The sequence below is a fragment of the Drosophila nasuta genome, chromosome 2R, assembly GCF_023558535.2.
Source record: "Drosophila nasuta strain 15112-1781.00 chromosome 2R, ASM2355853v1, whole genome shotgun sequence".
NCBI lineage: Eukaryota > Metazoa > Arthropoda > Insecta > Diptera > Drosophilidae > Drosophila > Drosophila nasuta.
The window spans coordinates 29,779,822-29,851,378 of NC_083456.1; the positions used below are offsets into that span (position 1 = coordinate 29,779,822).

At 36.1% G+C, this 71,557-nt stretch overlaps 6 protein-coding genes across 9 annotated transcripts; all 6 read right to left on the bottom strand.

Annotated features, from left to right (window-relative positions):
* Positions 1–23,733: 23,733 nt before the first annotated feature.
* On the bottom strand, positions 23,734–27,794 carry LOC132785732 (insulin-like peptide receptor). Of its 2 annotated transcripts, XM_060791960.1 has the most exons (8): positions 27,067–27,794; positions 25,951–26,488; positions 25,750–25,897; positions 25,295–25,693; positions 25,017–25,233; positions 24,695–24,957; positions 24,131–24,635; positions 23,735–23,965 (listed from the first exon to the last, which is right to left on the bottom strand). In XM_060791960.1, exons 1-8 carry the CDS (start codon positions 27,553–27,555, stop codon positions 23,945–23,947), a joined length of 2,580 nt encoding a protein of 859 aa, XP_060647943.1. In that variant the 5' UTR covers positions 27,556–27,794; the 3' UTR covers positions 23,735–23,944. The 2 variants fall into 2 exon arrangements, with proteins under 2 accessions (XP_060647942.1, XP_060647943.1); XM_060791959.1 differs by having other exon boundaries at positions 23,734–24,635.
* An 11,401-nt stretch (positions 27,795–39,195) lies between these two features.
* On the bottom strand, positions 39,196–40,729 carry LOC132787179 (lysosomal proton-coupled steroid conjugate and bile acid symporter SLC46A3-like). 2 transcript variants are annotated; one of them, XM_060794096.1, is made up of 6 exons: positions 40,648–40,729; positions 40,343–40,591; positions 39,724–40,283; positions 39,559–39,670; positions 39,342–39,498; positions 39,196–39,277 (listed from the first exon to the last, which is right to left on the bottom strand). In XM_060794096.1, the coding sequence occupies exons 1-6, from the start codon at positions 40,685–40,687 to the stop codon at positions 39,214–39,216; spliced, it is 1,182 nt and encodes a 393-aa protein (XP_060650079.1). In that variant the 5' UTR covers positions 40,688–40,729; the 3' UTR covers positions 39,196–39,213. The 2 variants fall into 2 exon arrangements, with proteins under 2 accessions (XP_060650079.1, XP_060650080.1); XM_060794097.1 differs by having other exon boundaries at positions 40,652–40,711.
* A 4,980-nt stretch (positions 40,730–45,709) lies between these two features.
* Positions 45,710–46,937, bottom strand: LOC132786861 (lysosomal proton-coupled steroid conjugate and bile acid symporter SLC46A3-like). Its single transcript, XM_060793572.1, has 5 exons — positions 46,492–46,937; positions 46,327–46,438; positions 46,110–46,266; positions 45,881–46,045; positions 45,710–45,824 (listed from the first exon to the last, which is right to left on the bottom strand). The coding sequence occupies exons 1-4, from the start codon at positions 46,927–46,929 to the stop codon at positions 45,982–45,984; spliced, it is 771 nt and encodes a 256-aa protein (XP_060649555.1). The 5' UTR covers positions 46,930–46,937; the 3' UTR covers positions 45,710–45,824; positions 45,881–45,981.
* Positions 46,938–62,327: 15,390 nt separating this feature from the next.
* LOC132785196 (uncharacterized) lies at positions 62,328–64,122 on the bottom strand. The gene is made up of 6 exons (XM_060791188.1): positions 64,050–64,122; positions 63,749–63,988; positions 63,185–63,684; positions 63,001–63,121; positions 62,785–62,941; positions 62,328–62,720 (listed from the first exon to the last, which is right to left on the bottom strand). The coding sequence occupies exons 1-6, from the start codon at positions 64,087–64,089 to the stop codon at positions 62,651–62,653; spliced, it is 1,128 nt and encodes a 375-aa protein (XP_060647171.1). The 5' UTR covers positions 64,090–64,122; the 3' UTR covers positions 62,328–62,650.
* Positions 64,123–64,913: 791 nt separating this feature from the next.
* LOC132785835 (uncharacterized) lies at positions 64,914–67,766 on the bottom strand. 2 transcript variants are annotated; one of them, XM_060792127.1, is made up of 5 exons: positions 66,630–67,766; positions 66,449–66,562; positions 66,152–66,391; positions 65,508–66,094; positions 64,914–65,443 (listed from the first exon to the last, which is right to left on the bottom strand). In XM_060792127.1, exons 1-5 carry the CDS (start codon positions 67,036–67,038, stop codon positions 65,399–65,401), a joined length of 1,395 nt encoding a protein of 464 aa, XP_060648110.1. In that variant the 5' UTR covers positions 67,039–67,766; the 3' UTR covers positions 64,914–65,398. The 2 variants fall into 2 exon arrangements, with proteins under 2 accessions (XP_060648110.1, XP_060648111.1); XM_060792128.1 differs by lacking the exons at positions 66,152–66,391; positions 66,449–66,562 and having other exon boundaries at positions 66,630–67,174.
* Positions 67,767–67,838: 72 nt separating this feature from the next.
* Positions 67,839–69,952, bottom strand: LOC132786510 (uncharacterized). The gene is made up of 7 exons (XM_060793052.1): positions 69,509–69,952; positions 69,328–69,441; positions 69,035–69,274; positions 68,430–68,977; positions 68,259–68,370; positions 68,043–68,199; positions 67,839–67,978 (listed from the first exon to the last, which is right to left on the bottom strand). Exons 1-7 carry the CDS (start codon positions 69,915–69,917, stop codon positions 67,909–67,911), a joined length of 1,650 nt encoding a protein of 549 aa, XP_060649035.1. The 5' UTR covers positions 69,918–69,952; the 3' UTR covers positions 67,839–67,908.
* Positions 69,953–71,557: the final 1,605 nt, after the last annotated feature.

Here is a 71,557-nt window from a genome sequence, read left to right on the forward strand (position 1 = left end):
ACATTCAAATGTGCTTAGATTTGCAGAAAGAGACAACAACGCCACATTTAAAGGTAACAATTTCTTTTATTACTTGTGCCAAATACTTGTCATTAAAGCGAAAGTTTTTGGCAACAGTTTAGTCGCTGATTGCTTCACAGTTTATCGAGCAATTTACCGAACAACACGAAGCATGCTCATTAGTTCAGCCAACAAGCTGTCAAATATGCTTTGCCCGGTGTGTCGCTCTCTCACTTCCAAATAACTATGCCACATTTAGAGGCAAGAAGCAGCAGCAGCAGCAGCAGCAGCGAGCCAGCGACAACTTAAAGCCTAAGCCGCCCACAAATGACTTCAAATGACAGCAATTGCAGGAGAAACACGCGCGTTTTAAAATCATCAACATTATCATCAGCATTATGGCAGTTATGCGGCGACTGTTGGATGCTCCATGTTTCCAGCTCCCTTCTCCTTGTCGTCCTGCTTCTGCTCTACTCTTGGCCTGACGCCGTCGGCTGTTGCTGTCATTCATTAGGCGACGCACAATGTGCCAGAAATGTGCCAAGAGAGCGAGCAGGAATAGACCAAAAAAAAAAAAAGAAATGAGGAAAAATAATAACGCCATAGAACATGAAATCAAATTACACGGCGAACGTTGGCGTTGGCGACAACGACGATGATGGCAACACGGCTACACGGCAACTGCGTGCCACAAACCTTTCTCGCTACACAAAAAGTTTTTGCATGTTGCTCTTCGGCTCTTTGGCGACACAGCGACTGACTGCCAGACTCAATGACTATCCATCTATCTGTCTCTTTGTCTGTCTGCCTTACTTTCTATCTGTCTGTCCATCTGTGTCTGTGTCTGCTGCGGAATTTCAACATGTAGCTGCAGCTGCTTCATTTATTTAATTATTTCCGAGCAGGCAACTGTCTCTTCACTCTCGCCTTCTCTCTTCAGCTCTTCAGCTCTTTTACTGCCTGCTGCGCGTGCTACTTTTTCCCTCTGCAGTAATTTAGTTTATTGTTATTTTTGCTTACACACTCGGCAAATTGCATTGTTTACAGGAAATTGCAGAAATTAGTTTTCGACGACTAACGGCGCATAATTGTATGAAATCTCAGAGTGTGTCTCTCTTCTCAGCACTGATTAAAGTGCCACGCCTCTTCCACACTTGTCTCAAGGCACATTTCTATGTACTTCATTTGCCAACTGTAAACAGCCATCAAGACTCACATGCGCAGCCATTGAAAAGGCATAAAAAACGAGTAAACTGTACATTTCTACAGTCGAGTGTGCTCGACTGTGAGATACCAGTTACATTTTTTTAATATAAATATACCGAATTAATGTACCGCAAAAACACTAAAAATGTACTACAGGTTATATTTGCTATATTGCTAAAGTATTACAATGGAAAATATACCATATTATTTTAAAATATACGAAAATAGTATACCGAAAAAATACCAGCAATACGCCAAAGGAAATATATGATATATTGATAGAGTACTACATTAAAAATAGTTCATATAAAGAAAACAGAGCGGTATTCATTTTAAAATATAACGAATTAATGTACCGCAAAAATACTAAAAATATACTAAAGGTTATATTTGGTATATTGCTAAAGTATTGCAATAAAAAATATACCATATTATTTTAAAATATACGAAAATAAAAAAAGTAAATATTTGATATATTGATAGAGTACTTACTACATTGAAAATATTTCATAGAGGGTAAAATATACCAGATTATCAACTTTTCCATACAATTCCTAGAGGCAAGAAGTTATAATACCCTTCTACTCTATAGGTAGCGAATATAAAAAGAGAAAACAGAAAATACGCAACTCAAACAATTTCCTTGTAGAGCCGTTTGTTGCTCCTTTTCTTTCATTTTTATGACGCATTGATTTTATGATTTTTAGCACCCAACGGTGTAAAAGTTGACATCCGTGTCCTATGAGAGCACCGTCGGCACTTAAAAGATGCCTCCAACCAATGTTCACTACAGTTCAGCCTCAGAGCTTGTGAGGCAACCTTAAAAAAAGATCTGCAGCTGTCTGCTGAGCTGATAAGCGCTGAAAGCGACATCAATTTTAATGCTGATCTCTTTGAATCTATTTGCACGGAATATAAATTGAAAAAGTTGCCAATAAATATTGACTTTTGGCAAATATTGAGGATTAAATTTCACAGCAATGTTTGTATTAATTTAATACATTTTCCTCTGTACAATCTTAGTTTACTTTTGCTTCACTTGTCAACTAATTATTTAGCTCTTCAGGCCATAAACAATCTATCCATCTTTTTTTACTATCCTGTATGTTTGATCAACAACTTTCATTTATGTTACTTTCTGCATCTGTAGCTTAGTTCCAGCTCATTTAACCACGCGTCTGAGTCTCTAATCTCAGCGCATCCAGGCAGTCAGCTCAGCTCAACACAACTCAAACTCGTCTGAACTCTACTCAACTCATCTGCCGCCAAACGTCACTCATCCAGAATTCTGGGCATTCACACACACTGCCATCTAACATTTACCCAAGCCCAGACCCAAGCCCAATGGTGTAAATCTCAAAACACATGCTCCCAAGTTGCGCAACATCATCCATCAAAATCATTTTATATGGAAACGAGATGGGCAACAATTTTATGGGCGCACTTAAATTATTTTTTTTTCTCCCCTGTTGTTGTCGCATGCTGGCTTAACCCTTTGGCAAGCTATTGGAGCAAATAGAACCAATACTCGTATCCTTTCTGGTTTTTAATGCCTCAACTTTAACACGAAAATGGTTTGGCCTCAAACTCCAGAACAGAGAAAAACAATTTTTTATACCGAAGAGAGCGAGCAAGTTTATTTTATGCTTTGTTTTGTTAGTTGTTCCGACTATTTTGTCAATGTTCTCCCAGTTGTCCAGCATTTTTTACGACCAGTTTCCAATTCGCCCGAGGTGGTTATACCTGTCACAAAACGAAATCGGCATAAAAACTTTGCCATAAACTTTGCTGAATTCGAAAAAAACAATCAGTCAATTAGATTATGCAATTTGCCACTTTATTATCTGTATATGGTTTTTATAGTGTTTCAATTTAATTTATTTAATATTTCAATTGCTTTAAATTAAATTTATAGAGTATTGCAGCTGCGGTGCATTAATGGAGTACACTTTTTGCTTTATTTTTACGCCATTGAAGCGTGTTATTGGGATGAAGTAGTTGGAGGGCCGCAGACATAAAAATAGGAACATGCCTCATTCCATTCACATGTGAGCACGACATACGCACGAAATACTTTTAAATTGCCACGAAAAACATTGCCACAGCAATGGCTGCGACTGCGACACGGCGATCCATCATGGCGGCAGCTTCCGGTTTGCCAATTGCGCAGCGCAAATATTTTCATAATTCGACTAACAAAGTCAAAAGCCGCAAAACTGCATGGCATACCCGAAAATCAATAAGTTTGGCGTACGTGTTATGCTCAATGACTCCACAGGAGCTGCCCAGATCTATCCCTCAATATATATCCAGATACGAGTGCGATACCCACTATGAATGAGTACCCGAAATGCTAGAGTGTGAGTGCTCGCTCGTTCATTTCTGCCTAGGGCCTCTTTTTTTTATACCGAATGCTCATAGAGTAGAAGGGTATTATAAATTTGTGCCTGCATGAAATCTATTAAACAGGCAGAAGGCTTTGTGAATTATATACATATATTCTTGATCAGCGTCAACAGCTGAGACGATATAGTCATATCCGTCTGTCCATCTGTCTGTCTATTTATGATTCCTGAGAATTTGATTGCAATCGAGTAAAAATTTTGAAAGTTATTTATGAAATATTTCTTCACAAATTATGCCTACTGCAATCGGTTCTTAGCTGCTTTGGCTGATAATCTGGTATATTTTGACCTCTATGGTATATTTCGAATCATCTTTATCGATATACCAAATATGATCTTTGGTATATTATGGCACTTTTGCGATATTTTATTTAATATATTTCCAAAGGAGTATTTAATCGATATACCAAATATGACTTTCGGTATATTTTTAGTATTTTATAGTATTTTTTGTATATTTTAAAATGAATACCGCACTGTTTTTGCTTTTATTCGAAATGGGTAGCGGGTATCTCAAAGTCGAGCACACTTAACTGTAGCTTTCTTGTTTTTTTTTTGGTGGCTCGTGATTTTTGCCAAAAGTTTTGCTGAAGTGGATTTGAGCTAACGCTGTCGATAACTTCATCAACCTGAAGGATTTTTGTACTTTTTTTTTGTACCCTTACCTAGAAGGTAACATAATTTAGTTTGTGTAGTCAATAGAGCGTATGCCACAATTTATTTTTAGCAAACAGAAACATCAATTTGATTTACACAAATTGGATTTGGTCACTGAAAATGAAACAAAGTTTTAAATTTATTTTGTATTTAAATGAAATGTTGCCTGTTCAATAAAATCATGAGTAAATGCAAAAAGAAAATACTTTAGTAATTAAAAACTTATTTTGGTTTCCTTACGTATAGAATATATAGAAATATACTCACATCAACGTTGAGGGTATCGAATAGTTGTTGATTTCCAAAAATTCTCTGCCCCTTCTATAACTTTTTTTTTAGGTATTTGCAGTGGCAAAACTTTTTGGCAAGGGTCGCGTGGTGGCACGTGTTGGTCGTTGTAGCGCACGCTGGAGAGTTATTACAACAACCTCATGCTCATGCTCAACCTCAATCACAACAACAAGAACAACAATGGCAACTATATCAATAGCAAAGAAAACAAGAACAACAAGTGTACTGGCAACATGCATACTTATATTTATTAATGGCCACTTCGATAAATCTCAAAACGAGAGACGCCTCTGCGACCATCGTCATCTTCATCTTCATCATCATCATCAGCATCACGAGTAGCATCCTCAGCTTCATCATCGTCGTCGTCATAACAAAAGCTTAGCGAAGTTGCCGCAATTTTTCCAATAATAAGCTCAAATGAATATGAGTGCCGAGAGGCGACAGCGTCACCCAACAAAAGATATTGCCAACTTTTTCGTTTCGTTTCGTTTTTTTTTTCTTCATTTTTTTTTTGACATGTGGCTCAGATAATTTTTGTGTGGTGGCAATTTGATTAAAGGCCCAATCATTCGATTGGCACAAGCAGCGCCCTAGGCTCAAGGCAATTATGTACCAACAAGGATTTAGTTCAACAAAAAATGACAAGCACAATCCATAATAATCTGCAAATATATATTATGCAAAATCAGACAAAGTACGTGCGCACACCAACTGAAAAATATAAAATACAAAATACAAAGTTCAACGTAAAGTCCAAAGTATGCGGGATTTATTTCATTTTTAACAATTTCAAAAGTGTCGCAATTTTCAGAGCATGATAATCTGCAGATTGGTTGACTGATTGCAGCATGAAGTATGCGGCGGATTAATTATAATAATTAAATACGTTAATGTTGCATATAAAATTTTTATAATGTAAAACATTTTAGTTAAAAAGCAAAAGCTAACTGAAAATAAAGTTTCTTAAGAGACATGCAAATATTTATTGTTTAATTTAGGCATATATTATTAAAAAACAAGTTTTAAGTTTGACTTCCATTCAATTTTTGTTGTAGCATTAGACTTAATTATTAATTAAATTAAATCAAACTAAGCAATACATTAACACATTGTATTCTATATTTTCTACTTAAATATTCATTAATTTGATTAAAATAAAATTTAATAAGCTTACTGATTAACTTCAGGAATAAATATATATTTTATATTTTCGACTTGTTCATTAATTTAAATTAAATTTAAATTCAATCAACCCACTGAACAACTCCACAACTGCATCAAGAATATATTCCATTTTCCATTTTGTTCATTGAAATTTAGTGAGGCTAGTCATCAAATTCCCGACTATTTCTATAGTAGAATACTTCATGACACAATACATATTTTGCCACTACACATTTAAGCACTCTAATTTAAACTAAACATTTGAAGTGAACAACTTGTAACTAGCTTTCTACACCGCCATTTGCATAACAATCTCAAATTACACACAGATTGCGATTTCTTGGGTGCAGCCGAGGTATCTTTTATTTTTTTGGGGACTCAAGTGTTGACAGCGCGTGGCTCAACTTGCTTCGTGGCCCAAAAGTTGTTTGCTGCCAACGCCGTTAACAAGCCAAGTCAATAGCAGAGACAAGAGCCGGGTTAACCGTTAGCCCAGCAGTCTCATTAGGTGCCGTGCGTCCTGTATATACATCCGACTGTTCTCCTGTTGTCCTGTTGTCCACACAAAACGCTAAGCCCAAAACGGTTTGGAGTTGCTGCCCCTGCCCCACATCTGCATTTAGGCATTGTCAACATTTCGTGTAACAGTCAAAATCGTCTGGCAGGAAATGAGTTTACTTTGCAGGCCACCCACGAGACACCGAGCGACTCAGTGAGCAGTCAAAGCAGACAGTGGCAAAGAAACAGAGAGTCAAAGTCAGAGTTGGGGGGAAAGGGAGTGTGGAGTGTGGAGTGTGGAGTGTGCTGTCCAGGAACAGGAAGTTCGCTGTCATAGTTGCTGCCATAATTATCTTGTTTACAAGGTGAAGGTAGCCAGCACACAGGCCCAGGCTCAGGCCCAAACTCAGGCCAGGCAACAAACCCACAACACAACAGCTACTGTGCCTGACTTGAAAATTTATGACTGTACAACACATTGGGTATATTAATTTGAATATGATTGCCCTTGGGTGCCCGGTTTGCCAGTTCATAATATCAAGTCAAAACACACACACACATACTGACAACGATTTAGTATGCTCATGAAATATTTGTGTTGCAGATTAGTAAAATGGACAATTTTGTTGCTTTTGCCCCTGCCATTAATTACAGTTTTCACTCTCGCTTACAGATTTACACCCACACACACACACACATACACACACAGACATTTGCTGTACAATATTTTGTGACAATTATTAATCGTGTCGCCTGTCGTCAGAGCCATAGCACAGCTTGGCTTTCCCTTTGCATATCAAAAATTTCTCAACTCTCAACTTGTGCCAAATTTGCTGTTCATTAGCATTTTGGAAAAGGCGATTGCATGCAATGTCCCTAATTGAGTTGAGTTCACTGGCATTTTGGGGTCAGACCAGTCACATAGAAGCCACTAGTCCAAGGATAACGTTAAGTCCTCGCTCTTTCTCTCTTTCTCTCTCTGGGAAACGTTGCAAATAAGTCTCAAGATATAGCTACATATAATTAATGGCTTACCTTGATTACACACTAATGCTGGACTATTAGTAGCAATCATAAATTCAACATTCTATATCTCAGCATATCTCTGTCTAGACTAGAGATTTAATATACCGAAAGTTCTCCAATTGCTTTGATCAATAATCTGGCAAGATTACAAGTTCTGTGGAGCAAACTAATGATAGAAAAGATAAATAAGCAGGCAAGAAATGATAGACAACATTATCATAGAGAAAGTGAGAACACTAATGATGCTAAATGAAATAAATGTCGCAACTTTAATATCGACTTCTAAACACACAAAAATTTAAGACAAATTTGTTGCCTAATTGATGGCGCATTCACCCTGTAAGCACTTGATGTGAACTACTATGTAAACTCGAGCTAGCAAATTAATTTATCATTACCTCTCAAAGCAATCTGAAAAGCGCTACTCAAAAACTAAGCCAGCCGAATTTACAAACGTCTGGCACAAGTCAAGTAACCATAGACGAACAACAAGAAGCACCAGAAAGAAAAACAACACGATGATGATGATGATGACGATGAAGGAGATGATGAGTAAACCCTTCAGTAAGTTCATTAGCCCACAAATGGGTTGAAATAATGCGGCAGTTTTTGCTTGCTAGCTAAAAGCAAAATCAACAAGACCAAAGCGACTGCAAAGAAAATACAAATTAATGGCAAATTAATGAAATCTATGGCGGCAGGCGGCGCAAAACTGAAATAGAAATGAAAATGTTGCCGGAGTTGGAGTTTGAGTTGGAGCCGGGAGCTGGGAGCTGGAGAAATTGCAAAGTGAAAGAGAAAAGCGGACAGTGGGGCACAATTCGAAGCGACTTGAAAGGCAAAGTGGAACACACAGAGAAAGCAATAAAGAGAGGGAGAAAGAATCAACGAACCCGAAAATGCCGCCAAAAGCAACACAACTGGAAATGTGTCAAACCGCCAGCCATGCCACTGCATCCTCCGTACTCCTCCTCATCTCGTTCCCTTCCGTGATGGAAACCCACAGCAAAGCGTGCAAAAGCGCCGAGTGAAGGAATTTGCAGTAATTAAACAATTTTGCACTGACGCAACCCTCCGGGGTCCGGATGCTGGCAACTCGCGTTCATTACGGCAATTTTTCAGCTCAAGTGTTGCATTTTGTTTGCGCTAATATCCGGGACTCAGAACAAACCCAACCCCTCCTCCTCCCACGCCCCCCTCTAAGTCCTTTTTCGTATCCCACCTCAGCGTTGCAACAACTGGAAATTTTTATGAGTGGCTGCAAATTAGCTCAAATTAGAGGCGAGGGCCCAGAAAAACGACAAAGCAGCGCAGCTAACTAGCAGCAGCTAATTATTAAAGCGACTGCAATTTGCACTTAAAGTTCACCTTAAAGTTATCCACAAATCAGTTACAAGTGCTCACCTTGAGGCGCCTCAAACGAATGTGTGTGTGATGGGCAGAGGCTCAAAGCGAAACAAATTGTTCGACTGACTTTTGTTGACAGATATCCGACAAAACTAATTTCTCTTCTCTGCCCCGCAAAATGTGCGCTTGCCAAATACTCGTATATAGGCCAAGACAACGACACGACGATGATAACGGCAAGAGACAAAGACAATTGAATTAGAAAAGCGGAGCGTAGACAGCAGATGACAAAACAAAGAGACATCCCATATACTCGTCGGCATGTAGTTGACCATGTGGACATCTTATTTCAAGGATAATAGATATCAAACAAGCAAACAAAATGGGGATATAGTCAACACACTCACACACGCGCTTGTCTTGAGAGGGGTCAACAGAAGACGAAATTGATGACAACGAGTAGTTGACCTCGCTCGAACACATTTCGTGATGTTCTCCACTTTTGACTAAAGGTCACATTAGCTGCAAATAATTTAGCGGATAAATTAACGAAAGTGCACGTATTAAAGTGCAAAATAATATTATATATAATAATATGGCATTTTATATAAAACACAACCATAAAAACAATTAAGAATTTGGCAGAGTAATTCAGATTAAAACAAAAAGAGTGTTCTCGACTATGAAATATCCGATACTCATTTTAAATTATTCTTGAAAATATACCAAACAATATACTGCAAAATACTAAAATATACCGAATACCACATTTGGTACATCGATGAAACACTACATCAGAAATATACAAAAAATATAACGCAAAGATATCGAAATATACCAAAGCCCATGTTTGGTATTACATGAGCTATATATTATACCATAGAAGCCAAAACATACCAGATTTCCAGCCAAAGCTGATAAAACCCCGTTTTCGGTAAGCATTATATGCCATATAGAAGTATTTCTTAAATTACTTTTACAAATTACTTTTACAATCCGATCGTAAATACCCACATATAATTATTTGAGTGGTGTCAACAGAGAACGAAATTTATGACAACAAGTAATTGTCCCCTCGCAAATTTGATACAGATAATATAGTCCAAAAATTAACTAAAGCGCAAATATTAAAGTGCAAAATAATATTATTGAATTTAGAAGAAAACATAGCTATCAAAACAATTAAAAATTTGTCACAAAAACAATCAAAGCAAAGCAAATTTTAGTAATTTCGGTCTTAAATAGTCTGACTCATTTTTTAGCCATTATTTTTATGATCCGCCATTTGCTAGAGTGTGTCGAGTAATAAAAACAATTGCAAATATACAAAATTGAATTGCATTTAATTGAATAAAAATAAAAATAATTAACTTTTCACACATGACTTCGGTATTAAATGCCTAAATTTATTGACACAATTGTAATTAATTTGGTGTGCACAAATTGGCAACATTTTGACCAAAATTGCATTTAATTAAATTGCAATTTAAAATAAAATTTAAAAAACTAAAACCCATTAAAGCTTGTCAAAACAGAGAACTTGAAAATCGCAAAGCATAAAATATGAATATATAATAGAGTCGAGTGTGTATGTGTGTGTGGAAACTCAGTTGAGCATAAGTTAAACTTCTGAAGCAAAATAAATAAATAAACTTAAAGCAAGCAAAAGAACTCGAGCTGCTTAGTTATTCACTCACCCATTCACTTTGAGTCGGTCGTGAAACTCATACGGATCGACAACAATACAATTACATAAATGTGGTTTAGGCCGTGGGGCATAATAAGGCAAACTGTAAACCAGCGTCAATGAAGCGTTATACATAAGAATGTATTAGTCTTCTGCGCAAAAAAAAAACCAAACGAAACGAAAGCATAAAGAAAAGCAAACAAAAGAAGCATATAAATGTGCTGGCCATCAATCAAAAGAGCATTCGAATGCCAACAAACGACAGCGACAAACAGCAAATGGCCGTGAGAGAAAGCGGAAGTATAACGAGCAGCTTCCATACTTCGCACCGGAAGCACAGCCGGCAAAGGTAGCTGCCATTCCCCAAAAACGGAAATGCCAACTCTAAGAGTAACTAAATGCCTTGGAAAAACGCAACTGCTTGAAGGTAAGAGCTAAGAGGTAAGAGGCAAAGTCCAAGTCGCAGTCGCAATCGTGTGACAATAAAAACAAAACACAAAACTGGTGAGCTGGCGAGCAAACGACAAACAAATAGACGGCCTACAACTTTGTTTAGACAAACACAAACACACTCACACACATACACATACGCAGCCATAGCTATAGCCACATTGCGTATACGCCACCAGCGCCGCAAAAGCAAGCAAATGCGCCCTTTGACACACTCGTGCACACATTGTGGTGTAGCCTGAGGTAGCCACAGCTAAGCATAGCCACAGCCACACACACACACACATACACATACACTCTGACACACCAGCCAAAACAGACGCAGCACTCATTCTCACTCTCGTTTTTGTTGCTGCTGTTGCTGTTGTTGTTGCTTAAGTATTTACGGCCTCGGTGGCGAAATGAAACAAGCGCGAACAAAGTGTATGCCAGCTATATAGGTGTGAGGCGACAAGAGACAGCGGAGAGCGGAGTGAGGGGCAGAGTGTAGTGGCTGTGCCACAGACAGCGGCACAAATAAGCAAACAAACAGCTCAACATCCTTGCACAGTGGCTGGCACATATGACGCCTGTTAATACCGCGAGAGTTGCCACCAAAAAAGTGACAGTAAAAAAATTAAAGAGTCACTTTAAGAGACTATGCACTAAAGTGAAATATTCTAAAAGTACAAAAATGTTAAAGCCTTGTTAATATTGGCACATAATAATAAATAAATAAACATTAAATATGTCAAATAAAATAAGAATATTAATCTGATAACTTAACATTTTCTGCTCATTGAAATATAATAATAAATATATTAAGATCAATAAAAATTGAAACATTCTAATACTAATTTGGAAATTAATCATTTATTTATTGAAAGTGGCGAAAATTTTAATATAAATTTGAAAATTTCATATTTCCACTTTAGTTTAATTGTACATTAACTTGAGAATATTAGTAATATTTTGATAATAATCTAGGAATAAAATACTTTACTTTTCTCTGTATAAGAATGTTACATAATAAACTTCATGTTATATATATTCTCAAATAAAGAAACTGAGAAAAGTCTTCTCAATAATACTAACACTATCTAATATATCATTACTGTTGCTATCTCACTTTGTAACCTCTGTAAAATCAAAACATATTTTAATAAAGATCAGTCCATGTTCTCGCTTTCTCGCTTGAACATAACACATTACATACACAAAACAAAATATAAATACAAACTATTCCTACAATTTTATATAAACATTTTCTACTTAATTTAAATTTCGAAATAAGTTTAACAAACATTCTACTTTAATAATTTTACATACGCATAACAAAACATAAATAGCAAATGTTGCTAACATTTAGAACTCTAAAAAGAAATGACTATCTACTTAATCTAAAGGCAATTACGTTTCATAAACTCAGCTAAACTACTCGCTGGACATTTTATGAACTACTGCAGACATTTTACGACATAAAAGCAGTTAAATTTGTGAAGCTGCCCTCGCGTATGTAAATTGTGGAATAATCAGACGACCACAGATATCACGGACAATTGCTGGCAGGACACACAGGACACACACGTAGTTCCCTGTGCCGCACGTATGTGTTGCGAGTGGCAAACTCAGCTCAAAAGAATTTATAATATGAAGTTAATTTATCATTCCGTTTGGCAATGCGAAGTGGAGACTACATCTAAATATCCTTGGCAATTCAGTGCAAAGAAAAAAAAAACAGAGGAAATAACAAGAAAGTTGAACTGTAAACTGAAATAGAGACTGTGATTCTCAGGAATGAGAGAGAATCCGTATAACTGCGACAGTAAAGTGCTCATAATTTGTGGTAAGGATAGACAATTTGAGTGCTCTAGATGTAGCTCTTCTCTTCTCATTGTTTTTGGTCAGCTGAAAGTTGATCTATGCTGAAGGTCATACATTCATTCATTTCATTTCATTTCGTTTTCTTTTGTTTGTGTGTGTGTGTCTTACGTATTTTGTTTTGTGGCTTTTTTATGGCTCGCCAGTTGCAAACTATAATTTTCTACGTTTATTGCTAACTGGCTTTCAAGCATAAAAGAAACAAAACTAACATAAGAAGTTTATGTTAGTCTTGGAAAAAGTTTTGCCGCTCAAAATACAGCTAAAAACTCATTAAAATTTAATAGCAAAAATATAAGAAGAAAATCCTTCTGTTTTTATTTTAATGCAAGTGCAAGTGCGACTGCGACTGCGAGTATTTTCTCAAATGAAAGAAAAATGCAATCACATGTCTCATAAGGCAGCTTATGCTTTTTATTCATAACAAAGCTTGCCCCATCAACAGAGAGAACGAGAGAGAAAGAGAGTGAAAGAGATAGCGGAGGGAAAGCTACAAAAATGCAACATACCGCAAAATACAATAACTCATTCAAAACCCAATTTGTTTCCGGCCTGTTTCCCCAACGAATTAATTATGATATCAGCATAACAATTTGCATAACCTCAAAATGAAAGCCAGACATGCATATATACTTTGCCATTCACACACACAGATAGAGGAGAGAGGGGAGAAAGGAGAGAAAGGGGAGAGAGAGAGCTGACAGCATATCAGCCATGGTACAAATGAAATAAAGCTCGTTTTCCCCAAATGCCATATCAGCTCAGCAGATGTATAGCCAAAGATACAATATAGCAGCCGAACATCCAAACATCCAGTCGCTCTCTCCCTTCCCCTCTCCTCTCCTCCGCCATCACTTTCATGCCCTTAACTACAACAGCATCAATATTACAATATAAAAACTCATACGAGGCCACAAACGTGTTATTCATACTCTGTTGCCACAAGTTCTCTTACAATCTGATTAAACATAACAAGCTAGGAATGTATAAACAACAAATAATAAAAATATGTAGTTGCTAAACTTTATTTTTCAAAGTAATAACACTTTTTTTATCTTAAGAATTTCTTAAAAATAGTTATAGTAATTAAAATTCCAAAAAAAGGAAGACATCATTTTTATATCACTTCCAAATATGCATTTTATATATTGTACTATTCTAATTAAAATTGATTGAACACAAAATGCACAAATGCAAACGATATATAATATTGAAACGTGAATTTGAGAAACTAAATTTTGAAAAATAAATAGTATTTATCTTACAATACATCCCCGAAAATGCAGTATTAATAATGCAGCATATAATGTATTAAATGTCTGCATCAAAAAAGGCGATGTTTCGTATCTTAGAAATATAGATATTGTGAATAATTGAAAAGTCTTCTAGAACACACTAAATTATTTAATATTCTTTGCACCTCAAAAAAACATTTAATATATTTTTTTATTCAAAAAGTAAATGTAAATGAATGCTAAATATGAAAAATAATTTGAAAAGATTATAATGCTCCGCATAATGCCATCCAAAAATATGATTACTAAAAACCAAGTTTTTGTTCAACTCCTTTTCATACTTACTTCTTTTCCCCAATTTGGTCCGCATTTTGTATTATTCTTGTTGAATGAAATTAAAAGACATGAAAGCGAGTGCATTGTGTATTCGACTTGAATTGTCAGTTCTGTAGCCGCTTTTTTAGCCATATCTCGATGTGGCAGTGTGTCTTTTGGTCTGATGAAATTGCATAATCGCTTCCAGTTGTTGCACAATTATTGAAATGTGTCTGTGTTGACCGCCCACATCAGGCTGCGAGGGGCTGGCTTGAGTTTGGAGGCCTGAGTAGAAAGAAGGCACAGCCACAAGCAGTATGAGTAGGAGGAGGCGAAGGAGCAGGAGTGAGGGGGAACAGGAAGCAACCGCAGTGCCACGCCAAGCAACGAGCCGTAAAATTCACTCGGAGCTGGCGCTGGAAGCGCGTGCTGCAAAAACGCAAACGCAAAACGCAAATGAAATGCCATTTTTCAGTACAATGCCAACAACAAAGGCAATCAAAAATTTATAGGCGACGACAGGCAGACACATTGGGAGCACCGACATTCATTCTGTGGATGCATCGATGTGTATACGAATGCGAATGTGAATGTGGATGTGAATGTGAATGTGGATGTGAACGCGGACATGTTTCGTGGATTGTGGCTGGAAATGTGAATGTGCGGTTGTTGTCTCTTAAACATGAAACATTTAATTGCCAAGTTGCTGCAAATTGCTAGCAACATTATTTGACCAGCAAAATGGACAATTGTCGGACTCGCAGCTGACAACTGCCAACTGGACAACTGGCCAACTGGCAGAGGACAATTGGCAGCTTGTGGCCTACGTCTTGGCCACAAGCTAATTTACGAAATGCATTGCAGGCAATCAACGACAATTAGATGGCCAGCACTTGTGTCGTATGCGTAATATGCTAGTGGGGAGAAATATGGAAAAAACTATGCGAGCTTGTCATACAATGGTATATCTCACATCGATAGCATTGACAGTCGGAACTACTGCAGGCTGTGGCTGGAATCTTGGCACAACAAGGCAAAGGCTGTCAATTTCAGTTAACTGCTTCGTATGAAAGCAAAACCCAAGCCAAGTCAAGTCAAGCCAAAGTCAGTGGCACAGGAAAATTGAAGCGAACTCAACAATGCAACCACACAGAGGAGGCGACACTGACACTGACAACGACAACGACGACGACGACGACGACAACAACAGAGCGGACATTTTCACATGCAACTTCCGTTTCCGATTCGCTTTTGTCTGCCTTCAATTCTATTCCTTTTTTTCTCTCAATTTTTTCTCTTATCCATTCAACGTTTAGCCTTTGGGCCTGAAACAAAAACAACAACAACAACAGCAGCAGCAGCAGCAGGGGAGTAACAACAATTGGCCTGCCAGTGACATGGCTGTAGATTGCTACCAATAGGGACACCCTTTGCCAGCTGGAGCCCAACGCGATTGCCCCTTTGCTTGTTGAGGTGTGTTTGAGCTGCTGTAGAACATGTGTTTCGACATTCTGCAGCAGCTGGTGCCTTTGCGTTCTCTTGATTGAATTTGCCAACAGCCAACTGCGAACTGGCTGTTAACTAACATTCGACTGTTAGCACCAAATTCGTAGCGAGCTGATTGAAATTTTCAACTGCAGTCGATGATTCAGCACATTTTTAATGACTTTCATTACTCATACGCCGTGTAAGCATTTCAGACCAATCAACATTTCCTTTGTTTTGTCTATTCTATTGCTTATGATAGCCATCTTCAGTCCACAAGCCATTTCAACCCCCTTTTGATTATTATCAACTTTTCGCATAGCCAAACACATTTCACGTCTATAATACCAATTAGAGAGCTGCGCTCACAAAACAACCCCAACGACAGCCACAGCCAAAGCGACCCCCAAAACAATTCAATTATCTCAACACAACGCGCGTCCAGTGAAATGTCTGAGCTGCAACAGTTCTCGGTGTCGCATCAAATGAAAGTCACTTGCACTTTCAAACAAATTACTTTTCGCCACAACATCGCTAAGTCGCCAGACCAAAGCCAGAGCGCGCTCGCTGAAAAACTTAATAAATCCCAACTTGGCTCGCTGGCTGATTATAAAACTAGACTGCAGGACAGCACAAGGCATAATAAAACAAAGGCCAGTCTAACGTTTGATTATGTCGACTTTTTGATGCTCTTCTTAAAGAAAATCTAATTGAAGTGCAGCTCAAAAGAGTTACAAATCAAGAATGTAAAATCATTAAAGAGTTTTTATGAAATTATATAAAAAATCATAGAAGTAAGCATGAGTATATATTACAAAGAAAAAGTATTGAGAAATTAGAAGTTAGAATCTAAAATCATTAAAGATTTTGTATGAAATTAAATAAAAAATCACAGAAGTAATCATGAGTATATATTAGAAAGAAAAAGTATTGAGAAATTCGATATTTTGTACTTAATATATTAAATATATTTAATGAAGTACATTCCATTAATGAAAGAAAAACAAAATTTTTAACAATGTATCTAAATATATCAAAATGCATATAAAACCAAATATTAAAAAAAAAAAATTGATACCAAAGAAAGGTATAAGCCTCTCGCAATATTGAAATAAAAAGCAAAATAATTTACAAAAAACTTACGTAAAATTATATAAAAAAAACTATATAATAGAAAATAATAGAACTTACCTGTAAAGTTTCAACTATGAAAATATAATTAAAACCCAGTCTCAAAAAAAGGAAAAATGTACACCAAATAAAAGAATCTAACTTCGAAGTAACTCATGTGAATATTTTGCAAAAATTATTCACATAATAAACTAAACTTAAATGCAAAACTCTCTCAACAACTTTAATAAAAACTTTCGACTGTTAACCAAGTGAACCGAGCGAGGCGAAAGAAAGAGTATTTGGATTTACAAATGTAATCGAGAGAGTGGCAGCGACAGATAATAATCAGCACTGTTTGCCTCTTATAAAGAGGGGGCGACACGAAAAGGGAGCGGATAGCATATAACAGTTACATATAAATGTGTATATACGTATACGTAATTTTTTCCAGTTATTTGCAGTTTTTATAGCAGTTTCCCTTGACGCAAGTTCCTGTTCGTGCTGTGTTTTGTCTCTGGCACGAAGTGAGGAGCTTCATTATGCTCAAATGTCGCATAATAAAAATGTCAAACGGCGACAAATATGACAGGATATACGATACTAATGAACTGTCAGTCCAGGGTCCAGGATGTGGACGCCGTGTGGCCGCCAGAAGGGAAAAGCAAAAGCGAAAAAAAATAACACAGGAAAAAAAAAAGTTATCGCGAATTGGCAATTCGATTGTTGCGGATTGAGTGGAACGGACTCCGCTCCCCTCTTCAACGATCTCCTTGCTGACTATGCGAAAGCCAGACACAGACACAGTTACTTAACAAGCGGTGAGCGTACAATGGCCAAATGGAAATTGGATTTCTTGTGCGAAGTTTGGACAATAGATGGCGCCACGGGCAGCACAGCATCCTTGATTGCTCCAACAGCGCGATTGCAGAAGCTGTACTACTTTACTTTATTCTTCGTTCGCTTCTCCGATGAGTGCATGCAAAAAAATTTTTTTAATTAAAATTATGGCAAGCCAAATGACTAGCAAAGTGAGTATGGCGATCAGCGGGAGTGGTTTTTTCTGTATACTACACATAGATATAGGTTAAACCATTTGCTTGGGCAAGTTACTCGAAGAGATTCTTGGACACAAAGTTCCTGACGAGTTGGCACAAGTCGCACAGTCGGCATTTGGGAAGCGGAATGCAAAAACTTTTTTCGGGTTACAGATGAAGTAGAAGTTGAAGCTGTAGCTGTAGCTGTAACTGCAGCTGAAGTTGTAGTTGCAGTTGCAAAAAGGCCACAGAGCGCACACAGGATGTCGACGGGAGATTGCCACACAAATGAGCAGCGGCAATCGGCAGCGGCAACGGCAACGGCAACGGCAACGGAAAATGCACAAAACTTAACCTAATGAACATTAAGATAATGCAACAACAAGAGAGAAGAAGAGGAGGCAACCCTGGCGGACTGCTTTGGCTGTCCCATGGCTACATAATTCTGCATTCGACCTCAGAGCACAGCCACAAAAGTTTTGCTTACTACAACAGAACCCTCGCACCGTCAGTGGCAACCCCTCCTCCCTCTCTCCTCTCACTCCGTTGCCTTGATGTCCGTCTCCAAATGCAGTCGGAAACTTGCGTTTGCCATTTGCCAGTTGCCAGTTTGCATTCTGGAAGCAACATAAAGTTTTTAGCTTATGTTGTGATTTTTATGGCTAAGGAGAATGCGACAGACAAACAGAGAAAGAGAGAGGGAGTGAGAGTGAGAGAGAGAGAGAATGAGCTCAGACTCTGACTGGCACACCAAAATGAAGATAAGTTTTATGTGGCGCGGAAATTAAGAAGTTTGTTTATAGTACTACATTACAGTAGCACATAGCTTAAGCAATGCATGTCCCTTGTCCTTTTTTTAGTGTCACACTGATGGCACATGCATATCTTCCTCCTCTTCAATGTTAACGACACTGTCATTAGCTGGTCGTATTTCGAAAATGTGCAAAATGTTATTAAATGTATTAAGAATTCATTAGTTGTCCTTATGGCCAACTTCAAGTCAAAGCAAAGCTCTGGGCCATCATTAAATATGCATTTATTTTATTATCAAAACTTCAATTGTATTCGGACTCAATAAGCTCACCTGCGAAGCCCCATTAATGCGCTGTCAATGCTTTTGTTTCAACTTTGTTTAGCATAATAAAAGCCAGCGACCGAGCGACAGCTGAGCAAAAGTATGAGTCTTATTAAATAATAAATCTAATTAGAAAATTGTTAAATCTCTACGATAAAGACACACAACCCAAAATGACATTTTAATTAAAATAATTGCATAGATATCTAAATTATTGATACGAATCATGCAACATGATGATATTGATGGTTTAATTATTATTATTAAACATTGATTTGAAATGTGAATAAAACTTTCAACTCAATTCAAGAGAGTAAGCATATTTAAACATAATGAACAAACTGTTTAAATGGAAAAGCGAAAGCAGGTGCTCAAGCATGTTGTGGCAAGTCAGCATGCAACGTGTGGCAAATGTCGCCAAGTAAAAATCCAAACACGTGCCGTACCAACTTCAATTTCAACTCCAACTCCAACAAGTCGCCCTCTTTGCTGACTATCTCCTAATTAACTTGCTTGCAACGTGGGGCAAACAAAAAAATATATATACGACGCAAATAATCATGGCTAGTTGAAGTAACGAGTACTCGTTCTTGTTCTCATTCTTATTCTCATTGCCATTCTATTTCTCATGGTCGGAGTTTGGCAAACCTCAGCTAAAGCCATAAAACGTCGTGAGACAACTTTCAGCAATTAATTATCCGCAAAGTTTTCAATTACAAGCCAATTACGCCCGAGCATCAACCCATTGCCGCACATGAGTCTGAGTCTGAGTCTGAGCAAGAGTGTGTGGCATATCACGTACCTGTAGCTGAGGCAAATAAAATTTTATTGAGCACCAAGCAGCAAGCAGCAGCAACATCATCATCGTCAACTGTCGATATTCATGTTCCCCTCTTGCATTGGCTGTCGGAGTCGCTGACACGTTTTGCCAACACATCATACAACGTTGATGATGGCCAAATGAATGCGTCCTGCTGCCATAACGGAAATGCACTGAAGCGTCGGCGTGCAAGCGAGATAGCATGCACTTTTGCAAATGGCTGACAAATATGGCGACGCAACACAATGGCCGACTTCAGTTGATGCCGCTGTCGTTGTACTGTGTTTTTGTGTGCGCAAATTTACACGGAATTGCAATCGAATCGTGTCGGGAATATAGGCAACAACAATAACAACAACAACCGTAGTGCAGACAAATTGCAGAAATTCGCATTTGCCAGAGTCATTGTGGCCGGAGTAATGCAAGTTGGTGCCAGAGGATATTGGTTTTTCGGCAGCATTCTGTTGACGTTTCAAATGCGCACTTAATTAAGCTATAATTTTCAATATTGTGCGAGTTGGTCGCTAAGCAAAGTTGCCTCAGTTGGCCCCAGCTATTGACATGTTATACAAATTGTTTAGTAAAGATACACAAGGGGCAAGATGTGATGTTGAAGAACAATGCAATGGACATGAAGCAAAAATAAGGCGCTAAATGCAATTAATTATAATCAAATGAAGTGCAATTTAGTCATTTGAATTACTCAACAAACGATAACACAAATCGATATCAAGCTCATTAAAAAGAGGTCACTATGGAACGTTTGCCAGCTTATTATACAACATTTATTATTTATCTATCACAGTCACTTAACAGTCGTTCTCGTTCTCATTTTTTTTGTGGGTAAACAATTGACCTTAACTATGACCCGTAAACGACCTCTTATAAGCAGTTAATCGTTCGATATTACTAACTATAGTACAAATTGCCACCCACATGTAATGTGGTCTAACTGCACCCGCAATGAGTGATTGACAATAATGTCAATATATCAACTGGCATGTTTGTCCAAAAACGAAATAGCCTACAACGAGAGAGTATGAGCTTGTGAGAGTGTAAAGCCCAAACAAATTGAATTTAATTACACTACGCCTGGGTATAAAATCGTATATGGGGAGTCTCATTCAATCAATTCTTGCTAAATTATTCAAATGTCAAGATTTGAAAGACAAACATGAAAAGTGTTTTGCCGCAGCTCGGCATCTATTTCCAGTACTATTAATACGACAAAAAAAAGGTAGAAAAATACACATGCAATAATAGTAAAAATAGGAAAAAATAAACGGATATCTACCATCTAAATTGTCATGTTTAACTTAAAGTGGAACTTTGGAGCTGCTACTATTGGACAATTGCCAACACACTTGAATTATTTATGAAAGTGGTAGCAACAAGAGCACATGCCGTGTCAACATCAAAGCCAACGTCACCTGCAGAGAGAGAAAGAGAGAGAGAGAAAGCTCATTGCGAGCACTCGTACTCGTAAAATGCGCAAAAGTTCTCTGGCTAAGGACGAAGAGAAAAAGAGAAAATGTGCACTTGGTTGCGAGTCTCTTGGTTATTGCACGTGAATACTTGAATGGTTACTTCGTCTGCTCGTATCAGCACAATTTGATTTAACTCAAATTAAAATCAGCTGAGCGAGTCCGAGTACCGAGTACTTACTAACTGACCCTCTTTATACACATTATCCGGATACATTTATCTAAACATTGCCAATTGGATTCGTAATGTGAATGTCGGCCAGACAAAACGACTGGATAACAGAGTAATGAGTTAGCCACTCGAATGGCAAATTCCAACGCTTACCTGCATATGTGCTTCGCATACAAGAAAGTGTGCGAAAAAGTGAGGTTATGGCGAAAAAGTGAGGTTAGAGCTGACTGCAAGCAAATTGCATTTGCACAAAAAATACCAAACTAAAACACGTCTTGGATTTTATTGAGAAAGTTTGCATTAGTGCAAATAAAAACTATAGATGTTAGTCTTTCAAATTTAAGTTTGCTAGAAAATGAATTGTTATATTTTTTGTAAACATCATAAAAAACTTTGGAAATAACTTAAAAATTGCACACTGAAACACATTTTTAATAAAGGTCGCAATGCAAAATTAAATTATAATCAAATAATACTTGATTTTGAATTTTGTTTAATCCATTTTGAGAAATTATACTGTTAAATATGTATGTTAGGTTAGGTTAACATAACTTAAAAATATTTAATTTAAGGTAAATATTGGTTATGGTGAAATAAAATTACTTTATCAGTAACTTTATGTCAAAGATACATTTTCGTCTGAACTTGTATCTTTAACTTTAGCTATAAATTTAAATTTAACCTTCACTGCAATTCTAAGCTGTACCTAAACTTGACTGCGGCAGTTGAGTGTTACTTTCGCTGTAAACTGAAATGCAGACTGATTGCATAAATTACTCGACAGATCATTACCGCCAGGGTTATCTCACGTTTCACAAAGAATGTCTGCGAGCGAGTGAGCGAGAGAGGGAGAGAGAGGCAGATAGATAGTGTGTCCATATATCAATAGCCATATGCCAACTACAAGTAGAACTGCCATTAGGAGCAGGACAGCCCAAAGGGCGCTGCTTTACCTGGCAGTTAAAAACGAAATCCGGTGCGAGTCCATGACTAAAGGTAAACTGAAAGGCGTCGATGTCGATGCTGCCTCGTGAGCGTGTGTGTGTGTGTGTGTTTGAGAGTATGCGTGTTGCAAGGACAATAGAAGTGAGCACAGTACATAGCACAGCGAACTCACGGCGAACTGCATTGGGAAGCACTCAGTTAAATTGTTCAAACTGTCTGACGAGTGAGTCCTTACAGCCTTGCAAACAGCACACAGGAGCAGCAAGAAGAAGGGGAGAGAGAAAAGCGGTGTATGTGGAGCAAAGTGCTTGCCATATAGCAGTGCATAGATAACAAACGAGTGCAAGGATAACGAGGGTCTCTGGGTCTCTAACCGCGCCGGAAGTGTGCGAAAAATGGCGCAACAGTAAAAGTGCCGAAGACATTGAAATATTGAAATACAATTGGTTTAGGATTTTGTCAGATACCCGAGACCGAGACCGGGACCGAGACCAAGTCAAAGGCAGTTTTTGGCGGATGGCACTTTAAAAACCGCATCAGGACGCCAGCTTAGCCTGAGTGCTGTTGCGCAAACTGTCGAACTGTGAACTGCGAGCTGGAAACTGGAAACTGAGCACCCCAAAAGACATTGTGGTCTCGCTGTCAGCGACAGGCAACTACACACACACACACACACACACACATACAGAGAAAGTGCAAATCCTTTTTCGTACAAACAACGTTGTCCTTGCCGCGCCGTGTCGCTGAGTTGAGTTGCGTTGCGGCTCCTTCGTCAATCAACAGCGGCTTCGCCATTGAGTGGGACACGTTTCGGCAAAAGTTTCCTGCTGAGCCAAAGTTCACCACAAACAAGGCGACACATGACACGTACTCAACTCGACTTCGCTTCCATCTACCCATCTACCCATCTCCTCATCTCATCATCGTCATATTCTACTAGGTTCGTCTTCGTCTTCGTCTCTGTCTTGGGCTTGGGATTATTTTTAGTTTGCTTCGACAATTCTTCTTCAGCGTTCTCTCGCTCTCTCTGCATTTCGGCACTGTTTTAAAGTTTAAAGCTCTTTTGTGGCATATTTGCATATTAAGTGGCATGCGTTGAACGTTTGCAACAGCCAACACAGCGCTCAAGTATGCTGTGTAGTGTAGTGTTTTAGGTGCTCTACACTCTCTTTAGCTTTTTGTGTTAAAGTCCCAAAGTCCCACCCCGTCCCAGGTGTTGCTGTTGTTAGTTTACGTAGGCTTATTGTTGAGCCCGAAACCGTTGTGCCAACTTGCAAAATGTCAAAAATCAGTGCCTGCCACATTCACTGGCTCCGGATTAAAGCTCTGTCTTCTGCAGCCGTGTGTGTGTAATAGTGTGTTAGAGATTTTGCGGGTACGCCCACGTCTAAATGTCTGGTTAAGACTTTAAAAGCCTCACTGTAATGCCAACAAGCTAAAAACTCAAATTACCATAGATAAAAGGATTTTCAAATTTCATTTATACTCTTTCTCTCTCTCTCTTCGAATAAAACTTTCGCAAAATACATTTTACACATTATAATACTCAGTTAACATACATTTACATACACGTAACACATATATCACTTTATAAAATCCACATTTTTTTTGCAATAGTTTTCATTTCGTCTCTCTCTCTCTCTCTCTTTAAATCACTAAGACCCTGAGTATTTCAATAGATCTCTCTAAAAGTCTATAGAAAAAATTAAAAACAATAAAAGGAAAACGATTAATTTGAGTAACAATATGGTTAATGGAAAGATAATTTAAATAGTATCCCTTTCCCTTTGAGGATAGTTCGTCAGAATAATTTGTTCATTTGTTGGAGACGTTTTCTTTCTGCCAGTATTGGTTCTACCTCAGCGCTGATGGTCCTAACCGTCAATATCGCCGGATTCGAGCAACCGTTGACAACGCCTTCAACACAGGCTCGCACATAGATGCGATAGTATTGATTTTGCAGCAAGTTCGTCATATTGTAATATTGCTGATTGCCCGGCACTACAAATCCCTTAATTTCCTCCTCCACAACGCACTTCTGTTCGAGTTGATTGGCCACCGAAACATCGGAGCTGTGGCACTTGGGCGGATCGTGCAATATGCGAAACTTCTCTTGATCCACATCCTGAATATTGCGTGTCCTCTCCTCCACTTGTAAACGGAATATTTCATACAGTTCCGCAGTTATTTCCTTTGGTTTGGTCACATTTGCAGATGATGGGGCTTCGGTTGTAGTAGTAGTTGTTGTTGTTGTTGTCGTTGTTGGATTCTCAACAACTTGACTCATGGGACGACCTGATATTAGATCCGTATAATCCACAACCTTTTCAAACTTGTCTTGCTTGACTGGCGGTCGACGACGTCTAGAAACAAAATTCATTATAGGAACTAATCTAAAATCTAGTTATTTTGCTTTGCTTACGACACATAGATGAGATTGGGCAGCGCTTCTTCGTAGGTTGTCTGCGTCTTATTGAAATACTTCTCCACCTCCGGCTGTGGACCCGAATAATATGGCTCCGGATCATTGCACTCACAATTGGGGGGATCGTTGATAAAGAGAGGCTTCTCCATGCCATAACTTTTGGTCTTGTTCTCCTCGCTTGTTAGATTATGCAGCTCATAATCAATAATGTATTTGGTGATGTTGCCATTGGGACGTTGCGGCGGCCACCAATGCACCATCTAAAAGAAAGAGGGCTCTTAGTATTACTTTATTTTAAATCATTTGCTTTTATACACACGATTTGTGTGTGGATTTCCGAGATGCCATAGAGGCGTCGCGGAGGACTCGGTTTGCTTGGCAGAGTGCGGAAATATTGTATCTTCGAATAAGCTTCCATTTGCCGGTGGTAATCCCAAGGTGACATGGACTTTACAAAGTATGCATACTGTGTGTAGGGCTTCAGATTGCTGATCATATGCCGACGATTCTTGCCGATTGACACATCCATTAGCCAACTACAAAAAAGTTAATTTAATGTCATTCAATTGAAATTTATTTTTTTCATACTCAACTTACTTGTCATGCCCACAACCATGGCGACCATCGTACATGGTTATATTGCGCTTGGGTGCTTCCATGAAATGATACGTATATCCAATTAGATTACTAACATATTCATACTTCATAAAATCGAGCACAATGCTGACAGCCGTCGCGTTAATATCCTGAATTTGTGGATCCAATGTGGACACATCTTCGCCACAAATCATGCGCTCGCCATTCGAATTCGGCGACACATCGGCTACGGATATTTCGGACTTTAGGTTTTTCAGCGCGGGCTGCAGATTCAAGATTTTCTCATAGCACAAGCGAGGATTCAAATGGAAGAAAATTGAGCCATGCTGTATGGCCACCTGGCGATTTGTGGGCCAAATGTGCTCCAAGTGATAATTATTGACCACATACAAAGCGTATCTAAAGAGACAATCTTACAATAAACCATTTTATGTGTATTGGGAAGCTTTACTCACTTCTTCTCAATGAGCTCATCGCCGCGTATGGTGTCAAGATTCATGAGAAATGTCAGCGACATCAACGGTGCGGAGTGTATCACCTTTAGATACCCTGTAATCTCCTTGATGTTGCCCAAAGCTTGCTCTAATGCTTTCACAATTGGCTCTAGAATTGAGAACTTTAAATTGATTTTCTATTTATCATTCTCTCAAGCTTACCTTTAATATCCACCAGTTCGATAATCAGCGAACCTTGGATGCTCACACAATCCCTCAGCTGCTCCAAGTCCTCGACACGCTTCACGTGATAAAGTCCCCTACACTCCAGATCGCATTGCTTTCCCCCATTGGCATCTATAATGGGCTTGTGATTCTTAGGACACTGATCGACACAACGCAAGCCTTGAGCCAATGTAATGAGATTCAGCTGTTGACATTCCTTGCCTGCAATGCACTGGCGTTTGTTCAGCTCATAGCTGGCAATGCATTGATTCACACAGCGTCCATTGCGCTGATAATTGCCACACAGCGTACAATTCTGACTGGAGCAACCGGTGAGGCAATTGTGATCACAACAAGTGCCATTCACATCGCAGCCAAAGCGACCACAACTCGCCGGGCAACCCTCGACCTTGGGCCGAGTCAACTTCAACTGAGGCGCGAGAATTCTCCAGCAGTAGGCCATATTCTTGTGGAGATAATCATAGTCTGCAGATAGACCATTGCACAAGGGACAATGATTTGGCGATCTGTTGCCCTGGAAAGCGAAAGTTACGTGAAGTGTGAAAAGTGAAATATACCGGGTATAAATTTGAAGAAAGGGTATATACGAATTTTGTGAAAGGCAAAGAAGTTATTGGACAAAATATACAAAATATAATATAGTAAAGTGTGAAAAGTGATATATACCCGGTATCCATAAGGTGAAAGGGTATATACAAATTTTGTAATAATCCAAAAAGTTATTGCATAAAATATTTAGGAAGACTTTAAAGTATTGGATAAAAAATGCTGGATATTTTTAAAAAATCTTATAAAATGAATAATGTATATACAAATCACTTTACTTATTTTTATATACTACTCTAAATTTCTTTGATGTCAACATATTTTTCTTTTCAAAATTGTTAGCAAAGTTATTTCTCGATTTTGTCGTACTCTTAAAAAGTTTGTAGTGAGTATTGCGAAGTCAAGTCGATTTTTTGGTACTCCAAAAAAATTGGTATTGCGTATTCCAAAGTCGAGCGCACTCGTTCACTTATTTATTTGTTTCTTTTAACAATTCTGTCGCTTATACTAACTATTATCAACAACTTATTTTCCACTTTCACTTACCTTTATGGAGAAATGCTGCTTGGTGCTGTTACCCAACAAATAAACCCAGTCGATGGTATCCACATAGCAGAGCGTAGGATTATTCTCGATGCGTATTTTGCCATCCTGTATGCGCAACAATTGCAACAGTCCAATCTCCCGCAGATTGCGATTCTCGTAGACAACGAATGAATACTGATTGAAGAGCAGCTCCCGACCACGAATGAGACGCAGCTTAGGGAAAATGTACTCGGCAGTGAGCAGACCCGTCGTATGATAGATCAGCAGATAGTCGGTGATTTCGGTGACATTCGTTTGCAGCTGAGTGAGATTGACATTTCCCGGCAGCTGGAGATTTGCGATGCGCACATGACCCACAACAAGGCTGCAGTTGCGCAGTTGATCAAAGTCCGAGAGTTTGCGCACTTCGATCGAACCGCAAATGTTCTCAGCTCGTATGATGGCGGCCAGGGGGCAGAGAAGAAGTAACCCGAATAGAGAGCGCCACATTTTGATGCTGACGCATTCAATTGAGAGCACTTGACCCGATTGACATGCAGCAGAAGAATGCACAATTAGCTGCCCTCTCTCTATAAATTGCCCAATTGAATGCCAATGTCGTTCGTTCTCCCCAAAAGACACAGTAAAGTTGTTTATGATGGTTCTATTTTTCTATTTTTCTATTTTTGTAGCGGCTTCCGAGTGCCAAACGCGCTCCGTTAACGACGACGTTTCAGTTTCAACTGATTTGCCCTGGCGAACAAAACGAATCCAAAATGAAACGAATCGTCCCCATGGCGATTGCGTTCGATCTTTTCAATTAGCTAAAGCCCTGCTCTGCTCTGCTCTGCTCTCCATCTTTCGTTCGTTCTTTTTATTTTTTGCTGATTATTGTTTTTGTTTCGCATTTCGAGACTTGCCGGCAATTCTTCGCTTTCAAAATTTCTCGCTTTGCACACCAGCTGCAAAACTGTGTGTACACTTTACTAATTATTTGCCGTTCACTGAAGTTTATTCTATTTTCCAGCTGGTGTGAGGGTGAAGCAAGAAGTGAGAAGCTGCAGAGGCTTGAGCTGAAGGGGAGTTAAAGAAATGGAAGATTGATAATCCAAATACGAAATGGAAGATTGATAGTCCAAATATGAAATAATAAACAAAATTTTTAATGAGAGTGAAATAAAGTTGTATTTTGAAATGCAATTTAATTTTAAATAAATTTTCAAAACAAATTTTAAAGAAATAAATGTAAATTGGGGTCATAAAGATAATATAATTCAATACAAATTAAATAAGCTATAAGTATACAAATTAAATAATATAATAACAAAAAAAAAAGGAATAAATTTAAAGACAGTTTTCAATATTCATATGATGCCTCTTTATTTGACTGATATTACAAAATATCATTTATTTTTTTATTCACTCTTTTTATATTTGTAAACCCCCTCTAAATATTCTAAGCTCCACCCATGTCTCGTTCTGTCGCCGTGATGCTAATCGTCTGATGCGTTTCTGCAATTCTTTCGGGCAACTGTTGCCTTGCAGCTTTATTCTCTTCCACTTCCTTTGCGCCGGCAGTCAAAACACTTGTTGCCCTTGCCCATCTCCCCCTTCGCAAGCCCTTCAGCACGACCTTTCAACTGAGGCTGCAGAACCGGTTCACAGAGAGACCCTTCCTTTACCCTTCCTTTGCGCATCTCGTCGACTGTTTTGCACTTTTATCGTTTTGTTTGTGTGTTCATTCCTTTGTTTTCTTAGATGCTGCGTTAACTGATAAGAAAAATGCGCCGCTGTGCAGAATAAAACAACAACAAAAATTAAGTTGCAACGGTGAACATTTCAATTAGAGTAAAGCAGAGAGTAGAAAACAAACGCTGGAAAAGAGTGAGAAAGGAAAGTAAAGGAAAGAAAAGGAATCGAGGCAGAAGTAAGCGAAGCGAAGTGGCGCAAAGCGAGCAATTGGCGGTTTCAGTTGAGTCAATTCAAGTACAAATAATGTTAACAATGTGTTCTGATGAAGGCTAATAAAATGCAATTGAAATTAATTGAGGTGAAAACAAGAAATGCGCAGTGAAAGCAGCAAATACAACGCAGCCAATAAACCACTCTAACTGGACATACTACAAAATACCCTAGCAAATTAAGTGAAGGGTATATTTGTGAAGTGGATTGCCCATCATCACAATGCATAGATTGTTGATTTTTTCTGTGATTTACAAATTGATAAGTTAGATAACGAGGTTGTCTCTTTCTTTCTATCTCTATCTGGCTCTCTCTCTAGGCAGATTGAATTTCCAATTCCGTGAATTCAATAAATTAGTATTTCCATGTAGGTCAAGCTACATATATTCATCATATGGTGCATAATTGACTCTCTTTGATGCATTTCATTTGCAGCATGTACAAATAAATGAAAAGCAATTAATTAATTAAGATTGAAAATCAATTTAAATCGAATTCAAATGACTGTTGTAAATAACAGCGTTCACCAGCATAAATCACACAAAGACAAGCATAGCGAATAAAATTGTATATAAATTGTATGACAGAATGAATATATCGGTTGCCATTTGTAAAATTATAATAAGATAAGTCAGTTGCAGCATATGTTCACGATAAGCTCACAATATTGCTAAAATCTTAACATAAAATAGTAAACATAAAAATGTTTCCACTTGATCAGTAATAGTAAACTTAAAACTACACTTAGTTTAGCATTTTCAAATGAAATAAAGATTCGCGACTGATTACCGCAAAAGCGCAATGCGACAAATATACGTGTGAAAAAGCCAAAAGTGATATGACAAAATCGCGGCGTGCAAAACTCACACCTCACACACACTCACACACACACACTCATTCACTGAATGAGAGAGAGAGCACAAGGCAAAGGCAGCTGTCGGAGCCAACTGATGCCGCTGAATCAATTTTCATGAACATTTTGTGGGCTGCGCTGATGAGGATCGTAAATTGAATGCAGCATACTTTCGGGCGGCATGTCAAACTATGTAGTTGTCGTTGTAGTACTTCCCTGTGCGCGCCAATTATTGAATATGCCAGCAATAACGACACGGATGGACGCAGCCAGCCACACGACCAACGCAGCACACAGAAGAGCAGAGCAGAGCACAGCCGCCACCACACACACACATACATAGTGCCATGGGCTATATAATCCAGTGGCATGCCAACTGGGAGACACCTACAGCATCATCGTCGATGGAGGCGGCAAACACGTAACGGCATTTTGTGGCGCGTGATAGGAATCCATAGCAGTCTTTGCTGCCAGCTACGCTGTGAATACGTGTGCATATGCCTACTACATATACTTATAAGCATCTCTCTCTCTCTCTACGCTCTCCCTCCAGCCTGCAGCCTCGACAACTACTACTGTTCACGCATCTCCCCAAGGCGCTTCATAAGTCAGTCAGTCCCACGCACGTCGCTGCATTTAAGTGCCAAATTAGAGCCGTGGTAGAGACCGCTTCGTGTGTGTGTGTGTGCGCTGCACATGGCAGCCGCCATCAACTATAAATCAAGAGTGAAGCGCATCTTATGCAATTTATGGCATGCCAATTCAAAAGAATCTGCCGCCTCATCATCTCTATTATTAAGTAGTTGGCAGCGCTTAAAATTAATTGACTTTCCACATCAAATTCAACTAACAGCAAGTGCTGGCAGCAGCAGCCAACTCACACACACATACACACACACACACACACCGTTTCAAGGCCTGACACTTGCTAATGCCGTTTGACATCTAAATAAATATAGAAAAAATACATGTGTGTGAGCACATATTAAATTCTATGACGCACCTAAAAGTATGCAGCACATTTTTGCAGCACAATTGATTTTATGTGACATGCCAAAGCATTATGATTTTGCAATAACTTTCGACGAGTTTAGTTGGATTTTAAATCACTTTTTTAACTCGAAAATGGCAGCACACACATTTTTTTCGATTTTTCAGCATTATGGCAACTTAATCTAGATTTATACCCACACCTATTTTTACTCTCTCTGCGTAGGAAAATGAATTGCAGTTTCTCAGGCAGTTTCTATTATAGTCACATTTTAAAATATAACCATAAATTATTTGATATAAATACGCATACGCAATGCGAACGGAATTAAACTGAATTTCAATTACAGAACGCACGAAAGGCCACTTGACTAACATTTGCGTGTCGATTGCAGTCGCCTTTGATTGTGGCAGGTGTGTGGTTTGCCTTTGTGTGTGGTGTCCTTATACACACGCACATACACACACTTATGCAAGCTTGAAGGAATCTGTAAAACAAAAGGCGAAAGCATTTAAAAATAGCTCAATTTATTCAACTTGCGTGTGCTTGCCGAAGCGTTGGAAATCTAAATTTATATCCACTTAGCATTTTACGCAAATCAAATTGAAAACTTATTTATAATCTATAAAGTGGCAATTACGTGTAATTGGATAACTAGAATGTAAATTACACAAATATGTTAAATAACATTTTCATTAACACGCACTGCGTAGGCGTCTGTAAGTACAAATTAATAACCAAGGAAACTCAATAAGAAGGGCTAAGAATTGTGCCTGTCAATTAGTTGTGTGTATGGAAATGGGAATAAGGAAAAAAGAGGTAGTAAAAGAGGAATTGAAAATTTCTTAACAAGATTTACAACTGCAAAATATAACTAAACATCATCGTCTAGAAGCGCTGCGATATTGAACTTGGAAACAGCGTTGATTAGCTTAAGCTTGATATCATCAGACATCTGTCTATGCATGCTTTTGAAGTGCTTGCACTTCAAACTTTATCTTTTATGGCCAATTAAAGCAAACAAAGTTTTGTGTGCGTTTTATGTGAACTTTTCCTTTCAGCATCTCTCTCTGTCTCTCTTTCGTTGTCTCTCTTTTCTTTTCCCATTCAATGCGCCTTTTGCGTCTCTGAGCGCTGTCAACGCATCTGAGAAAAAGCGTTGCATATTTTACGGCTGTGCACATTATGCCAAAGCCAACATAGAGACAGCTGCCCTCAGCCATAATGGCAACCCGCAACCCCGTTTGGTATTACGCATACGCCACATACACTTGCACACATGAAGAGCGAGAGAGGAGAGGAGAAGAGAAGAGAGACTGTGAAATCTTGAAGTTTATGCAAAAGGTGCGCAATGCTGCCATTTGCTTATATTCCATTCTCTATTTTTATTTCAATATAAATTGTGCCCGACGCTAGCTGGGCAAAGGCAAAGCTAGCTATAGCTTTCCCCTTTCCCCCTCACCACCCCACTTCCCCTCTCTTTGCATATTTTTGCCTTTCCCCCCCGGTTATCATGCAATGCAAATCGCTTGGCGTTGGGTTAAACATTTTTTCTGCATTTTTCTGCCACTCGCCTTTTGTTGCCTAAGCGTGTAATTTATGTCTGTGTGTGAGAGCGCGCGCATGTGTCTGTGTTAGTGTGTGTGTGTGTGTGTGTGTGACAGCATGTGTATATTTCCATTTATATGGAATGTGTGAGGGGAGCGGCGGCGGCACTTTGCATGTCCTGGCACAACAATTTGCATATGCTGCCCATATGAAAGGCAGGTAAAAATTTTCTATTAGCCGCACATAAAGCTTAATTTATTGGCTCAGAACTTGGACTTTGGCGCAATGCTTTTGCTGTTGTTGTTGTTGCTGTTTGGCCAGGAAGTTGCAATCAGCCCAAAAGCTGGCCAACACTTTATACACACAACCAACAAACACATCTCCCCCTCAACCACTTGCAAACTTGACCCAAACGTCCTGAAAATGAAATTTGATATCAAAGCAAATTAATAATGCAAAAAGGTTTTGTGAGTCGCCGGAATTTTCACTTTGCGTGCAATGCTGGAATTCGATGCCACGCCCCCATCCGCCATCCGCCCAATGCTCACACCCATGTTCTCGCCTCCATGATCCATTGTGTTAAATAATGAGTGAAAATATTTCAAAAGGCTTAACCAGCCATATACACAGCCATAGCCGAGAGTCAAGCGAGAAGTCGAGAGTCGAGAGTCGAGAAGTGCCATTCTGCCAGACAGACAGACATTCGTTAGTTAGTCGGCCTTTTCAGCCAGCACATTCTCTCCGTAGCCAAAGTTTTTGCGACGGAATTGAAAATGCTGCGGGAACATCAACAGCAGCCGAAGAACAGCAAGAACAACAACAACAGCACAATATTAAAATCAAATTAAAGTCATTATTAAATTTGGTCGCTGAGTGAAAACAATGCGTGGCAAAAGCGTACTCTTCTGCCGCTTTGTGGTGTGTTGATGGCCAAATTAATTGCATATCTGATGGTGCTAAGATTCTGCATACAAAACCAAAAACCACCAAGTTGAGTCTCGTTTCCCATTCCCCATTCCCCGTTCCCCGTTCCTCGATCACCATCAGAGCAACCACTACGCTCATTTGTTGTGCCTTTGTTATGGTGAATTGTTGCGTTATAGGCAGGGGGAGTGGCTTTTGGTGCACTTGACTGAGCAGACGAAATGGGGATGACGCGACGACCTACCCAACATGATGAGAAGGAGGGGGAGGAGGAGGAGCAGAAGGAATCCGACGACTCTAATCTGGCGTAGAAAGGGTTGCGATATAAAATGCTGCTGTTGATTATTTGGCATGCAACGCGTGCTTAGCCAAATGCTGGTCATGAAATTGCTTTAAAATCCATCTCAATGAACAATTTGCATTCATTTAACGCAATTATCGCTGCTGATTTATAATTGAAGCGTTGAAAGAAATAGAAAAGCTAAGCAATTATAAGAAGGAGATTAGAGATGCTTAGCTTAGATATTTAAATTAACATTCGTTTTATATATTTTACAAAAAAAAAGCATTGTTAAATTAATTCGGTTAAATTATTCTTGTAATTTAATTAACTCTCAAAAAAATAAGTACATAACTTTAAAGTACGATTTACTAATGTGTTATTGTAATCAATACAACTATCAATTCAAAATCAAATAAATAATTTGTATGAAAATAAAAAGCACTTATTTTAGTGTGCATCTATCTTTGTGAAATCTTTTTTAAATACTTATGTATTTTATGTCCAACCCTTTTATATTCATTATTTGCCATTCTAAAAGCAATGCCAAATAAATAACCACAACGGTAAATATGCAACTCAATCTGACGAAACTTTAATTAAAACTGCAAGACTTTGAAAAAAGGAACTAAAAAGCTGTCCCCATGGAGACAGAAGAATTTAAAGTACACACAACTTAAATTTGGCTTCTTGAGCCAACGAGTGACAAAAGTCAAATACTTCGTAGAATTGAAGAACTGAAAGCCAACCGCAAGGGAAACCTTTATTCCTAGAAAATACTCGAAATGTCAGATAGTAGATATTCAAATAGGAAAGGAGCTGGAGCAAACGAAGGGAACGAGAGGAACGAGAGCGAGCCCGTAAACAAAAGGACACCTCGAAATTTGTTAAGATTAGCACACAATTCGCACACAGTCAACGCCATCTACATCACCATCTCCATCTCCATCTCTTCCATCTCCATTTTGCTTTTCCATCCGTGGAGCTATGAGATGATGCTGTGGCCAAGACGCAGGCGTCTGTTTAATCTAATGGCTGCCGGCTGCTATGGCAGCCTGACAAACATTGACATTTTCTGTTATGTAATCAGACGCCCCAAGGTATGCAGCAAAAAAACAAAACGAAAAAGCAACAACAAAAAACGTGAGCGCCACACAGAAAAATACACAACAACAACATCAACAACAAAAAGAAACGAACGCAATAAATTGTCGCATAAAAATTGATGTTTTATTTTCAGGTGCGTTGTGTGATGCTTTTTTTTCCTCCTGCTTTGTGTTGTTGTAGCTGTTTCACTAATACTTAGGTGCGCAAAACGTGCACAGAAAACGCAAATTCTTGTGGTTAGCCAAAAACCAGCAGGCTAACAAACAAAAGCCAGAGAACCAGTCAAAATTATGCGCCTCGAAAAAAAGGAACTATGGATACTCTTTCGAAAGACTTTAAATAAGTAGGCAATAAAAACAAACTGTAAGTAAAACGTTCAATTAATAATATATTTATTTACTTCCATTCACAGTTCTTCATTATAAAATTAACTTTATATTTAATGCTCAACTTGATATACCCCATAAAGAAATTGTCTAATGATGTGAGACCGCCCTGTGGCAAATGCCATTCTCAGGAGAAGACAAATCAAATTACCCATTGTGTAGCTGGCAAAAAAAAAAGATTGGACTTAAGCGAAATCTAGTCAATGCTGCGTATGATTATTATGTGTTCGAATCGGCAAAGTTATATTTAGTACTCATATGCCAACGTTTATATCGCTGTATAAGTGTGATCCTGTCATTTGTTTGAAGTGCAAACACACACACACACACTCATAAGCAACACACATGCTTATGATGATGATTTGACTGGGCATTTAGCTGGGCCATTTGTATTGAGAAGTTTCACGCCACAGCTGCTAAATTAATACTTGGCACGTGTAACGCGGCGTATGCGTAACCTTAGCCCAAGCCAAAGCACTGATGAAAAATGCCAAATAATCCATTACACGGTGCGCAAGAACCTGGCTCAGCAAGTGTTATGTTACAGCCTCTTTCTCTTTCTCTCACTCTCTCTCTCACTTTCTCTGCTTTTCCCCATCTCTGGCTGTAAGCTGACAAGTGGCTATTAGCATTGGAATTTGAGCTTACAACGAACGAATGAATTCAAACTTGGGTTAACAAACCTGTTGGCCAATTGTTCTCAACAAAAGCCGTTGACAGCTGTGCTGCGGGTTGTGACTGAAAACGAGAGAAAAAAAAACAAAGATAATGAAATACGCTAGATGACTGAGGCCGAAATTTCATTTACTTCCTTTGGCAATTCTATGAAAACTTTTAGTGGTTTCTCTGAATTTTATTATGTGCAAAATGAGTCTACGTGTTTAGCTAGATTTGATTTCAAAGTAAGATATGGAAGCATCAAACGGTTTTTTGAGAACTTTTACTGGCTATGATAAACATATGTATAATGTATTTATGAGTATTTAATATAGTGTTTAAATACATTCCATTGCTTCGCTAAAAGTGAGCAAGTTTTCACTTAAGCATAATTCCTTAGAGTATATCAGCTGCGGCATGTTGAATGAAGCAAATTCCAGCAGCGCAGCGGTTAAAATCAAATCACCAGCTCTATCTGGCTCTGTTAAAATATGGTGTTAGCAAGTCCTGCAGGAAAAGCAACAGCTCAGCTAGAGCAATCAGGATACACTTCACTTGGCACTCGCTACTACTATATATAGTATATACTATATATAGTATATACACACACACACATATAGTAAGGAATCATCAAGTTTAGCCCGGAGGTGATGGCGGCATCATCTTTGTAGAGGCAAGTAACGAGATAGCATGCCGGAAATTTGAGCAATGCAGCTAAATTGCGTTTAACCAAGCAAACCCCTCCGCTGTAGCTGTAGCTGAAGCTGAAGCTGTGCCCGAAAATCCAGATAACTTGAAGACCACCTCGACTACACGTAAAGACAAACTGCGCGATGAAAACATAAATTCTTGATTGCAATAGACGACGACGATGTTGACGTTGACGTTGACGTCGACGCTGACGCTGACATCGTTGTCCTCATCGTTGTCACCGCCAGCATCGTCGCCGACGTCGTCGACGTCGTTGTCATCATTTTGATGTCTTCTCATGAACTTGTGCCATATTTCACTTAAGGGTAGCATTTCAAAGGGACAGCCAAAGGCAGGAGAGGGGAAGTGAGAAATGAGAAAGGGCAGGCAAAGCAGTTAAATTGCGTCCAAACGTAACAAAAGGAACACGTGACATCTGCGGCACATAAATAAAGCGCCATTGTGAATTATTACGCGTCATCGTCAGCGACATGTTTCGGCAGCAGCATCTGAAGAGGTCAGCGACTGCGCCGCAGCTCCTCCTCCATCTCCACCTCCACCTCCTCCTTCTCCTCCGCCACTTCACTTTTCAATCACTGTTTTATTTATACAACTCAAATCAATGGAGAGCCAAAAGTCCTTGTAAAGCTCCCTTAACAACTTTGCCTAATGGCGAACAGCGTCTACTTTTGCCCAAATTAAGTGCTTAAATTTCAATTAAAACTTGTCTCTCTCTCTCTCTCTCTCACTCTCTCTCTTCCATCTCTCTACCGATTTCAATTGCAAAATTTCACTACGCCATTAAGGTTAAATATCAGCAATATTTTACACTAATTAGATACAGTTAAATATAGTAGGCTGAACGGTGTTTGGTTACGATTATTACCGAATACAGTTCTTGGCTTTTGACCGCGGCTTAAATAATATTTGTACAAATTAGTTTAATTAATAAGGCGTATAAACTGCAGCTTTGCTTTATTTAGCTCGCAAAACTTTCGTATTTAAAGATATTGATTCGCAGCTTCCTAATTTGTAATCCTTAGCGGAAAGTGTTCTTTGAATTACATTATTTGGGAACGACTAACAAGCTTAAAAGTAGCTTATAGCTAAACAAATTTGGATAACTTTTGCTTAAATTATGCAACTTCCAAATATAGTAATGAATAAAGTAAGCAATAATGGCAATATTCTACACATATTATTGATATATGTTAAGAAACTATAACGTATAATGCATATATTAACAAGAAAATCAAAACAGTGTGCTATTCATTTAAAAATATATCAAATTAATATACCGCAAAATACAACAAATTATACCAATGACTGTATTTGATATATTCTTCTAGTACTACAATAAAAATATACCATAGAGTGTAAGATATACCAGATCTACATACAGAAGTATTTCTTAAATAACATCTAAATTTTATCCACAAATTTTCAGGAATCATAAAAACTAAAAATAATATGTTTTATACAACAAGCTTAATCGCAATTTTGGAGGGAATTTTATAGTTCATTGTTGTAAATACTGCTTCGAAATTCATTTAGGTAACATGTTTTAAAAATATAAAAAAGAAGCCTAAGCTCAATTGTATCTATTTCAAACTGAATTAATTTATTTCGAGTTATTTTGAATATAAATTTCCTCTAAATCGAGTTTGCAAATTATCCTAAGGATAATTCAAATGCTATTTTTCAGAGTTTTATATATGTATTATATTGCATACATGTAGTATACGCAATAGTTTCGAAATTATAGCAAAGTCAGACAGCAGCTTAAGCGAACAGAGAGCAGAGAGCAGAGATGTCAGAAATTTGTATACCTTGAGCTTACAATACATTTGGCTGCCATTTCTCTCGATTGCCGTCTTTGATTGCAGTTGACCTAGTTGCTGCCTGATTACCCAACCGCACATTCAAACACACACACACACACACACACACACATATAGACTCCATACACACATATATATGTTGTACACACAGAGCGTGCTCTCCATAGCATACTTTGCATAACTTAAGGCACATTCCGCATTCTTCGCTTGGCAAATAGCTTTGCATATTTGGTGGCGCCTTTTGCCGCCGCCTTGATTTATGCAAAATTTTCATTGCTGCCGCTGCTGTTGTTACTTCGATTAATTACTATGGAAAACTCACAGAGTTTAATATGTTCCCATTGCAAAAAGTCTCGCACATATGCCATCAACAACGCCGACGACAACGAAGACAACGACAGAGGCAACGACTGACACAATTCTCAGAATTCTCGAGGGCTCCTTCCAGCAGCATCAGCATCCGCGTGTGGAACTCTGAAAGTATCACATTAATTTGCAGCTCTTTGCCGATCCGCAAGTCTTTAAAAGTTTTGTTTGCCTTCGAGTTTAGTTTTAATCGCATTTGCTTGTCTCGTCACTGAGACTTTGACTTGCTGCTGCTGTTTTCCATCTTATGACTTATTGTTGCTTGTTGTTGCGGCGGCTTTAAATGCAAATTTATATGAGCACCACATAATACATTTGTGCATATGTTACTGTTGAATATATCATCTGGAGTTCAGCTAACAATTATATTACACAAATTATGGCTAGACTTGTTTTCATCCTTAACAAAATTTGGGAATTATAAGTTTTTAAATAATTATCAATGCTAACATTTATTTTGATTTTACAAAAATTTAGAGTATATATTTAATAGTGCAGACATTCTAGAACATTTATATATTTTAAAAGGTTTCGGTTTCTTTTTAGTGACGTAAGTAAATCGTTCAGGGATTTTCGATTTTCGTTGCCAAATTCGTGCCACGACGGTGTAATAAAAAGTAACATACACTACAAGTTATTATAAATTAATGAACATGTTTAAATAATCTTCGAAATAATATTTTAGACTTACGTGAATATCAGCACAGTAGGTACATAGAAAAAATTACTCAGAACGAAGACGCCTCCCGGAAATGATTTAGAAGTGGCAGCGTAAACTGCATTGTAGATATATGGAAATGTGTGATCTTCAACTAGTTGCAATATACTAAAAATAGCGAACAACTTGCCTGGAGAAATAAATGAATTTAAAAAATCCGTTATGTTTTATGTATTTTAATCAAACTTACCCTCATCATGAGTAATAATAGATGCAGTTGATTTAATAGAGACAATACTTAAATATCTAAACAAATCCAGAACTTTGACCACATACAATTTTGTCGCATCCGTTGCGAAAGCCTAATTAAAATAACTTCATCAATTGAGTTTAATTAATTTATCAATCAACTTACATATATAAAGAAAGACACGACAGTGAAGACCGAAGACCATATACCAATCATTAAATCGGAGAATTTTAAAATTATTTTAAAGACTACGAGTCCCAGAATAGTTCCGATAATACTTGATGTATAACGAACCGTATTGGGTGTTTCTTCGCCTTCGAAATTCCAGCTCTGATTATTTTCTTTGTGTATTTTCAAGTATTCAGACTCCATCTCACTAGGACCAACAGTTAGTAAATAACACAAAATAAGTAACAACAATATTGAACGGCGATTATCCGACCGCCTTTGAAAAGGGAATTTAATAAGCTCCATCAGCAGCATCGGATCAAAGAATTCTCTTAATAAGTGACGTCGTGCAAGTTCTAACGGAGGTTCAACTTTTGATGATTCTACCTCTGTTGACAGTGTTCTTCCATTATTTTCAACCACGAATACATCCATATTGTTTGTTTTTTTCCTTTCCTTATGTTGATTACTATTACCATGTGACTTGGGCTCCTTTATAATCATTGCAATGTATAGTAAGGTAACCAATTGCAAGATCACACCTGTTGTAATACTATCTGAAATTAGGTGTGTGATTGTAATACACCTAATATGCCAATTCAAATACTTAACTTACAATCAACTTTGAAAATATAATACAATTCTGTGTCACTAGGGTTAGATACAAATTTTGTCAATAACACAGAAATTATAAAGATTCCAAAGCGTAAGGTTCGATCCTCCTTAGAAGTTGTCGAGGTCATAAAACAAAATACGGACATCATAAAGCAAGCATGACCTCCAAAAAGCGCACGCAAGACTGCACATAAATAGATACTAAGCTCAGAAGGAAGATCGGAAAGAAATATTACCGAAAGAATCTGAACTGTAAAAAAACAAAGTTGCATTAAATAAAGTAATAGTTGATTTGAAGATACTCACTAACAAAGTATATGCATTCACCTACTATAGGCAACATCATGATGGTTTTATGCTTATTGTAACGATCTGTCCATCCTCCAGCAAAAAGTAACATAATCAATGGAAGTACAAAATCTGCGTGTCATGAAAAAAATATACATCTCAAGTTCAAAAAAAAAGCGATTGCGAACAGTCCTTAAAATGACCCAACTTTAAATTCTAGTTAAACATCCGACACTACTCTGTTTATACCCGCTACCCATAGGGTAGAAGGGTATTATAACTTTGTGCCGGCAGGAAATGTATGTAACAGGAGACATCTCCGACCCTATAAAGTATATATATTCTTGATCAGCGACAACAGCCGAGACGATCTAGCCATGTCCGTTTGTCCGTCTGTCTGTCTGTGTGTCTGTCCGTCCGTCCGTCCGTATGAACCACTGGATCTCAGAGACTATAAGAGATAGAGCTATAATTTTTCGATAGCATTTGTTATGTTTGCACGCAGATCAAGTTTGTTTCAAATTTTTGCCACGCCCACTTCCGCTCCCGCAAATCAAAAAAATCGAATAACAAGCGTAACTTTAGGGCTAGAGCTGCGAATTTTGGTGTGTACAATAATATTTATAGTAGTTGTGATTCCTGAAAATTTGGTTGCGATCAGAATTTGGAATTGTGGAAGTTATTAAAGAAATACTTTTGTATGGGCAAAACGCCTACTTACTAAGGGTCTTAGTTGTTTTGGCTGACAATCTGGTATATTGTGCCGTCTATGGTATATTTTGAATGGTGTACTACATCGATATACCAAACCTATCATTTGGTATATTTTTAGTATTTTTAGTATTTTCGGTATATTTTGAAAATAATACCACAATATTTTGCTTTTACTAAAAATGGGTAGCGGATATCTCACAATCGAGCACACTCAACTGTAACTTTCTTACTAGTTTTAAAGTGATTTCAATACTAATATTAAGCTTAATTGATTAAATAATTGTGTGGTATACATAAAACTAGTTATTGTATTTACCTATATAGTAAATATTTCCAAAATAATTATGAAATGCAGAGTGTACTTTATATCTTATAGTACAACAACTAGCGTCATCATAACATGTAGAAAAATTTAACCGACAATCTTCTACCTCGCTCCATTCACAACTGAAAATACTTTGGTCAAGTTGTACGATACAAACTTGGCGATACAGCAAATGGTATAATGTCTTATTGTTTATAGATATTGATATCCAATGTAAAAACAATAACGGCTCTATAATGAAAAAGCGACGCCACAAGCTTTGCAGATGTTTGAACTTGAACTTTTGCTTTGTTTCGACCGTATTCACATTCATTTCAGTACAATTTTTTTCGAAAATTGTTCTATTGAATTCTACACAACACTTACGATGAAGTGCTAAATTTACACTGATGTCGTTTTGAGTTTGTTTATAGGAAACATAACGAATTTCTAGCAGGTATCCAAGCCTTGTTATGATAAATGACGTAAACTAGGTCAATATCCAAAGATTGTAATACTATATGCTAGTGGGCATTTTGTCTTTGGGCGACATTATTTTAGCACATGAAAAAATATATTGCTTTTTTATTGCCCAAAGGCTATTATAATATTGTGCTCTCAGGATATCTAGATAACAAACAGAAGGAGGCACCGACTCCATGGATATTCTTGATCGGTGCCCATTTATCTGTCTGCCTGTCAGTCCATATGAACAGAGACAATAAAATACAGGGCTAAACGGTTACTGTAATAGGGTCTAGTTGCATGTTTAAAAATCTATGGGATATTTTGAATGTATATTTTCTATACCTGCCATATATTATTGTATAATATTTTCTTCGTATATGTCGACTTTAGATTTCTTACTTGTTTAATTATATAATAATATAATATAATATATATATATATATAATATAAGATAATTTATAACGTAATTTATAAAATATTATTAATTTATAAAATAATATATTGTGGACATACATACTTGAATGTGCATAAATAATTAGATTAAATATTTTTAGAATCTTGCTGTCCAATTGTTCCGTCTTTCTGAGTTAACTTTGTGTTTTGACGACGTATTAGGAAGTAGCATTTTCTACAAATTAAAAAATTGATAAAACCCTTTCTCTCGATTGAAGTGAAATGATTTAAACTTACATAAATATTAGTCCGATCGATAAGTTTAAGAATACCTCAACGAAGGATAAAGTATTATTACTGATAATAATACCGCGAATTCTTGCAAAAAATGCCTCTCCAAAATATTTTAAGATGGCAAACAGTGAGAACAATTTTCCTATAAATATGAAATATTTTGAAATACTCTCCAAAAGAATTATTTTTTGTATTCAATCACCATAGTCATTACTAATAGTAGATGCCATTGATTGGATTGAGATATAGCGAATTATTTTAGCTTTGAATATTACAATCACATATATGATTAAATCCATCTTTAAGAAGACCTGAAAGAAATAACAAAAATAGTAAGCTTATTTTATATGTGAAATTTCTAATTGTAAACTTACAGGTGCCAGGCGAAGCATGGCAGTAATTAATGAAAATAACATTCCCATTACAGAATCAGATAATTTCATTAATTTATTTAAAAGTAGGTAGCCAACAAATATTACCATGACAGTTGATGCCGATATTACAAATAAGTATATGCCACCACCCTCATAATAATTATCAAATGCCCTAATAAAACGAAATTCTATATCAGTTATTATATCTTCATGATTATAGGTGAGGAAGTTAGCCAAAATCAATAGCTGTAATATAGAGCGACCGTTATTATTTCGCCTTATAAATGGGACTTTCATAAGATCTTTCAGAAGCTTGATATCAAAGAATTGTGTGCACATATTATTTCCAGTAAGTATTGACTCTGAAGGTTCGTTGATGTCGATCATTTGGCTTGGCTTGGGCTCCTTTAATATCATGACAATGTAGATTAAGGCAGCAATTTGGCAACACGCACCTATTGCAAAGGATGCTGAAAAAATACATATGAATAAAAGGATTTCTTTATAGAATAAACAGTCAATATGTATTATTAAACCCACTTGTATAGCCAAAAAGTTTATAACTAAATCCGCAGATGTAAATTGCTTCGGATGCAAGTTGCTCAACTATGGCACAGGAGACAAAACGCAAAGTTCTATCTTTTGCAGGTGTTGATATGGCTATGTAGCTATACACTGACATCATAAAGCATATATTGCCGCCAAAAAGATTAATGAGCATTGAACTATAAACAGCCAACTTCCATAGTATATCGTTTAAAAATAATGACGCTAGAAGCTGACCTGTTAATCACTAGAAATCACATTTCTCTACTTGCTGACTGAATTTATGATACTCACACACAAAGAACAGGCAATTTCCTAAAATGGGCAACATCATGAAGGTTTTATGCTTATTGTAACGATCTATCCATCCTCCAGCGAAGCACAATATTATCAACGGGAATATTATATCTGGAACATTGTATTGTTTTATTCTTACTCATCAATATTAATTGTTTCGTAGCATTTGGTTAATTATTTTTACCTAATTCCTCACAATAGAGTAATCTTAAATCTACATCTTTGGCACGTATATGTGTGCAATTCCATTCATATTCAATTTCATATGTACTTCCATTTATGTAAGCATCGTGTATGACTGTACACATGGATGGACATGCCATACAATTTCTAAAAAATTCTATTGCTCTGTAATTAAGACTACCTGGAGCCAAATATAACAACAATATTAGCTCGACAAATAGATAACGTTGACACACATCTCGTAAATAGTTCATTTTTGACTTTTCACTTTTGGCCTCAATCGCAATAACGGCCTCTTCGAAAGAGTTTCCATTATCCATTTGAATCATTTATTTTATTTTTTTTTTCTTTCTTCTTCTTCTTTCCACGCAACACTTCGCCTCAAGTTCTAAAATCAAACTGTCTGTTTTTGAGCATTGGCCGGTATCCCAATGAGCCTTGCCCATAATACCACCCAATTCAAAAAAGTATCCATCAATATTAACATCGTCCTTCCTTCCATACGAAAGTATTATATCTTATGGCTAACATTACCCATTAGGTCCTAAAAACATGTTTTATCACCTTTTTATTGCGATTGTTAACACGAGAACTAATAGAAATAATTTGGTAGTATAAACGTGACTACCATATAGCTCATGACTAAACTTATTCGGTTAAATTATAACAAATTACACTGTAAATTTAGCCGTAGCTTTTTGTATATTCGTCTATCTTATTATTTGTTATACACAGAAAAGATAAATATAAAATAATATTGTAATATATATTAACTTAAAATTAAGAAATATTTCTTTAAGTAATTTGATTATGGATCTTCGGATCTGTATTTGTCCCTTCAGTTTCTTAATTTTGCTAAGCCAAGTTCGCACTATGACGACAAATTAGAAAATAGCAAGCACTGAAATATGATAATAATTACTTTTAAGTATAGAAAATTATATTAAAAATAAATGTGTTCAACTTACAACAAAATCAGTACATTTGGTACGTAAAACAGTTCAATAAATAGCAACATTAAATTCTCAAATGAATCAGTTACGGTAGAAAGGACTGGAACAAATATACGTGGATATATGAAGACAACAATTGGTTCCAAGATGCCAAAGAAAGAAAATAATTTTCCTAGAATGATAAACCGCTTAAAATGTTATGTCAAAGCGTAAAGTTTTGCTCTTATTTACCATCGCCCTTACTAATAGATGATGCTATGCATTTAATTGGTATTATACGAAGAATGGAAAAAAAATCGAGCACTTCAGCATAAAACTCTTTAGAAGTTTTTATACCCGTTACCCATAGGGTAGAAGGGTATTATAACTTTGTGCCGACAGGAAATGTATGTAACAGGTAGAAGGAGGCAGCGGGTATCTCACAGTCGAGCACACTCGACTGTAAATTTCTTACTTGTTTTAGTATACGCAATAACCTATATACAGATGAACATATATTAATAAATGAAATTCAAGAATTCCATCAATAAACTTACAAACATGCCACGAGACACAGCTGTGAAGACAGCAATCCAGATTCCAATCATGGAATCGGAGAATTTCCACATTTTACAAAAAATCACACCGCAAAGACAGGCTCCAATAATAGATGTCACAAGTTTTATCATTCTGTATGCGTTGTGATTATGATCATAATAATATTTTGATTCAATGTATATAGTTACCACAGTCACACACAGAGTATATATTTTATTGTGCGGACATTCTAGAACATTTATATATTTTAAAAGATTTCGGTTTCTTTTTAGTGACATAAGTAAATCGTTCAGGGATTTTCGATCTTCGTTGCCAAATTCGTGCCACGACGATGTAATAAAAAGTAACATACACTACAAGTTATTATACATTAGTAAAGATTTTTAAATAATATTCGAAATAATATGTTATACTTACATGAAAATCAGCACAGTGGGTACATAGAAAAAATTACTCAGAACGAAGACGCCTCCCGGAAATGATTTAGAAGTGGCAGCGTAAACTGCATTGTAGATATATGGAAATGTGTGATCTTCAACTAGTTGCAATATACTAAAAATAGCGAACAACTTGCCTGGAGATATAAATGAATTTAGGAAATCCGTTATGTTTTGTGTATTTTAATCAAACTTACCCTCATCATGAGTAATAATGGATGCAGTTGATTTAATGGACACAATACTTAAATATCTAAACAAATCCAGAACTTTGACCACATACAATTTTGTCGCATCCGTTGCGAAAGCCTAATTAAAATAACTTCATCAATTGAGTTTAATTAATTTATCAATCAACTTACATATATAAAGAAAGACACGACAGTGAAGACCGAAGACCATATACCAATCATTAAATCGGAGAATTTTAAAATTATTTTAAAGACTACGAGTCCCAGAATAGTTCCGATAATACTTGATGTATAACGAACCGTATTGGGTGTTTCTTCGCCTTCGAAATTCCAGCTCTGATTATTTTCTTTGTGTATTTTCAAGTATTCAGACTCCATCTCACTAGGACCAACAGTTAGTAAATAACACAAAATAAGTAACAACAATATTGAACGGCGATTATTCGACCGCCTTTGAAAAGGGAATTTAATAAGCTCCATCAGCAGCATCGGATCAAAGAATTCTCTTAATAAGTGACGTCGTGCAAGTTCTATCGAAGGTTCAACTTTTGATGATTCTACCTCTGTTGACAGTGTTCTTCCATTATTTTCAACCACGAATACATCCATATTGTTTGTTTTTTCCTTTCCTTATGTTGATTACTATTACCATGTGACTTGGGCTCCTTTATAATCATTGCAATGTATAGTAAGGTAACCAATTGCAAGATCACACCTGTTGTAATACTATCTGAAATTAGGTGTGTGATTGTAATACACCTAATATGCCAATTCAAATACTTAACTTACAATCAACTTTGAAAATATAATACAATTCTGTGTCACTAGGGTTAGATACAAATTTTGTCAATAACACAGAAATTATAAAGATTCCAAAGCGTAAGGTTCGATCCTCCTTAGAAGTTGTCGAGGTCATAAAACAAAATACGGACATCATAAAGCAAGCATGACCTCCAAAAAGCGCACGCAAGACTGCACATAAATAGATACTAAGCTCAGAAGGAAGATCGGAAAGAAATATTACCGAAAGAATCTGAACTGTAAAACAAAGTTGCATTAAATAAAGTAATAGTTGATTTGAAGATACTCACTAACAAAGTATATGCATTCACCTACTATAGGCAACATCATGATGGTTTTATGCTTATTGTAACGATCTGTCCATCCTCCAGCAAAAAGTAACATAATCAATGGAAGTACAAAATCTGCGTGTCATGAAAAAAATATACATCTCAAGTTCAAAAAAAGCGATTGCGAACAGTCCTTAAAATGACCCAACTTTAAATTCTAGTTAAACATCCGACACTACTCTGTTTATACCCGCTACCCATAGGGTAGAAGGGTATTATAACTTTGTGCCGGCAGGAAATGTATGTAACAGGAGACATCTCCGACCCTATAAAGTATATATATTCTTGATCAGCGACAACAGCCGAGACGATCTAGCCATGTCCGTTTGTCCGTCTGTCTGTCTGTGTGTCTGTCCGTCCGTCCGTCCGTATGAACCACTGGATCTCAGAGACTATAAGAGATAGAGCTATAATTTTTCGATAGCATTTGTTATGTTTGCACGCAGATCAAGTTTGTTTCAAATTTTGCCACGCCCACTTCCGCTCCCGCAAATCAAAAATCGAATAACAAGCGTAACTTTAGGGCTAGAGCTGCGAATTTTGGTGTGTACAATAATATTTATAGTAGTTGTGATTCCTGAAAATTTGGTTGCGATCAGAATTTGGAATTGTGGAAGTTATTAAAGAAATACTTTTGTATGGGCAAAAACGCCTACTTACTAAGGGTCTTAGTTGTTTTGGCTGACAATCTGGTATATTGTGCCGTCTATGGTATATTTTGAATGGTGTACTACATCGATATACCAAACCTATCATTTGGTATATTTTTAGTATTTTTAGTATTTTCGGTATATTTTGAAAATAATACCACAATATTTTGCTTTTACTAAAAATGGGTAGCGGATATCTCACAATCGAGCACACTCAACTGTAACTTTCTTACTAGTTTTAAAGTGATTTCAATACTAATATTAAGCTTAATTGATTAAATAATTGTGTGGTATACATAAAACTAGTTATTGTATTTACCTATATAGTAAATATTTCCAAAATAATTATGAAATGCAGAGTGTACTTTATATCTTATAGTACAACAACTAGCGTCATCATAACATGTAGAAAAATTTAACCGACAATCTTCTACCTCGCTCCATTCACAACTGAAAATACTTTGGTCAAGTTGTACGATACAAACTTGGCGATACAGCAAATGGTATAATGTCTTATTGTTTATAGATATTGATATCCAATGTAAAAACAATAACGGCTCTATAATGAAAAAGCGACGCCACAAGCTTTGCAGATGTTTGAACTTGAACTTTTGCTTTGTTTCGACCGTATTCACATTCATTTCAGTACAATTTTTTTCGAAATTGTTCTATTGAATTCTACACAACACTTACGATGAAGTGCTAAATTTACACTGATGTCGTTTTGAGTTTGTTTATAGGAAACATAACGAATTTCTAGCAGGTATCCAAGCCTTGTTATGATAAATGACGTAAACTAGGTCAATATCCAAAGATTGTAATACTATATGCTAGTGGGCATTTTGTCTTTGGGCGACATTATTTTAGCTCATGAAAAAATATATTGCTTTTCTATTGCCCAACGGCTATTATAATGTTGTGCTCTCAGGATATCTAGATGGAGGCACCGACTTCAAGGATATTCTTGATCGGTGCCCATTTTATCGGTGCCCAGTTTATCTGTCTGTCTGTCAGTCCCTATGAACAGAGACAATAAAATATAGGGCTAAACGGTTCCTATAATAGGGTCTAGTTGCATGTTTAAAAATCTATGGGATATTTTGAATGTAATATAATATAATATAATATAATATAATATAATATAATATAATATAATATAATATAATATAATATAATATAATATAATATAATATAATATAATATAATATAATATAATATAATATAATATAATATAATATAATATAATATAATATAATATAATATAATATAATATAATATAATATAATATAATATAATATAATATAATATAAGATAATAATTTTATAACGTAATTTATAAAATAATATATTGTGCACATACATACGTGAATGTATATAAATAATTTGATTAAATATTTTTAGAATCTTGCTGTTCATTTGTTCCGTCTTTCTGAGTTAACTTTGTATTTTGACGACGTATTAGGAAGTAGCATGCCCTTCAAAATAAAAAATTGATAAAAACCCTTCCATTCGTTTGAAGTCAAATGATTTAAACTCACATAAATATTAGTCCGATCGATAAGTTTAAGAATACCTCAACGAAGGATAAAGTATTATTACTGATAATAATATCGCGAATTCTTTCAAAAAATGCCTCTCCAAAATATTTTAAGATGGCAAACAGTGAGAACAATTTTCCTATAAATATGAAATATTTTGAAATACTCTCCAAAAGAATTATTTTTTGTATTCAATCACCATAGTCATTACTAATAGTAGATGCAATTGATTGGATGGGGATATAGCGAATCATTGCAGCCCCTTCGAATATTACAGTCACATATATGATTAAAGCCATGTCTAAGAAGACCTGAAAGAAATAACAAAAATAGTAAGCTTATTTTATATGTGAAATTTCTAATTGTAAACTTACAGGTGCCAGGCGAAACATGGCAGTAATTGAAGAAATTAACATGCCCATTACAGAATCAGATAATTTTATTAGTTTACTTAAAAGTAGGTAGCCAACAAATATTCCCATAATAGCTGATGCTGGTATTACAAATATGTATATATCACCACCCTCATAAAATATATAAAATGCACTACTAAAACGCCATTCCTTATCCTTTATTATATTTTCATTTTGAGATGTTAGGAAGTAAGCCAAAATCAATAGCTGTAATATACAGCGACCGTTATTTTTTCGCCTTATAATTGGGACTTTCATAAGATCTTTCAGAAGCTTAAGATCAAAGAATTGTGTGCACATATTATTTCCAGTTGCGATCGAACTCTCTCTGAGTAAAGACGTACCTGAATTCTGCGCAAAAGCTACGCTTGAGCTATCAAAAACAGTAACGCGAATTTCAAACACAAAACAAAACGAAAACATAACGGTGTTTGCTGACAGGCACCAAAAGTGTTGTTGTCAACATGAGCGACGAAGAAGACGAAATATCGCCTTGGAGCTGGCAAAGAATAAAACCTAAGCCAAAGGGAATTAAGAGACAAAACCAAGTTTCTCCGATTCTTCTAAAGAAAAAATTTGCCCTGGACACCAGACCCAGCACTAGCAGCAATAAATTCTCTATCTTATCGGAACGCTCATCGACTGAAAAAGGTAATAATGCAGACGAAATCGAAACTCTGGACTTGACAACTGAAGAAAAATTGATGAACCTGCCAGACCGCCACCTATCTTCTTATCGGATGTTAGTGATATAAGAAGTATGCTAGACTACCTCGAAAGGAAAATTAAAAAAGAAAATTTCCTTTATAAAACTCAACGAGATGGCCAAGTGAGAGTTATGGTTAAGTCTGTTGATGAATATAGATCCCTCGTTAAAACTCTTTCTAATGATTTTGTCAAGTTCCACACATACCAGCTTAAACACGAAAGAGCATTTAGAGTCGTTATAAAGAATTTGCACTTCTCCACGGATATTGCAGTAATTAAACAAGATGTGGAGTCCAAAGGTCACTCTGTTAGGAACATAAATAACATTAAAAGTCGTGCAACTAAAGAGCCACTAAATCTATTCTTCCTGGACATTGAGCCCAACAAAAATAACAAGGACATATATGAAATTAAGCACATTGGTAACGCAATTGTTAAAATAGAACCTCCTCACAAAGTAAAAGACATTGTCCAGTGCCACCGTTGTCAGGAATTTGGGCACACAAAATCCTACTGCTCCAAAACTCATAGGTGCGTAAAATGCTCTCGCAGGCATCCCAGCGATCTATGCCCAAAAGATAGAGAACAACCGGCAAAATGTGCGAATTGCAACGAAGATCATGCTGCCAGCTACAAAGGATGTAGAGTTTATAAGGAGCTCATATCTAAAAAATTAGCTACTGGTCGAAAACAGATGCATTACAAGGACCATACTAAAAATGATTCTGCAATTTTTCAATCACCTATTGTGTCAACCCAACAACCAAAAGACTATCAATCATACGCCCAAGTTGCTGCAGAAAATAATAATTCGAATACCTCTCTTGAAAGAATTGAACATCTCTTAGAAAAACAATTTGAACTCACCAATAACTTACTTAACATGATAATGTTACTGGTCAATAAACTATGCAAATAAGTCTAAACTTAGGAATCTGGAACGCCAATGGGCTTTCCAACCATGTTAATGAGATATCACTATTTTTAAAACAAATTCAATTGACATCATGCTTGTTTCTGAAACACACTTCACCAGTAAATCCTTTTTTAGAGTAGTTGGATATGACATAATAAGAGCTGATCATCCGTCTGATAGAGCTCATGGAGGCGCAGCAATTCTTGTTAAGAAGGGTCTGAAATTTAAAATCATGGACAGCACTAGAGAAAATGCTATGCAGGCTGCCACAATTGAGATTAAATGCATGCATGCAGATGTCTCAATCTCAGCAATATATCTCCCACCAAGATATTCATTAAAAGAGCTCGATTTTAAGAACTTCTTTCAAGGACTGGGGACAAAGTTTATTGTTGGAGGCGACTTTAATGCCAAACACCCATGGTGGGGCTCCAGATTAATTAACCCTAAGGGATCCGAATTATATAAATGCATACGAAACAATAATATAACAACTCTCTCAACTGGTAAGCCTACATACTGGCCTACAGATACTCGTAAAACTCCAGACTTGATTGACTTCGTAACATTCTCTGGTATCCCTCAAACTCATATGCGCGTAATGGAAAGTTTCGATCTTAATTCAGATCACTCTCCGATAATAGCAACCTATAGCACTATAGCTCATATGCTCGACAAGCCCTATAAAGTCATCTCTGCTTCCACAGACATTAACGCGTTTAAAAACTACCTTGAAGAAGCCATTACTCTAGACATTTCGTTAAAACAGGAGAGGAAATAGACTATGCTGTGGAGCATTTCACAAATACAATTCACAGAGCGAGCTACATAAATACAAATCATACCCACAGAAACCAACAACCAAACCAATTATACCTTTCCACTGAAATTCGAGAAAAGATTCAACACAAAAGGAACCTGAGAAAACGTTGGCAAGAAACTCACTATCCTGCAGACAAAAGACTATACAACAAAGCTGCATCTGAGCTTAGACAATTACTGTCCAACTTACGAAATGAATCTCTAGCTGCATATTTGAGAAATTTAGAACCAAATTCTAGCAACAAAGAGTATAACCTGTGGAGAGCAACTAAGTATCTAAAGAGACCAGCAAAAGAAACTTAATTATCCGTAAAACAATGGAAACTGGTGTAGATCTGACGAAGAACAAGCTGAGGCATTTGCACAACACCTGCACTCTGTGTTCCAGCCAAATGACATTGACAATCCTATGACAGAAGCTGAAATAGAAAACTTTCTTGGGTCACCTTGTCAAATGAGCTTGCCTATTAAAAGAATTCACTTTGACGAAGTCGTGTCAGAAATTAAATGCTTAAACAATAAAAAATCTCCAGGCCCGGATAAAATAGACGGCATCACTCTCAAAACTCTACCATTAAAATGCATACGATTTCTCACGCTAGTATTTAACGCTATTCTCAGGCTAGACCATTTCCCAAGTCAATGGAAATGTGCAGAAATCATTATGATCCTTAAGCCAAACAAGCCAGAAGCTGAACTATCATCCTACCGTCCCATTAGTCTGTTGACAATATTCTCGAAAGTATTTGAAAAAATACTACTTAAGAGGATGTTGCCAATTTTGGACGAACTTGCCATCATTCCAGAATATCAATTCGGATTTAGAAGAGGCCACGGCACCACTGAACAATGTCACAGGGTTATTAATGAAATTGTATATGCACTTGAGAACAAAAAATACTGTACTGCTACGTTTCTCGATGTTCAACAAGCGTTTGATCGTGTTTGGCACAATGGATTGCTCTTCAAGATAAAGAATTGGCTACCTGCCCCATACTATCTATTACTGAGATCCTACTTGTCGAAAAGATGCTTCTACGTTCAGCAGAGAAATGATACGTCAACACTATTTCTCATAAACGCAGGCGTTCCTCAAGGGAGTGTACTGGGACCAGTCCTCTACACTCTATACACGGCAGATATGCCAGCAACAAACAATTGCACCATTGCAACATATGCTGACGATACAGCCATTCTGGCAACAAGCTCTTCTCGAGACGAAGCATCTCAGCTGTTGCAAAGTGAGCTCAGTCTGATTGAAGCCTGGTTTCTTCGCTGGAAAATTAAAATAAATTCCCTGAAGTCTGTCCAAATAACTTTTGCACTAAGACCAGGAAGATGCCCAAATGTAACACTATACGGCTCAGCAATTCCAGAAGATACCTGTGTGAAGTATCTTGGCATGCACCTCGACCGCAGACTAACATGGAAACCGCACTTAAAAGCGAAATGTCAACAACTTAAAATAAAAACACTGAAAATGTCCTGGGTACTAAGTAGAAAATCAGCGGTTACTTTGGAAAACAAAATTCTCCTCTACAAAGCCATTTTGAAGCCTGTTTGGACATACGCTATTCAGCTCTGGGGAACAACTAGCAATTCAAATATTGAAATACTTCAGCGCTACCAATCAAAAACATTGCGACAAATTGTTAACGCTCCGTTTTATGTAACCAATGCAAATATTCACAGAGATTTAAATATTCCAACTATAAAAGAAGAGATTAAGAAATATAGTAAAAAATACACAGACAGACTTCACAATCATGAAAATAATTTAGCCCTAGCTCTTTTAGACAATAGCTCAACTGTTAGAAGACTTAAAAGATTTCACATTCTTGATCTCCCTGATAGGTAAATTTTAAGTAAACAAGATGTTATATTTAATAGCAGGTTTCACTGGAAATCTGCTATTCCTGTTATGTAAATATTAGTCATAAAATTTTCTTATTGTCTTAAGACAGATTGTAAATAAAAAATTAAACGAAAAAAAAAATATTATTTCCAGTAAGTATTGACACCGAAGGTTCGTTGATGTCGATCATTTGGCTTGACTTGGGCTCCTTTAATATCATGACAATGTAGATTAAGGCAGCAATTTGGCAACACGCACCTATTGCAAAGGATGCTGAAAAAAAACATAAGTATAAAAAGATTTCTTTATAGAATAAACAGTCAATATATATTATTAAACCCACTTGTATAGCCAAAAACTTTATAGCTAGATTCGCAGAAGTAAATTACTAATATTCAAAGTTTCTCAACTATGGCACATGAGACAAAACGCAAAGTTCTATATTTTGCAGGAGTTGATATGGCTATGTAGCTATACACTGACATCATGAAACATATTTTGCCGCCAAAAAGATTAATGAGCATTGAACTATAAACAGCAAACTTCCACGGTATATCCTTTAAAAATAGCGACGCCAAGAGCTGACCTGTTAATCACTAGAAATCAAATTTCTCTACTTGCTGACTGAATTTATGATACTCACACACAAAAAATAGGCAATTTCCTAAAATGGGTAACATCATGAAGGTTTTATGCTTATTGTAACGATCTATCCATCCTCCAGCGAAGCACAATATTATCAACGGGAATATTATATCTGGAACATTGTATTGTTTTATTCTTACTCATCAATATTAATTGTTTCGTAGCATTTGGTTAATTATTTTTACCTAATTCCTCACAATAGAGTAATCTTAAATCTACATCTTTGGCACGTATATGTGTGCAATTCCATTCATATTCAATTTCATATGTACTTCCATTTATGTAAGCATCGTGTATGACTGTACACATGGATGGACATGCCATACAATTTCTAAAAAATTCTATTGCTCTGTAATTAAGACTACCTGGAGCCAAATATAACAACAATATTAGCTCGACAAATAGATAACGTTGACACACATCTCGTAAATAGTTCATTTTTGACTTTTCACTTTTGGCCTCAATCGCAATAACGGCCTCTTCGAAAGAGTTTCCATTATCCATTTGAATCATTTATTTTATTTTTTTTTTCTTTCTTCTTCTTCTTTCCACGCAACACTTCGCCTCAAGTTCTAAAATCAAACTGTCTGTTTTTGAGCATTAACCGGTATCCCAATGTGCCTTGCCCATAATACCACCCAATTCAAAAAAGTATCCACCAATATTAACATCGTCCTTCCTTCCATACGAAAGTATTATATCTTATGGCTAACATTACCCTTTAGAGAAGGTTTAGTGACTCCCTTATAGGTCCTAAAAACATGTTTTATCACCTTTTTATTGCCATTGTTAACACGAGAACTAATAGAAATAATTTGGTAGTATAAACGTGACTACCATATAGCTCATGACTAAACTCATTCGGTTAAATTATAACAAATTACACTGTAAATTTAGCCGTAGCTTTTTGTATATTCGGGTATCTTATTATTTGTTATACACAGAAAAGATAAATATAAAATAATATTACAATCTTAAATTTAAGAAATATTTCTTTGAGTAATTTGATTATGGATCTTCGGATCTGTATTTGTCCCTTCAGTTTCTTAATTTTGCTAAGCCAAGTTCGCACTACGACGACGAATTAGAAAATGGCAAGCACTGAAATATGATAATAATTACTTTTAAGTATAGAAAATTGTATTAAAAATAAATGTGTTCAACTTACAACAAAATCAGTACATTTGGTACGTAAAACAGTTCAATAAATAGCAACATTAAATTCTCAAATGAATGAATTACGACAGAAAGGACTGGAACAAAAATGCGTGGATATATGAAGACAACAATTGGTTCCAAGATGCCAGAGTATATATTTTATTGTTCTAGAACATTTATATATTTTAAAAGGTTTCGGTTTCTTTTTAGTGACGTAAGTAAATCGTTCAGGGATTTTCGATTTTCGTTGCCAAATTCGTGCCTCAACGGTGTAATAAAAAGTAACATACACTACAAGTTATTATACATTAGTGAAGATTTTTAAATAATATTCGAAATAATATTTTAGACTTACGTGAATATCAGCACAGTGGGTACATAGAAAAAATTACTCAGAATGAAGACGCCTCCCGGAAATGATTTAGAAGTGGCAGCGTGAACTGCATTGTAGATATATGGAAATGTGTGAACAACTGTGAGATACCCGCAAAGTTGCATTAAATAAAGTAATAGTTGACTTGAAGATACTCACTAACAAAGTGAGTGCATTCACCTACTATAAGCAACATCATGATGGTTTTATGCTGATTGTAGCGATCTGTCCATCCTCCAGCAAAAAGTAAGATAATCAATGGAAGTACAAAATCTGCGTATCATGAAAAAAAAATATACATATCAAGTTCATAAAAAGCGATTGCGAACAGTCCTTAAAATGGCCCAACTTTAAATTCTAGCCAAATATCCGACACTGTTCTGTTTTCAAAGTGATTTGAATACAAATATTAAGCTTAATTGATTAAGTAATGGTGTGATATGCATAAAACCAGTTATTGTAATTACCTATATAGTAAATATTTTCAAAATAATTATACAATACAGAGTGTGCTTTATATCTTATAGTACAACAACTAGCGTCATCGCCATCACATTTGCTACAGCGCTTCATTCCCAATTTAAAAAACCGTTGCCAAGTTTTGCGATACAAACTTGGTGATACTGCAAATCGTATAATATTTTATTGTTTATTGAAATTGATGCCCAATGTAAAAACAATAATGGCTATAAAACAAAATAACGACGCCACAAGTTTTAAAGATATTTGAACTTCGACTTTTTGTCGACCGTATTCACAGATCCGACATCGTTGGGTGCAGTTCCATCTGTTATTTCAGTACAATTTTTTTAGAAAATTGTCTTTGGGCAACATTATTTTAGCTCATGAACCCCAAAATTCCCTATCTTATAAAAAAATATATTGCTTTTTTATTGCCTTTGGTTTTGTTGACACAAAGGGTCAATAGGCGAAATGATACACCCTAGTTTGTCTTTCTCATTCTATAATTACGAGTATAATATAATATAATATAATATTATTATAAAAATAATAATAATAATATAATATAGTATAATATAATATAATATAATAATATATATAATATAATATAATCTATACAAACGTAATTTATATAAATATTAGCAACATACCTGTATGTATATAAATAATTAGATTAAATATTTATAGAATCCTGCTGTTCATTTGTTCCGTCTTTCTTAGCTAATTTTGTATTTTGACGACGTTTTAGGAAGTAGCATGCCCTACAAAATAATTAATCAAAATTAATGATAAAAAAATGATACAACCCTTGCATTCGCTTGAAGTCAAATAATTCCAGCTTACATAAATATTAGTCCGATTGATAAATATAAGAATACCTCATAGAAGGATCTAGTATTTTCGCCGGACATATAAAAGAGAATTCTAACAAAAAATGTTTTTCCAAAAAATTGCAAGATGGCGAACAGTGAGAACATTTTTCCTATAAATATGAAATGTTTTTAAATACTCTGCAAAATAATTATTTTTTTTATTCAATCACCATAGTCATTACTAATAGAGGATGCAATTGATTGAATGGGAACATAATGAATCATTCCAGCCTTTTCCAATATTACAGTCACATAACTGATTGAATCCTTGCCTAAGAAGACCTGGAAGAAATAAAATAAATATTAAGCTTATTTTATACGTGGAATTTCTAATTGTAAACTTACAGGTGCCAGACGAAGCATGGCAGTAATTGAAGAAATTAACATGCCCATTACAGAATCAGATAATTTCATTAGTTTACTTAAAAGTAGGTAGCCAACATATATTCCCATAATAGCTGATGATAATATAAAATTGTATAAATTAATACTCTCATAATAATATGGAAATCTAGTACTAAAACGCCATCCTATGTCACTTATTAGTTTTCCATGTTGAGAGGTGAGGAAGTAAGCCAAAATCAATAGCAGTAATATAGAGCGACCGTTATTCTTTCGCCTTATAAATGGAACTTTCATAAAATCTTTCAGAAGCTTAAGATTAAGGAATTGTATGCACATATTATTTCCAGTAGATATTGACTCTGAAGGATCGTTGTTGTCGATCATTTGGCTTAGCTTGGGCTCCTTCAAAATCATGACAATGTAGATTAAGGCAGCAATTTGGCAACACGCACCTATTGCAAAGGATGCTGAAAAAATACATATGAATAGAAGGATTTCTGTATAGAATATATAATCAATATGTATCATTAAACTCACTTGTGTAGCCAAATAGTTTATAGCTATATCCGCTAATGTTTATTACTAAGACTGCAAGTAGCTCAACTATGGCACAGGAGACGAAACGCAAAGTTCTATATTTTGCAGGAGTTGATATGGCTATGTAGCTATACACTGACATCATAAAGCATGTTTTGCCGCCAAAAAGATTAATGAGCATTGAACTATAAACAGCCAACTTCCATGGTATATCGTTTAAAAATAACGACGCTAGGAGCTGACCTGTTAATCACTAGAAATCACATTTCTCTACTTGCTGACTGAATTTATGATACTCACACACAAAGAACAGGCAATTTCCTAAAATGGGCAACATCATGAAGGTTTTATGCTTATTGTAACGATCTATCCAACCTCCAGCGAAGCACAATATAATCAACGGGAATATTATATCTGGAACATTGTATTGTTTTATTCTTACTCATCAATATTAATTGTTTCGTAGCATTTGGTTAATTATTTTTACCAATTTCCCCACAATAGCGTATTGTTAAATGTACATCTTTGGCAAGTTCTTCTGTGCAGTTCTTTTCGTAATTAATTTCCTCAATACTTTCATTTATATAAGCATCGTGTGTGACTGTACACATGGATGGACAGGGCATACAATACCAAAAAAATGATATTGCTTTATAATTAAGACGACTAGGAACCAAATATAAAAACAATATCGGCTCGACAAATAGATAACGTTGACACACTTCTCGTAAATATTTCATTTTTGACTTTTCACTTGTGGCCTCAATCGCAATAGCGGCCTCTTCAAAAGAGTTTCTATTATCCATTTGAATAATTTGTTATAATTTTTTTCTTTCCAAATTCCACACTACACGCAACACTTCGCCTCAAGTTCTAAAGTCAAACTGACGGTTTTTGAGTATTGTCAGGTTTTTAGTTTAGTTTAGTCTTAACCTAGCCCTGCCCATATCATTCCACCACATTACCGCAAGTCAAAAAAAGTGTCCACCAAAATGTACATCGTCCTTACTTTTATACGAAAGTATCTTTTGACTAATATTACCATTGAGAGAAGGTTTAAGGACTCCCATATCGGTCATAAAACATGTGTTAACATAAGAATTAATAGAAATAATTTGGTAGTATAAACGTGACTACCATATAGCTCACGACTAAATTCATTAGGTTAAATTAAAACAAATTACACTGTAAATTTAGCCGTAGATTATATATTTGTACATTCGTCTTTCTTACAGTTTGTTACACACACAAAATATAAATAAAAATTAGTATTACAATTTTAAATTTGATTTGATTATAGATAATGGATCATCGGATCTCTGTTTGTCTCTTCATTTTCTAAGTTTTGCTAAGCCAAGTTCGCACTACGACGACGAATTAGAAAATAGCAAGCACTGAAATATGATAATAATTACGTTTAAGTATAGAAAATTATATTAAAAATAAATGTGTTCAACATACAACAAAATCAGTACATTTGGTACGTAAAACAGTTCAATAAATAACAACATTAAGTTCTCAAATGAATCAATTACGGCAGAATGGACTGGAACAAAAATGCGTGGATATATGAAGACAACAATTGGTTCCAAGATGCCAAAGACAGAATATAATTTTCCTAGAATGATAAACCCCTTAAAATGTTATGTCAGAGCGTAAAGTTTTGCTTTTATTTACCATCGCCCTCACTAATAGATGATGCTATGCATTTAATTGGTATTATACGAAGAATAAAAACAAAATCGAGCACTTCAGCAGTATAAAACTCTTTAGAAGTTGTTTTAGTATCCGCAATGACCTATATAACAGATGATCATATATTAATTAATGAAATTCAAGAACTCCATCAAAAAACTCACAAACATGCCACGAGACACAGCTGTGAAGACAGCAATCCAGATTCCAATCATGGAATCGGAGAATTTCCATTTTTTACTAAAAATGACACCACAAAGACAGGCTCCAATAATAGATGTCACAAGTTTTTTCATTCTGTATGTGTTGTGATTATGATCATAATAATATTTTGATTCAATGTGACGTTCTCTTTAATCGGCTAGTCATCCAGATTTGTTAAATGAGTATCGGCAGCGGAATCATTCAATTGAGAAAAACTTTCATTTGACTTCGGCTCTTTTACTAAGTAGATAACGTAGAGTATGCCAGCGATTTGAATATGCACACATATTGCGCAAGTTACTGAAATTTACATTCATAAATACAATTTTAAAGTACTGCTTCACAGACTGAAAAATAAACTTACTTGAATACTCAAAGTAATTGATAGGCTCAATGATTACACTTAGATAGTTTGTAAGTAAAACAAACACCGCAAGGATACTGAAGCAGACATCATGAAGCATGGACTATCCCCAAAAAAAGCTGGCAGCATTGAGCTATAGCAACTATATTTTAACGGCAAACTATCAAAGAATACCGAAAAAATGAACTGATCTGTAAGATACATAAGTTTGTATTTAGATATTTATACTGTACATACTTGGAAAATACTCACTCTTATAGTAAAGACATCTGCCCACAATTGGTATAATTAAGAACGCTTTACGCCGATTGTATCGATCCGCCCAGCTTCTAGCAAACATTAATATAATATATGGAATAACGAATGCTGCACGAAGATAGAAAAACTATCGATTATAAGATAAACTATTCAATATAAAGTTATTGAACTATATAAATACACATTGTTCATTAGTGGATCAGCCTCATCTTTGCAAACATCAAAATGAAAATTGGGCCAAAACGTTTCGCCTGCCATGTAAAAGCACGTGAATGCGTCGTAGCTCAGATTAAAGCGACATTCATTGTTTATCGGCAAGTAGTCCAAACTTAATACACTTGGTGCCCAAAATAAAATCAATATCGGCTCGACAATTAGATAACGGCGCCAGAACTCTCTAAGATAGTTTAATTTGGGCGCCATGGCTTTAAGAGCGACCTTCATGCAACCGACCGCACCTTCGATTGCCATTTTAGTACACGATTTTAGCACACGAGTTTAGCACACAATTTTTGGCAAATTCCACCCAACAGTTCAGGCACAGAAATCATACTGTTGTCCTGCATGTAGGCTTTTGTTCAATACACCACATTTTTGTCTGCGTCGACAGTAAGGATGACGCAATTCAGAGCTTATTTCCCCTCAGCTAATTTTCTTGCAAGAAATAGGTGTACCATATTACGTGGACTTGTTATACAAGTTTCCCCATAAGATGGAAGGGTATTATAGCTTTGTGAAATGTGTGCAATAAGAAATAAGCAGACACCTCATATGCCTTGATCAGCATCAACAGCCGAGGCGATATTTCCATGTCAGTATCCAATTCTCAACACATACATAACATATATCTACAGACATTATTCATCGACATTTATAAAATTTATTTAAGATATTGTATAATTTTATGACAAAAAAATCTTAGTTGTCTTGGTTGACAGTTTGGTATATTTTGTGTCTAGCAATATGTATATAAACAAAAATTCTAAATATAAAAAATATCTATATATACAAATGTAGTATATTTTAAGAATACTACCACACTGTTGTGTTTCTTATGTAAAGGGTTGATGGGTGTTTAACAGTCGGGCAGACTCGACTCACTGAATTTTTTATGTATTACAATTTATTACCTTTATGGAAATCCATTCAGTTTTGTCAACTTATTGTCGACCGCATGATCTGTTAATTCAAAATCATTTTATGTGGTTTTGGATCTTTTAGAAATAGATAATTTTTTGATCATATTAGAACAAAATTTTCTTGTTGGCACAAAATTATAACATCTATCTACCCTATGATCATCATTACATACACTCAAGATTTGCATAACCCAATTCAAATAAATACTTAAAAATAACTGAATTTGTAAGATTCAACCAAATTTGTCTATAAATTTTCGGTGCTGTTATGTTGAGCCATGTTTGAATTACGACGACGCATTAGAAAATAGCAAGCACTGAAAGATGATAATTATGTTCAATTATTTAAATTAATATTGAAATGAAATGTGTTCAACTTACATAAAAATCAGCACATTTGGTACGTAGAAGAGTTCAATGTTGAGCAAAAGGAAATTCGGAAATGATTCAATAGAGGCAAAAACGACTGCATCGTATATGGGTTGATATATGAAGATAGCAATTGGTTCCAAGATGCCAAAAAAAGAAAATAATTTTCCTAGAATGATAAATAGTTTTTAATACCATGTCATAACTTTTGATTGTCTTTTAATTTACCATCGCCCTCATTAATAGTTGATGCTTCGGATTGAATAGGCACTAAACGAAGCACTGCAAACAAATCGAGCACTCCACCAAAATAATGGGTTGTAGTAATTTCAGTTGTAGGCGCAAAATTCTATATATAAGAGATGAAGATACGTTAGCAAATGAAATTCAAGAATTTTAGCATTAAACTTACATATACTAATCGAGACACAGCAGTAAAGACAGAAATCCAAATTCCAATAATCGAATTGGAGAATTTCCACGTTTTACTAAAAACTAAACCGCAAAGAAGGGCTCCAGTGATATATGACTCAAATCTCATCAATCTAAATGCAATGTTGTCATGATCATTAAAATATTTAGTTTCAACGTCTATCTGCCCCACGCTCAGACAATAACACAAAATTAATAGCAGCAATATAAGGCTACCATAAATGTCGCGTCTCTTATAAGGTAATTTAATTAATTCCAGCACCAGCATCGGATCAAAGAATTCTCTGAATATATTACGTCGAGGAGGTTCAGATGACAATGCAATGTTTGTGACGTTCTCTTCAATCGGAATGTCACCCATATTTGTTAAATGCATGTCATTCGATTGAGAAACGCTTTCATTTGACTTGGGCTCCTTTATCAAGAAGATAACATAGAGTATGGCAGCGACTTCAAAGGCCAAACATATTGCAGAAGTTACTGAAATTGGCATTCATACATACATATTTAAAATACTTCGCCACAGCTTGAATAATAAACTTACTTGGATATGCAAAGTAATCATTTGGCTCAATGATAAGATTTAGATTGTTTGTGAGTAGAACAAACACTGAAAAGATACTGAGCCGTAAGACTCGATCACTCTCTGGAGTTGTTGTGGTTATGTAACTTAACACAGACATCATAAAGCATGGACTATCCCCAAAAAAAGCTGGCAGCATTGAGCTATAGCAACTCAATATTAACGGTTGACTCTCAATGAATATCGAAAATAAGAACCGATCTGAAAGAGAAAAAAGTTTGTATTTAGATATTGATATGATAAATAAATGGAAAATACGCACATTTATAGTATAGACATCTTCCCAAAATTGGAATAAACATAAACGCTTTGCGTTTATTATATCGATCCGCCCATCCTCCAGCAAACATTAAAATAATATATGGAATGGCAAAGGCTGCAAGAAGATAGAAAAAATATCTATTAGAAGATGAATAGAATTCCTAAGTACGCTATTATTTTTACCTATTTTTGAGCTATATATGTATACTTTGTCATCCTGATGGACAGTTTTGCAAACATCATAATGATAAACAGGCCAAGATGTTCTGCTTGTCAAATAAGAGCACGAATATTCGTCGTAACCCATTTGCCACTGACAAGCCTTTTGTGTCGCAGAATAGTCTAATCTTAATACATTGGGTGCCGAAAATAAAATCAATAGTGGCTCAACAAGCAGATAACGGCGCCACAATTCTTTAACACAGTTTAATTTGCGCGTTACGCCTGTAACAGGAACGTCGACAGGAGCGACCACACCTTCAGTTGCCATTTTAGTACAAGAATTTAGCACATAACTTTAACTAATATTATATTATGCTTAGCGAATTCCACCCGACAGCTCAAGCTCCAAAATCACACTGTTGTTCTGCGTGTTCGCTTTGTTCAAACAACCACATTTTTGTCTTCGTTGACAGCCAGGATGACGCAATTCAAAAGAGGATTCAACTCAGCTGAGCGAACAGTTTTCTGCCTTTAACAAGCCTATAATAAATAAGTGTACTGCGTGGACTTGTTATACACACTACCCAGAGAAAGATATTATAACTTTGTAACAGTAATATAACAGAAGAAGCCATCTCCAATCCCATAAATTATATATATTTTCGATCAGTGACAACAACTGAGATGATATAGCCATGTCCGTTTATCTGTCTTCGAGTTTTGACCTATGAAGTTAATTAACATATGTTGATATACCAAATAGAGCCTTAGGTACATTTTAGTACTTTTGTAAAATATTTATTTGGTATATTTGAAGAATAATATAGTGCAGATATCTCACAGTCGAGCACACTCGACTGTAGTTTTATTACTCGTACTTTTCTTTAAAATATGTTGTTCCTGAGAGATACGCACTCGACTTGTTTCTGTTACAATTTTGAGATTCTGCTCTTAATTTTTTGTATACTTTGTTTTCAACCGCAAAATCATCCAGAATTGTCAACTTATAGTTAGTTCCTAGTCCGTGATTTGGGGTTTTTTTTTTAAATGTGATCATTTTATGATCATATCAAAGTGAAATTAAATGTTTGCTGTTTAATTAGTTACTGTATAAACCGAGTATACCAGGTGTACCGGTATAAAATGAGCATTTTTTTGTACACTATATACATATAACTTTTTTACAATCTACATCTGTCTTGTAGATACGATTGAAGATTTGTCTGCAAAGTGCTATAATAGCAGAAAATATATTATATTAATAAATGCATCTCAAGAACTTCGTCAATAAACTTACAAATAGAACGCGAGACACAACAACGAAGACTGCAGTCCAGATTCCAAATAGGGACTCGGAGATTCCAACTATGGATTCAGAGAATTTCCAAATTTTAGCAAAAGTTATAATTCCAAAAAAGGTTAAGTTAATTGACATCATAAATTTCATCAATCTGTAATAAAGTTCCATATGCGAGTTTTCCATATATTCCACATATTCAACAAAGTCGATTCTATTTAAAATGTGAAAATCCATAAATTTGGTTTCACTTCCTTCAGGTCCCGCAGTTAGGAAGTAACACAAAATTAATAGCACCAATATAAGTCTATCATTATTGTGTCGTCTCTTAAAAGGTAATTTGAAGAGTTCTATCGCCAACATCGGATCAAAGAATTTTTTGAACACATTGCGTCGAGAAGGTTCAGATGATGATTCAATATTCGTGACATTCTCTTGAATCGTCAAATCACCCAAATTTGTTAACTGAATGTCTCCAGCGGAATCATTGACTTCAGAAACACTTTCATTTGACTTGGGCTCCTTTATAAACAATATAATGTAAAGTATAGCAACGATTTCGAGACCCACACAAATTCCAAAGTATTCTGAAATAACACATACAAATTTAATGAACTGCTTAACAAACGAAGTAATAAACTTACTTATAAACTCTGAATTAATGAGATGCCCAATGATACCACTTAGAAAGTTTGTAAGTAGAACAAATACTGAAAGGATACCGATGCGTAGGACTCGATCACTTTCTGGTGTTGTTATTGTTATATAACTAAACGCAGACATCAGAAAACATGGAACACCGCCTAAAACTGAAGGTATTATTGCGAAATACCAACTCAATTGGAAAGGCAGACTCTCATAGAATATCGAAGATTTGAGCTGATCTATAAAAGAGATCAGTTTGTAATTTAATTCCTATAAGATTCTTAATAAATACCTACATATATAATATAGACATCTGCCCAGAATCGGTAATATCAAGGATGCCTTACGCTTATTGTAACCATCGACCCAGCCTCCAGCTAACATTAATATAATATATGGAAATACGGAGACTGCAAGCAGATATGAAGATGAATGAAATTCGAATGTTATTCAAACAATTTTATATATTCAAATTACCTATCGGTAAAGTATTTAAATATACGTTGTTCACCAGATTTTGTGCCTGATTTCCAACTTTACAAACAGCATAATTAAAATTTGGCGAGCTAGCATCTACAAACAACTCGTCAGGTGAAGGAACTAGTATTGTCAATGTATTTTGTGGCACGTAATATGGAATACAATCTCTGACATAATAGTAATCGTATATCACGGCAGAGCATACAGCTTCGTTGTAGCCGAGACTAAAGCGACATGCCTTGTATGTCACAAACTTGTCAAATCTGAATAAAGTGGGTGCCCAAAATAAAATCAATACTGGCTCAACAAGTAGATAACGATGCCAGAATTGTTTAATACAGTTGAATTTGCGCTTCACGCTATTAACAACTGCATCCACACAACCGACTGCACATTCGCTTGCCATTTTAGAACATAATTTGAGCGCAATATTAAATATTGATTAATATTAGTTTTTAGTTCAAGCTCCAGAATCACACTGATGCTCAGCATGTTAGCTTTGTTCAAGCGAACACATTTCTATCTTCGTTAACAGTAGAGATGACGCAATTTAGCTTAGCTGATAACAAGCCCTCACAAAGAAAGTGTATCATATTACGTGAACTTGTTCTAATTCTAATATGTTTGTTTGATCTTCTTTTATTGTGTATAAATAAGTAAGACAACTACAGAGGAGTGTGATAGACTATGAAATACTCGCTGCCCATTTTGAGTAAAAGCTAAATATTGCGGAATTAATTTCAAAATATACCGACAATACTATAAAAATACTAAATATATATCAAATGGTGTATTTGGTATATCGATATAGTACCACATTCAAAAAATACCATAGACAGCACAATATACCAGATTGTTGGCCAAAGCAACTAAGACCCTTAAAAAAGTATTTTTTTAATAACTTCCACATTATTTATCTGATCGCAACCAAATTTTCACGCAACCAAATTTTGACGCTTACTTTTTAATTTGCGGGGGCGGAAGTGGGCGTGGCTAAAATTTGAAACAAACTTGATCTCCGTGCAAACATAACAAATGTCGAAAAAAAATTGAAGCTCTACCTCTTATAATCTCTGAGATCTAGTTGTTTATACGGACAGACAGACAGACGGACATGGCTAGATCGTCTCGGCTATTGATGCTAATCAAGCGGGTATAAAAATGTAATATAAACTATTAAAAATTAAAATATCTATCTACCCTATGACTCTCCTTACATAAACTAATAAAAAATTAAACCAACAGAAATGCATTTGTAAGATTTAACAAGATTTGATTATAGATATTCGGTGCTGTCTTGTTGTGCCAAGTTTGAGTTACGGCGGCGCATTAGAAAATAGCAAGCGCTGAAAGGTGATAATTATGTTAAATTATTAAAATTAATATTGAAATGAAATATGCTCAACTTACATAAAAATGAGCACATTTGGTACGTAAAAAGCTTCGCTGAAGAGAAAGACGAGCGTAAAATACGAATTTCCAGTGGCATCAACGAACGCATCATATATGGGATGAAATGGGAGAACAGCAACTGCTTCCAAGATTCCGAAAAAGGAAAATAATTTTCCTAAAATGATAAATATCTTGAAATTCTGTACAATAGATTAAAGACAGGATTAAATTTACCATCGCCTTCATTAAGAATTGATGCCAAGGATTTAATTGGTATTAAACGTAGAATTAAAGACAAATCGAACACTCCAGCATAGTAAACGGTTGAAGTTTCGCCTGCAAAGTACTATAATAGCAGAAAATATATTAATAAATGCATCTCAAGAACTTCGTCAATAAACTTACAAATAGAACGCGAGACACAACAACAAAGACAGCAAACAAGATTCCAATTAGGGAATCGGAGATTCCAACTATGGAATCAGAGAATTTCCAAATTTTAGTAAAAGCTATAATTCCAAAAAAGGTTAAGTTAATTGACATTCCAAATTTCATCAATCTGTAGTAATGTTGCAAATTCTCATTCCACTCGAGTCTATTTAAGAGTTGAAAATCCATATATTTGGTTTCACTTTCTACAGGTCCCGCAGTTAGAAAGTAACACAAAATTAATAGCAGCAATAGAAGTCTATCATTATTGGGTCGTCTCTTAAAAGGTAATATGATGAGTTCTATCGCCAACATCGGATCAAAGAATTCTTTAAACACATTACGTCGAGGAGGTTCAGGTGATGATTCAATATTCGTGACGTTCTCTCCCAAATTTGTTAACTGAATGTCTCCAGCGGAATCATTGAGTTCAGAAACACTTTCATTTGACTTGGGCTCCTTTATAAACAATATAATGTAAAGTATAGCAGCGATTTCCAGACCCACACAAATTCCAAAGTATTCTGAAAAAACACATACAAATTTAATGAACTGCTTAACAAACAAAGTAACAAACTTACTTGAAAACTCAGAATTAATGAGATGCCCAATGATACCACTTAGAAAGTTTGTAAGTAGAGCAAATACTGAAAGTATACCGATGCGTAGGACTCGATCACTTTCTGGTGTTGTTATTGTTATATAACTAAACGCAGACATCAGAAAACATGGAACACCGCCTAAAACTGAAGGTATTATTGCGAAATACCAACTCAATTGGAAAGGCAGACTCTCATAGAATATCGACGATGTGAGCTGAACTGTAAAAGGAATTTGCTTGTAATTTGTTTAATATAAGTTGCTTAATAAATACCTATATAATATAGACATCTGCCTAAAATCGGCAATATCAAGAACGCCTTACGCTTATTATAGCGATCTGCCCAGCCTCCAGCAAACATTAATATAATATAGGGAATTACGGAGACTGCAAGCAGATATGAAGATGTATGAAATTCGAATGTTATTCAATCAATTTTATATATTCAAATTACCTATCGGTAAAGTATTTAAATATACATTGTTTATCAGTTTTTGTGCCTGATCTCCAGCTTTACAAACGGCAAAATTGAAATGGGGCGAGCAGACATCTACAAATAACTCTTCAGCTGAAGGACCTTGTGTTATTATTGTTTTTTTTGCCACGTTATATGGAATACAATCACTGACATAATCGTTTTCGTATACCACGGCAGAGCATATAGCTTCGTTGTAGCCAAGACTAAAGCGACATGCCTTGTGTGTCACAAACTTGTCAAATGTGAATAAAGTGGGTGCCCAAAATAAAATCAATACTGGCTCAACAAGTAGATAACGATGCCAGAATTGTTTAATACAGTTGAATTTGCGCTTCACGCTATTAACAACTGCATCCACACAACCGACTGCACATTCGCTTGCCATTTTAAAACATAATTTTAGCGCAATATTAAATATTGATTTATATTAGTTTTTACTCCAAGCTCCAGAATTACACTGATGCTCAGCATGTTAGCTTTGTTCAAGCGAACACATTTCTATCTTCGTTAACAGCTGAGATGACGCAATTTAACTTAGCTGATAACAAGCCTTCAAAGAGAAAGTGTATTGCGTGAACTTATTCAACTATAGTGGAGTATGATAGACTGTGAAATATTCGCTACCCTTATTAAATAAAACCAAATGACTGATTGAAAATATTCTAAAATATACTAAAATATATATATATATATATATATATTTGACTTGTTATACACACTACCATTATAACTTTGTAACAGTAATATAACAGAAGAAGCCATCTCCAATCACATATATTATTTATATTTATACCCGCTACCCATAGGGTAGAAGGGTATTATAACTTTGTGCCGACAGGAAATGTATGTAACAGGTAGAACGAAGCATCTCCGACCCTATAAAGTATATACATATATTCTTGTTCAGCGTCAACAGCCGAGACGATCTAGCCATGTCCGTCTGACCGTCTGTGTGTCTGTCCGTCCGTCCGAATGAAACACTGGATCTCAGAGTCTATAAGAGATAAAGCTATAATTTATTTTCGACAGCATATGTTATGTTTGCACGCAGATCAAGTTTGTTTCAAATTTTTCCCATGCCACCTTCCGCCCCTGCAAATCAAAACAAGTAAGAAAGCTACAGTCGAGTGTACTCGAGTGTGAGATACCCGCTACCCATTTTAAATGAAAGCAATATATTTTGCGGTATTATTCTCAAAATATACCAAATATACTGCAAAAATACTAAAAATATATCAAATGGTATATGTGGTATATCGATAAAGTACCGCATTCAAAATATACCATAGACGGCTCAATATACCAGATTGTCAGCCAAGGCAACTAAGACCCCTAGTAAGTAGGCGTTTTTGCCCATACAAAAGTATTTCTTTAATAACTTCGACAATTTTCATCTGATCGCAACCAAATTTTCAGGAATTATAACTACTATAGTTATTATTATATATGCTAAAATTCGCAACTCCAGCTTTAAAACTACGCTTGTTATTCGATTTTTTTGATTTGCGGGGGCGGAAGTGGGCGTGGCAAAAATTTGAAACAAACTTGATCTGCGTGCAAACATAACAAATGCTGTCGAAAAAAAAAATTATAGCTCTATCTCTTATAGTCTCTGAGATCTAGGTGTTCATACGGACAGACGGACAGACACACAGACGGACAGACGGACAGACAGACAGACGGACATGGCTAGATCGTCTCGGCTGTTGACGCTGATCAAGAATATATATATACTTTATAGGGTCGGAGATGCCTCCTTCTACCTGTTACATATAATACATTTCCTGCCGGCACAAAGTTATAATACCCTTCTACCCTATGGGTAGCGGGTATAAAAATCGAATAACAAGCGTAATTTTAAAGCTAGAGTTAATTAATTATTATAGTAGTTATGATTTCTACAAATTTGGTTGCTATCGGATACAAATTGTCGAAGTTATTGAAGAAATACTTTTGTATTGGCAAAAACGCCTACTTACTAGGGTTTTAGTTGCTTTGGGTGACAATCTGGTATATTGTGCCGTC

What these genes read in the sequence shown, in the direction of transcription:
- LOC132785732 (XM_060791959.1), bottom strand. Translation starts at nt 27,555, where the DNA reads ATGTGGCGCTCTCTATTCGGGTTACTTCTTCTCTGCCCCCTGGCCGCC. An exon ending in CGAACTGGTGGATATTAAAG is followed by an intron (nt 25,898 to 25,950) that starts GTAAGCTTGAGA and finishes TCTCAATTCTAG; the next exon opens with AGCCAATTGTGAAAGCATTA. An exon ending in CATGGTTGTGGGCATGACAA is followed by an intron (nt 25,234 to 25,294) that starts GTAAGTTGAGTA and finishes ACTTTTTTGTAG; the next exon opens with TTGGCTAATGGATGTGTCAA.
- LOC132787179 (XM_060794096.1), bottom strand. Translation starts at nt 40,687, where the DNA reads ATGATGTTGCCTATAGTAGGTGAATGCATATACTTTGTTA. An exon ending in TTATATTTTCAAAGTTGATT is followed by an intron (nt 40,284 to 40,342) that starts GTAAGTTAAGTA and finishes ACCTAATTTCAG; the next exon opens with ATAGTATTACAACAGGTGTG. An exon ending in CCTACTGTGCTGATATTCAC is followed by an intron (nt 39,278 to 39,341) that starts GTAAGTCTAAAA and finishes AATAACTTGTAG; the next exon opens with TGTATGTTACTTTTTATTAC.
- LOC132786861 (XM_060793572.1), bottom strand. Translation starts at nt 46,929, where the DNA reads ATGGATGTATTCGTGGTTGAAAATAATGGAAGAACACTGTCAACAGAG. An exon ending in TCGTGTCTTTCTTTATATAT is followed by an intron (nt 46,439 to 46,491) that starts GTAAGTTGATTG and finishes TATTTTAATTAG; the next exon opens with GCTTTCGCAACGGATGCGAC. An exon ending in CCCACTGTGCTGATTTTCAT is followed by an intron (nt 46,046 to 46,109) that starts GTAAGTATAACA and finishes AATAACTTGTAG; the next exon opens with TGTATGTTACTTTTTATTAC.
- LOC132785196 (XM_060791188.1), bottom strand. Translation starts at nt 64,089, where the DNA reads ATGTTTATTCCAATTTTGGGAAGATGTCTATACTATAAAT. An exon ending in AAGATGTCTATACTATAAAT is followed by an intron (nt 63,989 to 64,049) that starts GTGCGTATTTTC and finishes TTTCTCTTTCAG; the next exon opens with ATCGGTTCTTATTTTCGATA. An exon ending in TGATTACTTTGCATATCCAA is followed by an intron (nt 63,685 to 63,748) that starts GTAAGTTTATTA and finishes TGCCAATTTCAG; the next exon opens with TAACTTCTGCAATATGTTTG.
- LOC132785835 (XM_060792127.1), bottom strand. Translation starts at nt 67,038, where the DNA reads ATGGCAAGCGAATGTGCAGTCGGTTGTGTGGATGCAGTTGTTAATAGC. An exon ending in CAGATGTCTATATTATATAT is followed by an intron (nt 66,392 to 66,448) that starts GTAGGTATTTAT and finishes TCTCTTTTATAG; the next exon opens with ATCAGCTCAAATCTTCGATA. An exon ending in TTGTGTCTCGCGTTCTATTT is followed by an intron (nt 65,444 to 65,507) that starts GTAAGTTTATTG and finishes CTGCTATTATAG; the next exon opens with CACTTTGCAGACAAATCTTC.
- LOC132786510 (XM_060793052.1), bottom strand. Translation starts at nt 69,917, where the DNA reads ATGGCAAGCGAATGTGCAGTCGGTTGTGTGGATGCAGTTGTTAATAGC. An exon ending in TTTAAATACTTTACCGATAG is followed by an intron (nt 69,442 to 69,508) that starts GTAATTTGAATA and finishes ATCTGCTTGCAG; the next exon opens with TCTCCGTAATTCCCTATATT. An exon ending in CATTAATTCTGAGTTTTCAA is followed by an intron (nt 68,978 to 69,034) that starts GTAAGTTTGTTA and finishes GTGTTTTTTCAG; the next exon opens with AATACTTTGGAATTTGTGTG.